Consider the following 72,089-nt stretch of genomic DNA (forward strand, 5'->3'; position numbering starts at 1 on the left):
CAGACAGGACATGGCCCTGGTGGAGAGCTTTTGTTTGGACATTCCTTGCTCCAATGTCCGATCTGGCCATACCTACAGCATGGGGTTTTACCTGGTCCTTTGTCTGATGCCGGCTTTTTTTTGGCCCCTGGTTAGTCTGGCATTGTGGTAAATCTGCAATAGCAGAAGCCAATATTTGAGCCTTTATTTTACCCTGCAATTTAGCTCTCTGGTCCTTTTCCTGTCTTAAAACTCTGTCTCTATTATTACAAATTCTAACAGCTACCTCTGGTAGGCACTGGGTGGGGCATTGAGGGCTTAAAGTCATTTTAGTCAATTTTCAGTGGATACCAGGTGCCAACTGACTTCTAAAATGCATGCTTAATATAATTGTTCCCTCAGGTGAGGTTGGGTCCAGATTTGTATATTCACAGATGGTTTCTATCAAACCACCCTGAAATAGAGCTGGATTTTCATCTGCAATTTGAGTAACTTGCTGAATTTTATCAAAGTTTACAGGTTAAGAGGAACATTTTCCATTCCTTCCATGAAACAAGTGATCATATGGTCTGTCTTTCCCTTCCTTATCCTCTTGATAATTCCAGTGTGGTTTGGTATGTGGGATTGCAGGCCCCTGGTAGGACAATGATCTCAGATCTGGCTGATCAAATATATATATATTTGACTTGCCAGGTCAAGTCACATATAACAGATAATTGTTGAAAACCCTCAATAAATTGAGAAGGGTTTTTGAGTATCATCCTAATTGTTGTTTTATCTGAGCCAAGTCTGCCATAGAGAATGGGACGTGGACTCTAATAGTGCCCATTTCTCCATTAGCAGCCTCCCTACAGGGGTATTGTTCAGATTTAGGAGGAACTCCTAGAAGAGGGAGTTCTGCTCCTGGTATGTCCATCTGGGCTGGAAGCAGAAGGGTCCCGAGCTTGTAAGGAGGAGGGATGGTAACAGAGCCACTGTCTTATTTGTCCAAACCGGCTGGTGTTTCCTCCAGTAGTTCAGGTTTGTTACAAGGAGGCAGCCTTTTTAAACAATCATCATCCAATATGTTGAGAAGAGGGTTATTAGCCTGCTTAGTGGCTAAACATATCCTGCAAGACACCCTTAGGTCAGTATCTTGATTTAAGGTCAAAAGGCCTGGACATGAGGCACTTTGGTCCATTTGCCTTATTTCCTGCAGAAGAGATTAAATTGGTATATAATACTGAAGTTTACTGTCCCATTAATAGGCCATTTTCCTCCTTTCCTAAGGAATACTGAGGCCATGCGTTATTGAAGGAGATAAATCTTTTCTTCTTTAAATCTTGCAATCAAAATTGGCTCCAGTTTGGGTTAAGAGACACCCCAAGGGGGAATTCTTGGGGACTAAAGAGGAAGATCCCATGGTCTTATAAAAGTGGAAAAGTCCATTACCATACTCCCTCCTGGATTGCTGAGTGGTGTTCCACTCAGGATAATGTCAAAGGTTCTAAGTGTTCAAAGACCAGAGGCATCCCTCAAAAAGCCATTATGAATGCTGACTTGTTTACCAAAAGGATGTCAACATCCCTTCACTTCCCTATTGTTTTTCCCATGACACACTGAGTGCCTGTAGACAGACCAAGAGAGCCTGCTATTTTAATCCATAGAGATGTAAAGAATTTGCAGGGGGACATACCTAATGTTACAATTTAAGCAGTCAGTACGGGACACTGATGAAGAATAGTAAAATGGAAATCCATCATGGTCTAAGCGACATTCCAACACACATAGTCTTTATAACTGACTTCTCCAGGAAATGGTCCCTGGTTGGGTTTTAATTCAACTGGGTACGAGTTTTGGCTGGCTCCAGGTGGAGGTCTCTTGGCCAGAAGTGGCTAGACCAGAGATGTGGAGGGGATCACATTAGACCAATGAGGAGGAAATCTTACATGGGAGTCTTAAGATTAGCAACAATCTGTTGGCGGGGGGGGGGGTTAGGTCAGGGATGGGTATTAAGGAGGGCACTTGTTATGATGAGCACTGGGTATTATATGTAAATTATCAATCCCTGAATTCTATTCCTGACACCAATAGTGTACTGTATGTTAACTAATTAGAATTTAAATAAATATTTGAAAAATTTGAAAACATGTTTTAAAAAATTAAAAAAAAGAAAAAAGATTAGCAACCATCCTAGTGACTTAAGTGGCCATCCCATGCCCAAGAAAGACAGCTTTGTGTAAGGACAGGAAAAAAGAGAGAGCATCAAGTTTCTGGGTCTTGATTACCATTCGGGCCAAGGTACTAGCTTCCAGTCAAAAGGCAGGCTTTTTGTTCCTCCCCAGAGAGCAGCCATGGGTGAGAGGATTGCAGCCTGAGCAAACAACATGAAACTGTCCCAATAAGACCATACTCCTTGAATAAACTCTGAAATGAAATAAAAGGAGAGGAGCATCTGGCTGGTTCAGGATGAAGAGTATGTGACTCTTGATCTCGGGGTTGGGAGTTCGAGCACCATTTTATGTGTACGGATTACCTTAAAAGGTTTTAAAAATAATTTTAGGGGCGCCTGGGTAGTTCAGTCAGTTGAACATCTGAGTCTTGATTTCGGCTCAGGTCATGATCCAAGCCATGCTTGGCTCCAAGGATGGAGCAGGCAGAGCCTGCTTAAGATTCTTTCAGTCTTGGGGCACCTGAGTGGCTCAGTTGGTTAAGCATCTGACTCTTGGTTTCGGCTCAGGTCATGATCTCACAGCTTGTGGGATTGAGACCCACATTGGGCTCCGTGCTGGCAGCGTGGAGCCTACTTGGGATTCTCTCTCTCCTCCCTGCTCTCTCTGCCCCACCACCCCTGGTCTCTCTCTCTCAAAATAAACTAACCTTAAAAAAAAAAACAAAACCTTAAATAGAAAACGATTCTCTCTCTCCCTCCATCTCTCTCCCTCACTCGTGCTCACTTGCTGTCTCAAAATAAAAGTAAATAAAAAATAATTGTAAGGAGCACGTGGTTGGCTCAGTTGGAAGAGTATATGACTCTTGGGGTCATGAATTTGAACTCCACATTGGGTATAGATATCACTTACTACATACACATATACACAAGTGTAAAAGGAGAAGAGGGAATAACCTGCCAGATTTCCACAAAGGCTCCAAGTCCAGTGAAAGAAGATGAAGAATCCCTGTACTTATGGGCCACCAAAAATGATATGGGGCCATTGAATACAATGGTCAAGAAATAATTCTTGAGACATCTTATGGTGCAAAAAGGTGCTTTTATTATAGCATGGGGACAAAATCCGGGGGCAGCAGGAGCTGCACTTACAACTGACAAGCAACTGATCATATACTTTTAAGTTTGGGGGGCTGGGTAGAGATCATCTAAGTCTCTAAAGGGATGTCCTCATGTTAAAGAATTGTAGGATCTTAAAGGTCTAGAGGTCTAATTGTCAGGATAAGGTTGCTTTCAGTCTCTAGCAAAACATTAACATTAAGGCAGCCATGAGTTCCTTGAGGAAGTCACACTCTGCAGGTCTCAGGTATCATCAGTGGCCTGTAAGTTGTAAGGAAATTTAATTTTACTGCATTGCTCTTGCCTTTGTTCTCCTCATCAGTTATCACCTGCTATTCTAAAGTTTTTACATGTCAGTGTCCCTCTATTAAAGCTGGTTTCTTTGAGGTCAGGGACCATTCCTTTAAAATTCCTGATTCTAAAGCACCTCTGTGCTGTGTACATTAAATAATCCCTAGGTTCCAATCCAAGACAGCAACAAAGGCCAGCATTACCCTGATACCAAATCTACCCTAAGACACTAAAAAAATAAAAAAATAAAACCACAGGCCAATATAACTGATGAACATAGATGCAAAAATCCTCAGCAAAATATTAGCAAACCACATTCAACAATACATTAAAAGGATCTTTCACCATGATCAAGTGGGATTTATTCCAGGGATGCAAATATGGTTCACTATTCACAAATTAATCACCATGATACACAACATCAACAAAACCAAGGATGAAAACTATATGATCATCTCAAGAGATGCAGAAAAAGCACTTGACAAAACTCAACATCTGTTTATGATAAAAACTCTCAACAAAGTGGGTTTCGAAAGAACATACCTCAACATAGTAAAGACCACATGTAACAAAACCACAGCTAACATCATATTCAATGGTGAAAACTGAGAGCTTTTCCTTTAAGACCAGGAATCAGAAACGGATGTTCACTCTCACTACTACTTTTATTCAAACTAGTCCTAAAAGTCCTAGCTACAGCAATCAGACAAGAAATAAGAGGCATCCAAACTGGCAAGGAAGAAGTAAATCTGTCACTATTTGACAAACAAACACAAAAACAAAAACAAAAAAAGACTGTCACTATTTGCAGACAACATGATACTATACACAAAAAACTATTGGAAGTAATAAGTGAATTCAGTAAAGTTGCTGGTTACAAAAATAATCTGCAGAAATTGGTTGTGTTTCCAAACACTAATAATGAAGTAGCAGAAAGAGAAATTAAGAAAACAATCTCATTTGTAATTGCACCCAAAAGAATAAAATATCTAGGAATAAACTTAACCAAAGAAGTGAAAGACCAGCACTCTGATGACTATAAGACACTGCTGAAAGAAACGAAGACGACACAAATGGAAAGACATTCCATGCTCATGGACCGAAGGAGCAAATATTGTTAAAATGTCTACATCACCCAAAGCAATCCACACATTCAATGCAAACTCTATTAAAATACTAACGGCATTTTTCACAAAACTTAAGCAAATAGTCCTACAATTTGTATGGAACCAAAGAAGAGCCTGAATAGCCAAAGCAATCCTGAGAAAGAACAAAGCTGGAGTTACACAACCCCAGCTTTTAAGATATACTACAAAGGAGTAATACTCAAAATAGCATCATACTGGCACAAACCAGTGGAACAGAATGGAGAGCCCAGAAATCAACCCATGCTTTTATGGTCAGTTAGTCTCTGACAAAGGTGGCAAGGAAATGCAACGAGGGAAAGACAGTCTTGTCAGGAAATGGTGCTGGCAAAACTGGACAGCCACTTGCAAAAAATGCAATTAGACTACTTTCTCACATCACACACAAAAATAAACTCAACATGGGTTAAAGACCTACATGTGAGGGGCGCCTGGGTGGCTCAGTCGGTTAAGCATCTGACTTCAGCTCAGGTCACGATCTCGCAGTCTGTGAGTTCGAGCCCTGCGTTGGGCTCTGGGCTGATGGCTCAGAGCCTGGAGCCTGCTTCGGATTCTGTGTCTCCCTCTCTCTCTGCCCCTCCCCCGTTCATGCTCTGTCTCTGTCTCAAAAATAAATAAATGTTAAAAAAAAATTAAAAAAAAAGACCTACATGTGAGACATGAAACCATAAAAATCCTAGAAGAAAACATACGCAGTAATTTCTTTGACATCAGACTTAGCAACATTTTTCTAGACATGTCTCCTCAGGCAAAGGCACCAAAAGCAAAAATAAACTGATAGAAATACATCAAGTTAAAAGACTTTTGAACAGCAAAAGAAATCATCAATAAAACAAAAAGGCAACCTATGCAATGAAAGAAGAGATTTGCAAATGATATATCTGATAAGGAATTCATATCCAAAATATACGAAGAACTTCTACAACTCAAAACCAAAAAACCCCCAAATATTCCAATTAGACAATGAGTAGAGGACATGCCTGAATAGACATTTCTTTTTTTTTTTTTAACGTTTATTTATTTTTGAGACAGAGAGAGACAGAGCATGAACGGGGGAGGGTCAGAGAGAGGGAGACACAGAATCTGAAACAGGCTCCAGGCTCTGAGCTGTCAGCACAGAGCCCGACGCGGGGCTCGAACTCACGGACCGTGAGATCATGACCTGAGCCGAAGTCGGCCACTTAACCGACTGAGCCACCCAGGCGCCCCTGAATAGACATTTCTTTAAAGAAGACATACAGATGGCCAACAGACATAGGAAAAATACTCAATATCACTCATCATCAGAGAAATGCAAATCAAAAACACAATGAGATATCACCTCACACCAGTGAGAGTGGCTAAAGTCAACAACACAAGAAACAACAGATGTTGGGGAGTTTTGGAGCAAAAGGAGCCCTTGTGCACTCTTAGTGGGAATGTAAATTGGTACACCCACTGTAAAAAACAGCATGGAGTTTTCTCAAAAAGTTAGAAATAGAAATACCATATGATCCAGTAATTCCACTACTGGGGATTTACCCGAAGAAAACAAAAACACTAATTCAACAAGATATATGCACCCGTGTGTTTCCTGCAGCATTATTTACAATAACCAAGATATGGAAGCAATCCAAATGTCTGTTGATAGATGAATGCATAAAGAAATGGTATATATATACACACATATATATACATATACATACATACAATGGAATATTACTCAGTCATAAGAAAAGATGAGATCATGCCACCTGAGACAGCATGGATGGACTTAGAGGGTATTATGCTAAGTGAAATAAGTCAACAGAGAAGGTTCCATATATGATTTCACTGATATGTGGAATCTAAAAAAACAAAACAAATATATAAACAACAAAATGTGGAAACAGACTCATAAATACAGAGAATAAACTGATGGTTGCCAGAGGAGAAGAGGTAGGGGGATGAGCAAAAAGGGTGAAGGGGAGTGGGAGATACAAGCTTCCAGTAATGGAATGAGTAAGTCACAGGGATAAAATGTACAGCATAGGAAATCGTATTCTAATTATATTGTATAGTGACAGATGGTAGCTATTCTTGTGGTGAGCATAGCATAACATATGGACTTGCAAAAATCACTATGTTGAGCACCTGAAACTAATATAACATTGTGTGTCAACTATACTTAATTAAAATAGTAACAATAATCCCCAGTAAGCACTGGTCACATTCTATGGGCTTTTGATACTAGCTTTATTGAAAGAAATAAATGAAGGCATGCCTTTGCCGCTAGGTGACACTCTTGTCCCATCATTTCTTTGTTACTTGTTTGTTGTAGTCAATGCTATGGAGGGCTGTTTTTCACATTCACAAGAAAACAGGAGCACCCCCAAATCCTTTTGATTGGCCTTCAAAGCTGCAAATGATAGGATCTAAGAATGTAGGTGTGTATCCAAAATGAAAAGCCATCTTGATGACAGAGCGGACTCTTGCCATGCTGAAGTCCTCAACAACTAGCCAAGGAATCTCCATTGTCTTGGTCAGTTCAGTTTTTATCTGGCCAGTTTATCTTGGCCGGTTGAGGAAATCGAATATCCTGTTTTGGAATGAATAGGAAAGGGATCCTGGGATGAGTCATCTGGGGCAGGAGTGGGGGTAGGAAAGATGGGAAGGGGTAGAAGAGAGGTCAATCTGTCCCCATATCACAAACAAACAGCTCGAATTGTGACTACTTTGCATCTGGAGGCCCCCCACCTCGCTTCCCATAGTCTTCCGCCCAGTGCCAGATTTGGTATGTCATATCAAATCCACTCAATGTTTCCTTATTTGCACCTTCTTGTGACTCCAATAGACATTTGGCCATGGAACTGAGATTCACAAAAGCATTCAGGACTGTTCAAAGAATGCCGAATGACACTAGACACTGTGTGCGTGTATGCACTCGCACAGTAGGTTGAAGATGGATAGGGTGGAATTTTCTTTAGTGGCACTGGCTTCTTTTTCACAAAATGGAAGTCTATGCAGATTAACTTTTCCTTAAGCACAGGAAATATATCCAGCCCATTTTATTGTGTGCAGGCCAAAGGAACAGGAAGTTGAAACCTGTGTTAGCAAGGTGACCGTATTTATGGTCAAAATCAGGACACTTGTTAGTAGAAAGAGGAGTGTTTTTTCTAATTATATGGAGACAACAAGCAAAAACTGTGAAACTGGTTGAACTGGGATAAATGGTCACTCTAGATACAAGGTATTGCCAATGCCCTACAAATAGCTTTTCATCAGATTAAATTGCAGTGAAGGTTATTTGTTCTAGTCTGGTTATTTTCCTTGCTCCTGACAGCAAAGAAGAAAATGGCTTTGCTGTTTCTTAGTGTGTGAAGAGTGACTGGCAGTGGACATTTCTAATTTTCCTCAGAGGGCTCACCAACTTCTGCCTTCGGCTAACAGAGCCTGGTGCCAGGAATCACCAACAGCAGGAAAAAGCCGACATCCATATGTCAGTTCCTACTTCCCTCAAATCTGTTCTTGACTGCAGTCTGATTTATTTAATATCTGGCTAGTTGACTGTAGGTCTGAACCTACAATCCCAGGTTAAGATGGACAGTTGCCGAGAGGTACCTTCCCCTTACCTCAGGACTCACATTCCCTTGAGGTCTAAGGCTAGAAGCAAAGTTCCCCCTGCTGCCTTGATCCTTCTTTATTCCCATCTGTGAGGCACCTCCTCTGTGTGATCACCTAAAGTGGAGCCCTGTGATGCAAGGAGCTAGCTGTGAGGCGTGGTGCAAAGACAACAAATTGGGTCAAAGGACATGAGCTGAGAGCCTAATGTATAGTACCTGTTCAATACATGCAAGCTGATTCTCAGTCCAGCCATCATAGTAACAATTGCAGTAGAAGGGAGGCTTCTGTGATCCTCTCTACCATGAGTGTGTCAGAGAAGGAATTCCTTGCCTGGGTGTCCCCGATTCAAGCCTAGTACCATTTGGGTCAAGTGATAACACTGGGGCCTCTAGAGATCTAAGGTCTTTCAACATGCTTCAAACCTTAAACATGATTCCTTTGAATCCCTGGGAACTGGACAGGAAATAAAGGATCTTATTTCCCCACACATGAAGGAGTAATGCCTTCACCTAGCTCAGAACTTGAAGGGAGGGGCACCTGGGTGGCTCAGTCAGTTGAGCATCTGACTTCAGCTCAGGTCATGATCTCATGGTTCATGGGTTCGGGCCCCACATCAAGCTCTGTGCTGACAGCTCAGAGCCTGGAGCCTGCTTCGGATTCTGTGTCTCCCTCTCTCTCAGTCCCTCCCCAGCTCTCACTCTGTCACTCTCTCTCTCTCTCTCTCTCAAATAAATAAACATTTAAAAAATTAAAAAAAAAAAAGAATTTGAAGGGAGAAGAAAGTAGCGTAGAATAGTAAGAAGACCTGGACTTGAGAGTTGGATAGCCTTGGGTGTGAACTCCCATCCTTCCTAGCACTTATTATTTTAGTCAAACTCACTTAGTACCCGGAGCCTTATTTGTAAACTGAGGATCATGATAACTACCTGCAGGGTTGCTGTGACAACAAAATACTACAGATGTTAAGCCCCAGAACATAATAGGCCCTCTATATATGGAAACTATGACCACACAGGATTGTCTAAAAGAACACTAATACTCAGTAATACTCAGAAGATAGCTGTGTAAACAGGAGTCCCCAGAAAGGAGATTCTAAAATCATAAATCTTGAAAGCCAACCAACCAAACCTAAGACTATACTTATGAGCTATCTCAACTGGGTAGTTTACACCAGAAAGCCCCTCTACCAGGGCAAATAAGTTTATATCAAATCAATGACAACTGATTTGATCAACTGGTAGTGGTTGCCTGAACTACTGGTTGAGAATGATTCTGGTGCGGAGTCTGAACTCAGCAGGTAAGCGTGCCATGACTGACTGATTTGTGATGCCTGCTCCAGGCACAGGATCGGGGAGTACACAGTTACCTTTTGTTTGTCCCTGACCAATGATAAGACCATCCTTAATGCAGGCAGAAATCTGGAGGACTAGAACAGTACTCAGGCTGTGGGCAGCTTTGGGGAAATAAATGGAAGGCAGCGATGCTCCAAAGGTTGATACAAAAGGAAAGGCGTGGAGGATCATGGGAAACCCTTGGTAGTGTGTTAGGCAAATTTCAATGATTTCCTAATCCCATCCAGGAGTAGCCTTCCTAATTCTTCTCAGGAGACCCTGAGAAATTATATGGATGAGTCAAGAGAAGATTGGGAATATTGAGAAACCTTAAAAAGTGCACAGAGCCAAGTTAAAGTGGAGACAGGAAGCACAAAAGAATATAAGCTCCAATGAAAGCAAATGCCCACACTGGTCCTCAGGAACATTAGTTTAAGGTGCACAAGTTTATAATCCATGAGCCCAAACAGTCAAGAGCAAGAAAGCCTCCAATGCCCCTAAATTGAATGTCCCTGTCCAGAACCCAATGGCCTTGCTGTGATTTGAATCAATACATTTATTCTGAGGACTCTACTCTTGAGAAGAATTGAGTAAAAGAAAGTACAGCCTAGTTTTCCCTTAATGATAGAGTACAAAAGATGACCTTTATAAGCATCATGGAGACTATAAATAGCAAACCCCTGTTTCCTGACCCTGTCCCAACTCAACAAGAAATAGAAGAATTGGAAGCAGAAATAATGGTCTCAAAGCAGACCTGAGTTAGGAAAGATAATCTTGAAGAACTTGAAGAGGCAGGAGAAATATAAAGACCAAGAAGTTTCAAGAAAGAAAGAGTTTTTTTTTTTTTTTTTTTTTTTTTTTAAAGAAAGAACAAGCAGGGCACCTGGGAGGCTCAGTTGGTTAAGCATCTGACTCCTGGTTTTGGCTCAGGTGGTGATTTCATGGTTTGTGGGTTCAAGTCCCACATCAGGCTCTGTGCTGACAGTGCAGAACCTGCTTCAGATTCTCTCTCTCTCCCTCTCTCTCTCTCTCTCTGCCCCTTCTCTACTCACACTGTGTCTTTCGAAAAACAAAAAAAAAAAAAAAAAAAAAAAGAAAGAAAACAGGCTTCTCTTCTACTGAGACTGTCATTACGCAGATTTCTCTGAGTGTGAGGATAGTTGCCCATGTGGCCACCATGTTTTGTGGAGTCTTTAGGGTCAGCCATCATGGAGGAAGCATGCTATACCCCTCTCCCTAAACTTTCTGGGACAGGCAATATTCCTTTGCCTTTTATCCCTACATTTTCCAATGACACAGCAAACAGGGAAGCACCTGTAAATTTTCCAAACTTTTTGGCAAAAATCACTGAAAAGTAAAGTCGACGGGTCCTGGCTCAGTTTGGAAAGATGTGGGTTCTAGGGGCGCCTGGGTGGCACAGTCGGTTGAGCATCCAACTTCCACTCAGGTCATGATCTCATGGTGAATAGATTCAAACCCCACATCGGGCTCTGTGCTGACAGCTCAGATCCTGGAGCTTGCTTCCAATTCTGTGTCTCCCTCTCTCTCTGCTCTCGGCCTCTTATGCTCTGTCTCAAAAATAAACATTAAAACAATTTTTTTTAAAAGAAAAGATGTAGGTTCTAGACTCACATCTTTGCTGTATTATTTTTTAGGAATGTATGTTTCAAAACTTTTTTTCTGATTATGGAATTAATATACCCATTTTGGAAAATGCAGAGAGGCATTAAGAAGACATTAGCATCTGCCCATAAACCCTCTACCAGAGATAACCACTGTTTGCATTTCCCAGCCTAACATCTGCTGTTCACTAATGGGTACCCTGGTCATCTTGGTGCATATGTGCTGTGGGACACTGGTATGTTGGGAAGATGTCCTTAGTGTCTCCTTGCCAGTTTTTCACCAGGAGCAGTACTGGCAGGGTTTGGGATGGGAAGGTGAGGGGTAATAACAGTGAATATACAATGGTGAGAAATGGGGTGATGGAAACTGTGAGCAAATCACAAACATGATGCATTTTGACTGTAGATATGGTAACATTAATTACTGGTCTGGGGGATAATTTGATGAAGATTAGACTTCTCTGATGTGTCCCGGCAGGTAGCTAGGTGTTTCACTAATTAGAATGACAGTCCCTCATGGTTTGAGAAACACTGTCTTTCCCAAGGCCTAGTTTCCTCATTTGTACAGTGGGGAGACCTCTGCTTACACCAGATAAACTGTGTAAAGTTCCCTGTAAACTGGAAGTAAAATAATTATTTCAAAGCCTATATATTGCAGCACCCATGGCCAGTGCCTTCAAACCTTAACCATGGGTTCTACCTTCTACCCCACTGCTAGACCAGGGTATGCAGTGACCACCTGACTTCCTGTGATAAGTGGGGATGATGGGGAAACACAGAGGCAGAAGAGCTCAGGGTGAATCAGAGGAGACTATCCTAAGATTAGCTCTATCTCCTGATCACTGAAATAGTCCCTGGAATTCTCTGCTCAGTCCTAGAAAGACCTGATCAAGCTGGATCAACTGTTGCAAACGTGCAGGCACCTCCGGGAAACAGGAGATAAATGAGCAGGAGATGAGGCATGCTTTACAGAAACACTACCCTTGTGGGGCACCTGGGTGGCTCAGTCGGTTAAGCGGCCGACTTTGGCTCAGGTCATGATCTCGCGGTCCGTGAGTTCGAGCCCCGCGTCGGGCTCTGTGCTGACAGCTCAGAGCCTGGAGCCTGTTTCAGATTCTGTGTCTCCCTCTCTCTGACCCTCCCCCATTCATGCTCTTTCTCTGTCTCAAAAATAAATAAACGTTAAGAAAGAAAGAAAGAAAGAAAGAAAGAAAGAAACACTACCCTTGTGCAGTTGGTGGCTCCTCAGAATTGAAACTATCTCCTTTTAGTCATCCCAGGTACTGTCTTTCATAAATGTCTGAGTTGGGGCACATCCTATGTGTGGGCAGATGAACCAACCAGACTTTTAGCACTCAGGGGATGGGCTGAGGTGAGGGGTGGTGGCCTTTCAGCGAAGAACCAGAGAAACAGGGTTATTTCTCACATACCAGCCATGTGGATTTGAACCCATCTCTCCCAGTTTCTCTCCCTCTGGGTTTCTCAATGTTAGCATTGTTGACATTTGCAGCTGGATCAGTATTGGTTGGGTGGGGGTGGGGGTTTCCTGTCCATTGTAGGATGTTTAGCAACATCCTTGGTCTCTACCCACTAGATGCTAGTAGAAGCCCCATCCTGTCCCCGTTGTGAAAGCCAAAAATTTCTCCAGACATTGCTAAACGTTTCCTGAGGGAAAAACCACCCCTGTCCTTGCCCCACTGAGAACTACTGCATTATCCCGAAGGAGACAGAACTAACCAGAAGGCTTGAACAAGTTACACAGTAGAGAGATGGCTTCAGGGACAGCCTAGTTTTGGGGGTCAAACTCACTCAACATCAAGGCCCAGCTAAGACTAGGCTCACATTTCCTTAAGCATATTTGCTTAGGTTTGACCTTTGACTTCAACGACAGCTCCTTCACCATTGTTCTGGCCCAAGCACTTAGACTCTCTGAAATCTCTCCGTGCCACTTCCTATCTCTCGTTTCCAGGAGAGTTTTCTTCATCTTGGTCAGCCATCGGCAGCCTGGGGCTAGCCCTGTGTGTGTACCTGCTCTATTGTGTCACTGAAATCTTCCAACATCCATCCAAGACCATTCCTATTCATGGCTCTTTGTCTCATGGCCAATTTCATTCTCATCTGTTGTTACTTTGCTATTACTGCTGCAACAAATTACTGTGACTGTAGTGGCTTAAAACAAATGTGTGCATTTACACTTCTGGGGGGTAGAAGTTTGAGATGGGTCTCTTTCGGGTAAAACCAAGGTGTCTGGAGGGTGGCGTTCCTTTTGGGAGGTTCTATTCCCTTGCTCTTGCCAGTTCTAGGAGCTGCCCACGTTTCTTGGTTCAAAGTCCCCTTCCTCCTTTTTCAAAGCCAGGGATAGTGCATCTCTGATCACTCTCCCTGAGCCACACCGCCCTCTCTCTAACCCCAGCTGGCAATGGTTCTCTGCTCTTAAGGAGCAACATGATCAGATTGGGCCCATCTGGATAATCCAGGCTCATCTCCCCATCTCAAAGTCCTTCATTTAATCACATTAGCACCGTTGATTGGCCATGTAACGTTTTGTCACAGGTCCTAGCTATCAGGGCATCGTTCTGCCTGCCACAGCTGTGCAAACTGCCTGGCCTATGTCAACATCATTCAGACTTGGTGATCCATTCTGAGGGGTCTGTGTGCAGGTGATGAGCTCAGTGTTTTCAGAAGACAGTGTCACCAGGCCACTATCACCCTCAGCACAGTACCAGCTGTTTAGCGCCCATGAGTATTACACGACAGCAGGCAGTCTACCGAAGACTCCAGCCCTGATCTCCTAGGAGGAGGGTCTAAAGCTAGATCAAGTCCCATCTTCTCCTTCCTCTCTAGTCTCCTGTTGGCAAACACCAGGCAGAGAGGGTGTGCCAGTGCTCTAGCCACATCCACCCAGGTCTCCCTGACCCCCCGCTGTTCTCTGCTCAGCACAAGACACCCAGGGCTGTGAACAGGCTTAGGAAAAATGTGGATAACAGTGAGCAAACAGAGTAGCTCACTGAACCCTCACAACCACCTTGCCGCCGCCCTTTCCTACGGGTGAGGAAATGGAGGCAGCGATGTTTAGTCACTTGCCAGTAAGTGGGAGCAATGGGATTCACAGCTAGGCAGTCTGGCTCCGAATCTATGCCTGGCCCCCTAGGCTATGGTGCGGCCCCCATCAGGAGACCATCATGCTCTGTGGGGAACAAGAGTGCTTTCACACCTAGATGCGATTTGCACTTTTAAAAAGCACAGGGGGGGACACCTGGATGGCTCAGTCTGCCATGCATCTGACTTCAGCTCAGGTTACAATCTCACTGTTTATGAGTCCGAGCCCTGTGCTGACAGCTCAGAGCTTGGAGCCTGTTTCGGAGTCTGTGTCTCCCTCTCTCACTGCCCCTCCCTTGCTCGCACTCGGTCTGTCTCTCTCTCTCTCTCTCTCTCAAAAATAAACATTAAAATTTTTTTTAAAAAGCACTCTTTAAAAAAGAGGGGTACCTGGGTGGCTCAGTCAGTTAAGCCTCCAACTTCGGCTCACATCAAAATCTCATGGTTTGTGAGTTCAAGCCCCACATCAGGCTCTGTGCTGACAGCCTGGAACCTGTTTTGGATTCTCTTCCTCCCTCTCTAACCCACCCCAGTTCATGCACATTCTCTCTCTCTCTCAAAAATAAACAAACATTTTTTTAAAAAGCAGAGGAGCACCTGGGTGGCACAGTCGGTTGAGCATCTGACTCTTGATTTCAGCTCAGGTCATGATCTCACAGTTCGTGGGTTTGAGCCCCGTGTCAAACCTCAGTACCGACAGCTCAGAGCCTGGAGCCGGCTTTGGATTCTGTGTCTTCTTCTCTCTCTGCCCCTCCCCCTTACCCCCCCTCTCAAAAATGAATAAACGTTAAAAAAAATTTTTTTTAAAGCTAAAATCAGAGAGGAGCACCCTGTGCAACATGGAGGCACGCACCCGACCAACGGGGGTGGATTCAGGCTGGGAGTCGGAAGGTAAAGTATGTTCAGGTTCTTCTGTTTACTGGCTGAGTGGCTTTAGGCAAATAACCGACCATCTCTGAGACTCAGCCTCCTCACCCGCAGAATGGAGGTGACACAAGGGTGTGGCAGAGATGAGGGATGCAAAATGAGCTGGAAGACGTTATTATAGTTTGAGCGTGGGCTTCACACTTGTTGGCAATGGATTTGGGACAGAGACTTTGGCGGCTGTCACATCACACCAGGCAGCACCTATTCTTGCACCATAGAAAGCCAGGTCTCTCTTTTCATTCATGGCTACTGCCTAGGTTCTTGCTCGGACCTCTGCAGCTATCTCTAGTGGACACCCTGCCTCCCTTCCTGCCCCATCTAAATGCCACCCCCTGATTAGTCTTACTGAGGCTACACCCCTGTTGTTAACTCCAAGTCGCAACCTTCTATGGCCTGGGTCTGGGGGGTACCACAGACGAGCCGAGCCGGGTGGACCGGGTGTGCAGACACGCTAGCTGGACCCCAGGCAGCTTGTCAAAAAGGGACTTGGCTACTCAGCTCCTGTGGATTATCTCCATGAGGCCACATCTTCCCGTGTTTAATGAGAAGCTGGCAATCCGGGTATTATGTGAAATGGAGGTCTGTATTTTTAAAAGTTGTCCCAAATACAGACACACACACACACACACACACACACACACACACGCTATGCAGTCCAAGCAAAAGCCACCTGCAGGATAAATGGAATCAGCCAGGTTTTGACTTTGGTGTACAGGCTAAATCCAAAATCATGAACTTTGCATTCTAGGCTTAGAAAGATTCAACAATGACCTACTTTTCCAGTCTTCTCTCCCGCTCTCCTGGTCCCTTGGCTAACCAAGAGCAGCTCTGGATCCCAGGACACCTGAGGCACCTTCCTGCACCACGCACCTTTACTCTGCTGGCTCTGCAATGCCTTTCTCCCACTTCCTCCAGCTCTACTTCAAGAGTTCTACTCCTCCGGAGGCCTTCCCTGAATTACCCCCAGCCAAAGAATAATTGAGTAATCATATACAATCTACTCCCCCTGGGCCTTCAGGGCATTCTCAAAGTTTCCCTTCTGTTGTACTTTTCTCCCATATTGTGGCATGCACCACACATCAGAAGGCGTCAGAGAAAAGTTGTGATATTAAATTGTAAGCAACTTATGGGGTGCCTGGGTGACTCAGTCGGTTGAGCGTCTGACTCTTGGTTTCGGCTCAGGTCATGATCTCACAGTTTCATGCGTTTGAGCCCCACATTGGGCTCTGCGAGCCTGCTTGGGATTCTCTCTCTCTCTCTCTCTCTCTCTCTCTCTCTCTCTGCCCCTCCCCCACTTGTGCTGTATCTGTTTCTCTCAAAATAAATAGATAAACTTTAAGAAAAAGAACTGTAAGCAACTCCTGTGCAGAGTCCTTTCCCCAGTCCCCAGCCTGCCCCCACTAAGCCCTGGGATATTCCTTGTAGGTACTGGATGACTGTCAAGGCTTCTTGAAAGCTCCAGCTTTAAGGGATTAAGCTGAGTTTATCCTGGCCTAGCTCAACTCAGACCTGGAAGACTGCCTGATTGACTCACCAGTTTTACGCTGAATCCTTGGACGTGCTGCCCGTGTTGCAAAACTCCCCCTTCTCCTTGTAGCCCCTCCACAGGGCTCCACTCTTCCCCTGGCATGCCCTGCATCTCTTAGCTGCATCCTTGGTCACTTGAGATCTTGGGCCAGGGACTCTTAATGAGCAAAGCAGCCTCCCGCACCCTGGGGGAGCTGACCCAGGTGCTAGCCCTGCTGACTTGCATCAGGGGATGCATCACCTGGGAATGGGAGGAGATGCCCTGAAGGAGCAGCGCCTGGATTTGACTAATCCAAATTAGTACTGATATTACCTGCCTAAAAACTCTGGAGCCCAGAGGGGCCTTATAGACTTGAAGATCAAAGGAAGAGGAGGACACCTGAGTGGCTCAGTAGGTTGAGCATCTGACTCTTGATTTCGGCTCAGGTCATGATCTCACTGTTCGTGGGTTTGAGCCTCATGTTGGGCTCTGCGCTGACAGTGCAGAGTCTGCTTGGGATTCTCTCTCTCTTTCTCTCCTCCTCCCCCAGTTGCACTCTCTCTCTCTCTCTCTCTCTCTCTCAAAAAAAACAAAAAGTTAAAAGATCAAAGGATGTAACTGAGCCCCAGAGAAGTGTGGCTTGCCCAAGGCCAAGACAGAGTGTGCCCTGGATAGGATCCAAGATGCCCAACTCCAACCTTAAGGACTTTTCTCCTCTAAGCCATAGATTTGCCACTATCATTCTTCTGATAAAAACACAGGGGAGAGATTGCAGGGCCACATTTTTCAAAAACCCCATTTTGCAGCCAAGCAAAGATGGGTTTCTGATTTGCCTTATCCTTCCTGCCTTTGTGAATGTATCACTTGGGAAATCAGCACTTGCTGCCCCTGCAGGATCCTGACCTTGGTGCAATTTCCTTACCAGAAGGAATATGAGAGGTGTGCATCCACACATGTCAACCTCCTGCGAAATGTGTCACGGGGGGTGGGGGGCAGGGGGCAGGGAGACAAATGAGAAAACTGTCACAGGCACTTTGCTGTGATCTGTCTTGATCTGCTTTCCATCATATCTTTTCCCATATTTCCCTTGGAGCATTCAAATTCAGATGAGCTACCATTTAAATGACAAAAATGTTTTTACACTTGACGCTATTTTTTTTCAAAATAAGAGATTATACTGTTTTGTTCTCATGCCCGCCACAGAAACCTCTGCATCAATGTACAGAGATCTAGTGATGTTAAGACAAAATTATTGTCTTTTCTTTACAGACAAGGATATTGCGGCCCAAAGTAGCTCAGAATCAGTCACCTAGGATTTTGTAGTCAAATCAATGGGCCAGGTGCTGTGCTGGGTTCTCGAAATACAATGGTGGGCAAGACGGACACGGTCCTCACCCTCAGATTGCTTTCAGCCTAGCAGGAGAGAGAACTGTCAATAATTTATATGAAACTGAATGTGAACAGAATACACCACCTCCAAATATTCCACTTTGGCATAAGAATTGTTTTGAGCTGAAGACTATGGAGAAACAGACTGCAGACAAAGCTCTCTCCCCTCCCCCACTTGCCTAAAAGCAGGGAATGGATTTCCCATTGTGAAGGTGACCTCCTCCCTCTCTTGTACTGGGAAGGGCAGAAGCACTGAATCACTGGAGAGGACTCTAGACTCCTCAGCTTCAAGATGGCCCAGGGAGGAAATGACATAACAAAACTTACTGAACCCTCATCAGCCATTAGTTTCCTCATACATGTATCTTCCCACAGTTTACCAGCCCCAGAAGCTCAAAATCCATTTTTAAAATGTCTTGTCACTTCTCTACACATTTATTGTCCTTTGTAGAAGCCTCTGGGTCTGACCACGTCTTTGGGGTTTCGTTTCATGTCTAAGAGGCCCTCCACATGCATGTGAAATAAACCTTTTAATCCTGTTCATCTGTCCTCTGACAGTTTAATTTCCAGGGCCTCAGTCACAACCCAAGAGGATAGAGGAGAAGGTGTCCCTTGCTCCAACATCTTCGGACACTTGGTCCCGTGTCCATGATGTGGACCCCACAGTCCCAAGTCAGCAGTGAAGATCTCCCGGGTCAGCTCAATCCTCAATCTTTATCTGCTCCTTTCACCTGACCTTGTCACTGCCGTGGCTGCTTCCCTAAAACACATGCTGTATTTTGAGGTGAGTCTGGAGATCTTAATCTTCATGGCCAATATTTCATGAGTTCCCCAGAGGTATCTTTCAGGGTCGGTAGCCCAGAGCCAGCTGCCTATGGCTCATCTCTGTTGTGATGATGTGGCTTAGCCAAAACCAGAAGCCAGTGAAAGCATCAAGGAGTTTCTTTGCTTATAATACACTTAGGCATGCAAACCATGGCAGGCTTTGATGGTTTCTGAGAAATGTCCAGCATTTCTAAGGAAGCTGTCATTTAAAGTCAGCCTTGTGACCTCTGCTCATCCAAACACACTTCCACATCCAAAGCCCAGAATTCTTCATGTCTCTATCCCACGGTTAAGCTGTGACAGCTTTCGCTACCATGAAACCAGTAAAACCCAGCAGAAGCCAACTACTCTGAGAAAGGCTGATGGATGCGGAATAACAACTGATATACAAAGGTGTGCATGTATGTATGTGTATGTGTGTGTTGTGTATTGCAACTGTGGGGACACCCACATTTGGAATAAGTATTCCATAGGGGGCTATGCCAGTAAGTGTCACTGGATGTTGTGAGTGCCTAGCCATAGCCCCTGAGTCCCTAAGCACTGTGTGACAGGCATAAACCAGGAATACTTTAGGGTCACCTGCTTGGGTGTCAGAGGTGGCTGGTCATTTTAACAGTCTGTCCTGAAGTCTGCCCCCTCTGTTACGTGGCAGTCCATCTTCCTCCTGCTTCTTGAGCCAAGGAACTCTTGAGGTAGGTCAGGAGCTCAGTGAGAATGAACTTGGACCCTTCCATGACAGGGATGCAGGCATGTTCAGATACAGCCGAGAGGCTTGAAGAAGGTGGGGAGGGAGGCTTATTAGACGCAAGGCTGCAGGGAAGAAGGGTGGGGGTCCGTGGGGACAAATCACGACTGCTAACGATGAGGGGGGATTAGGGCAGTAAGGCCAGACTCAGCACCAAGTCCTGGGTCCTGGGGAAACTACAGTCAGAGGGCAGCACCCACCACCTACCATCCTCGCCACCGACTGGTCTTCCAGCCCAGCATGCACGACCCCAGTGGGATGCCCCTGGGAGTTGCGTGTGAGGAGAGGGATGGAGGAAAGCCAGAGCAGGCGTGAGGCTGGTGAATCGATGCTCCGCACCGTGAAGGGGTCAGAGGTTGAGGGCAGGTCGCATCCCGGCGTTGCCGCCAGGCACTCGCAGGCCGGCGAAGGATGGCAGAGATGTGGACAAAGGCCCTGGTGGCAGAGCAGCCTGGGAAATGGGTCAGCGTGAACGGGCCGAGAAGCACGGAGCAGACCAGTGGCCAGGAGAAGGTGCCGGGAGCTGCCAACCGTGGCCAGCCTGTCCTGCAGGTGCCCCCCAGCCCCCTACCTTAGCAGGTGGGGCGGACTTCAGGACAGACTGACACCCGCGGTGAGCAGAAGGCCTACCTGGGTTATGCCTGTCACACAGTGCTTAGGGACTCCCAGAACACGTGAAGAAAGGAATTTCACCCTGGGTTGCCCTTCCAGTGGGAACCCATACAGACTGCAAGCTGTAGAGAATGGAGTTTGCCCAGATTCTTAATGCCTAGGTGCTATTATTGCAAAAAGAGCCACTGCTTTAATGACAGGTTTTCTGGGAGATTAAAAAAAAAAAAAAAGATAACAAGAAACACTATTATGTAACATATCTACATAATTAGATGCATCCCGATTTCATAAATATCAGAATATGGTAAAAAAACAAACAAATCACACAACTCTTTACAGAATTGAGGTGACTCTGTCATATTAACATGGTGACATTTATACTCACAGGCCAGAGAAGGGCATGTGTTCAGGTGACTAATACAAGGGTGTCAGGCAAGCCAGAACCCTGATGTGTTGTTTTTGGAACCGCATTCACAATTTGGGAAGGGCTGGTTTGTTCAGGGCCTTGTGACCACCTCTCCCATGGACCTTCAGCAAAGCTCCTTGGCTCTCTGAGCCTGAACATTCCAGTTGAGGAGTATCAGGAACCTCTAGGAATATTACCCACATGCCTCTCTTTTCTTGGGAAAGTTTCATTTAAGCTACATTTATAGTAAATCTGAGCTCATTAGTTAAAGGCATCACGTGGCATAGTCTTTTCTGAGTTTGAAAAAGTCTTCAAGGAAGTAAACATTCATAATTTCTGTTTCACTGAGACCATTTTTTTGGTCAGAATTAGGTTGGCTCATCTTTTTCTCTTTCAATTGAGTTACTTGGGGCTTGTTGAACATGTAGACTTTTCCTGGTGTGGCGTTTCCTGAAGGATGGGGAGTGAATTTTCCCTTCTTAAGCCTTCCCCTGCAAGCCCTCTGCTCAGTGGCAACTGCTGGGAGTGCCCTCTCCCTTACCCCATTAGCCATTTGCCCTCCTTCCCCAGGTTTTGAGCACCACAGAGCTTTGTGAGACCAAGGCAAACACTGTGGGTGGTTGAGAGCACAGGTTCAGGAGCAGAACTGCCTGGGTTCAAATCCTGACTCCCCCAAGTGATAAACTAAGTGCCCCTGGAAAAGTTACTGCTCTCAGAGCCACGGCTTGTCACTTACGAGAGTCATGGTGATAGCACCCACATCATAGTGTGGCTGTGTATCTTAAATGGGTAAATGAATATGTAACACTTCAAACAGAAGCTGGCACAGAGAAGGTGCTCAGTAAATGTGAACCACTAACTATAAAACAAGCAGGGCCAAAATGATCGAATATAGATTAAGGTGGACTCACAGAGCACACACCAGTCCTAGAGTGTTTTCCCATCATCCCGCCAAAGTACACTTCCCACCATTCAAGTCAGGCCTGGGCCAAATCATTGTCTCACAAAGGCCCTGCTAGAATATAGACATTAAATCGTATGAGGGTAACTTATTCAGATCCTTTAGCAGAAAGAGTGGTTTCCACAGAGGTGAAGCTTTGTGAGAAGGTTCTTGTTTCTTCTTTTTTTAAAGTAGGCTCCATGCCCAGCATGGAGCCCAACGCAGGGCTTAAACTCACGAACCTGAGATCAAGACCTGGGTTGAGACCAAGAGTCAGGCACTCAACCAACTGAACCACCCAGGTGCCCCCAAAATATGAGGCTTGCTTCCTTTTTTTTTTTTTTTTTTTTAAAGATACATGATTTTTTTTTTTTTCCTGCTAGGCTTCATGCCCAACGTGGAGCCCAGTGCAGGGTTGAACTCACAACTCTGAGATCAAGAGTTGGATGCTTAACCGACTAAGCCACCCAGGCACCACGAAAAGGTGCTTGAACACTAGAAGACATACTCAGATTGGATCCAAGGGACTGGATGAAAGTTTGGTGCTTATGAAAAGGGGACTTGGAAGTGAATGTAAAAGGAAATACACTCACATGGTTCAAAACACCCAGAGGAATAAAGGTACACAGGAAAAAGGCTACCTCCCATCAAAGTGTTGATTTCACATTTACATACTGCAATACAATTACCACCAACACCTCCATCATGTCACATACTTATTTCTTTTTTGTGATGAGAACATTTATGATCTAGTCTCTTAGCAACTTTCAAGTATATGATGCAGTACATAAGATCCCCAAACTGATTAACGTTTTTTGTTTTCGTTTTTGTTTTTTTTTGTTTGTTTGTTTGGAACTTATCTTCTAACTGCAAATTTGTCCCCTTTGACCAACCTTTTCCCAATCTACCCCCACCCTCCAAGGCTCATGCTCTTAACTAACCCTTACTCTGTACTATAAGTTACTTAACATCTTGGAGCTCAGTTTTCTTCCTTGTGAAATGAAGACAGTTAACCACTTTCTACGTCATCGTTTTGAGGATTAAGGTAATGTGTAGAAAGCATTTGGCACAATGAGTATTTGACCTCCTTTCCCCAGGCTTTATGACAAATTTCCACATCTCAGAATGGAGTTTCAACAGCTCATGCACTTCTGTTCCTCCAGGGGATGTTCTTCATCTCCCTTATAACCAGAGCAAAACCAAATGGGTCCTAAGAGGTGGGAAAAGGACAGTCCCGGGAAGATCTGCCGAGTGTGGAAGAGCCCCAGCTGATATAGGAAGCTAGATACGAGCTATGTGCTCTGCTCCTGCTGTGTGCACAAGAGAACCTGCTACCATGAAATTATACAGGAGTGTGAAGAAGCAAGGGCTCCCAGACCTTTATATCTCACCCTGCACCAGTGCAAAGAACCCTGGGTCTTCTGCTTACTGTGCAATTATTGTATTGTATTTTATAACAAAAGAAACATGAGGTCTCTCTGTCAGATTAAAAAAGAAAAGAAAGCCTCTCCAAGGCTTAGCTGAGGATGCTTAGATTTCCAAAATACTGTTTTCTTAGCAGGACAAAAAATAGCTAAGGAAAGAAACATGCAGGATATATTTCTTCTTTCTTGGTCAAGGCAAAACCGTCGTGGACAGGGCCTCCATGTAAATATTTGCAGGAGAGAAGAGACCACTGAAATCACCCAGGGCCAGAGGCTTTCTCCTCTTCTCAGAAAACACCACCTCAATTCTGAGGGAGGGATTCTGGTCAGAAGCAACACAATTATTCTGTTTTGAACATCATAATGAAGTGTGGGAGTTGGTTCTGGTTTTAAAATTCATCCTATCTTTTTTTCCTCAGTCACCACACATGATTATTCATCTCCCCCAACCATCCCCTCACCCCACTTTTAAAGGGTCTTCCTGTCTCACTCACCCTCATCCGTGAGTTTAAAAGGACCCACTTGGCCCCCAAGACAGTCACTTCCACCCTCCAATAAAGCCCTGATGTCCAGGGGCAGTTTAACTTTGACCCCTACTGGTAGGGTCTCATTGACAAAAGAAAAGCAATGGCCTTTAGGGCACCTTCTGGAGTCAAGGCCACTTACAGGCTGTCCTTACTCCCATTCATTCCACTGATCAGCCCAGGGGTCTTCTCACCTGCCTCTCTGGGCTCACTCCTCTCCATTTGTCTGGTTCCTGATTAAATCTTATGTATGAAGACCCAGGAAAGCACTTCCTAAATGGAGGGCCACTCAGAACCAGCTAGTATATTTGGCACTAGGAAGATGCAGAGTAGAAGCACAGCTGTTAGCGCTCATGTCATAAACACAAATATTATTAATCACACACAATGAATGGAAGCCAATCAAAAGTATTTGTGACAGGGGCACCTGGGTGGCTCAGTTGATAAAGCTTCTGACTTCGGCTCAGGTCATGATCTCATGGCCCGTGAGTTCAAGACCCACATCGGGCTCTGCACTGACAGCTCGGAGCCTGGAGCCTGCTTTGGATCCTGTGTCTCCTTCTCTTTATGCTCCTCTCCCCACTCATGCTTTGTCTCTCCCTCTCTCTCTCAAAGAGTAAATAAACATTTAAAAATATTAAATCCTCTTCTTATTCTTCTGTTTCTTAGTTTATCTAGTCTGGATACCCATAGATTTCCCAGAATGAATTTAACTCAAGGGCATGGCCATTCCTCTTCTTCCCCTCTACCTTCCTTTTCATGATTTTTCTGTCATATGTTGTTATTGAATTATTCTTCAATGCTTCTAGTAGATACTTGGAAGCTTTGAAATAACACATTAAACCATTACTTATTATCCCATCAATGTTGGTCAGCATCTGGTGACTCCCTTCCACACAAGGATATAAGGGACCCTATCTCAATTTCCTTCCACGTTTCCCCCTTTGCCATCTGTCAACTACACCTTTAACTCTGCAAAAGTTATGTTCTGTGCTGTAATTTTTATGAGGTCTTCTGTATTCTGTCTGTGGTTGATTTTAAAAGTTATTTTGTTTTTAATCCCTAGGATACACGTTTGGATGAACACCCGTTAGGAGAGGGCCTGACAGGTAGCAGCTGATCTCTAGAAAATCTTTCTAGTGTTGGTCCCATTTTTGGAGCTCCCACCTTCCCCATTCCTACTTTCCAGCTCCATGACCTGAAGCCTGCAGCCTCTCCAGAACCCCACCTCTATTCCACTGTTACACCTCCTCACTACATGGGTCTGTGTACCCTCCATCTACTTCCCATCTCCCAGAAATGTGTTGACCTTTCTTATGCCCTTATGATCTCCCTTATGTTCTCTTGGCTTGTAAGTGCGCTCCTTTGTACTTCATTATGGACATTGAGGAACATCTCAAGCAGAGGTGACAAAGGCATAAATTTGGTCTGCCACCCTGAACTCAACGATAAATGACTTTGTTTTTATACAAAATAAAGGTGGTAGAACTATTTCCTACTCTGGACACTTTGTTCTTCTTATATGTTTATCAAAGTCAGAATTATAGTCTTGATCATTGGGTTTGATCAGCTGTTGACATTTCTTTACATTTGAGCCATTCTAAGTCATTGCTAGAAACCTGGTGTTACTCCAGGTGACAGGCTATTTATGAATAGATGAAGCATGACAATTAAAGTAAATTTTAGTGCTAGAGTAATTGCTAATATGTTTCCACTTTATTTGCCGTTTATATTTTTCTATTTGTATTTTATCTTGACCTCAATAGATTTGGATTCCTTTGATCAAGTATTACATCTTCTAACTTTCTCTAGGCCCAAGTATGGTTCTTGCAATTAGTCAATGCTCAGTAAACATAGGCGATGCGATGTTGCCTGGCAGAGTGGCCGGCACAAGTACCATGCCCAGGGCAAGTAATGAGTAGGTGACAATGACAATCTGTTGGCTACAACACCCAACTAAAAGAAACTTCAAAAAGAGAACCAGAAAAAGAAAGAAAATAAAATTGTGATCCTTTTAAATACAAGAACATGACCCAGAACTGAATTCAGTAAGCACCTGGTGCTTATATAAAGACCCACATCGAAGCTCATTAGCATGAAATCTCAGATAATCAGAAATAACAAAAAATATCTTAAAAGCTTCTAAAAAGGGGGGCACCTGGGTGGCTCAGTCAGTTAAGCGTCCAACTCTTGACTTTGCCTCAAGTCACGATGTCACAGTCATGAGATTGAGCCCCATGTCAGGTTCCACACTAAGCATGGAGCCTACTTAAGATTCTCTCTCTCTCTCTCTCTCTCTCTCTCTCAAAAATAAAATAAAAATTTTTTAAAGCTTCTAAAAAGAAAAAGTAGGCCACATTCAAAGGACCAGAAATCAAACAACATCCCACTATTCTCAATAGCAACACGGAAGGCTAGAAGATGATGGAATACTTTCAAATTGTTTAGTGAAAATACTTCCAACTTAGACGTCTTCTTCTTCTTCTTCTTCTTCTTCTTCTTCTTCTTCTTCTTCTTTTCTTCTAATTTTGAGAGAGAGAGAGAGAGAGAGGGAGAGAATCCCAAGCAGGCTCCATGCTGTTAGTGCAAAGCCTGACTCGGGGCTCGATCTCACAAAGTGCAAGATCATGACCTGAGCTAAAATCAAGAGTCAGACGCTTTATAGACTGAGCCATCCAGGTGCCCCACAACCTAGACTTCTATTCTCAGCTAAAGCCTCAGTCAAATATGTGAATAGAATTAAGACATTTTCAAATATCCAAGAGTTCAAAAACTATCTCTCATCCATCTTTTCATAGGAAACTAGTGGGGTGTGTGCTCCACCAAATGAGGAACTATACCAATGAGAAAGATGTGGAATCCCACAAAAAGGAGAAGAAAGTCCAAAGAAGATGGTGAAGAGAAACAGCAGGACAGGAGAGCATCAGGATTATTGCACAGTCTGTCCACAGTTGAGGAGAGATGGAAGGTTCCAGGATTGCCTTTCAGAAAAATATGAGGGGGCGCCTGGGTGGCTCACTTGGTTGAGCATCTGACTCTCGATTTCAGCTCAAGTCAGGATCTCATAGTTGGTGAGTTCAAGCCCTGCGTCAGGCTCTGCACCAATAGCATGGAGACTGCTTGGTATTCTGTCTCTCCCGCTCTCTGCTTCTTCCCCACTTGCACCTCTCTCTCTCAAAAATAAATAAACAAACTTGAAAAGAAAAAAAAGAAAAAATATGAGTTACTATAAAGAGAAGGACTTGGGGTGCCTGAGTGGCTTAGTTGGTTGAGTGTCCAACTCTTGATTTGGGTTTGGGTCATGATCTCACATTTCATGGGTTCAAGCCCAGCATCAGGCTCCATGCTGGCAGTGTGGAGCCTGCTTGTATTCTCTCTCTCTGCCCCTCCCCTGCTCACTCTCTCTCTCAAAATAAATAAATAAACTAAAAAAAAAGAAAACAACTTGTATAGCTTGGACAGTGTTTGAGGATAAACTATTGCTATATAGAAAACTAAGCAATAAAAGGAGACGATTATTAACTCTGGGATAAACAATCTGTTGTTTAAGAAGGGAAAGGTAATTATAGTACACCAAATGGTCTACCTGTAACCATAGTCATAAATGCAGAAATTCTGAATATTCATTTAACCAAAGATAATAATTAAAATTTGATTCAACAAATGGTGCTGAAACCATTTTACATCCATGTACAAAATAAAATGAAGCTCAGTGCTTACCTCATACCTTATAACTAGAAATGGAGCAATGACCTAGATTTAAGAGCTGAAAAATAAAATTGCTAAGAGAAAATCTTGGTGGTCTTATTTTTGATAAGACACAATAACTGGAGAAAAAACATGCAAGACATGTCCAATTATAGACTTTTATCGAAAAGATATAAAGGAAATATCTAGGGCACCTGGGTGGCTCAGTAGTTAAGCATCTGACTTCAACTCAGGTCATGATCTCACAGTTCGTGAGTTCGAGTTCCACATCAGGTAAGCTTGTGCCCCACTTTGGGGTAAAACGCAAGCCCCAGGTGAGCCCCGCTTCTATCTCTTTCTCTGCCCCTCATGGGATTCTCCTTCTCTCTCTCCAAAAAAAAAAAAAAAAAAAAAAAAAAATCAAACTTATATCTGATAAGAGACTTATAACCAGAATATATAACTCTTACAATTTTTTTATTGGGAAATCAACCCAATAAAAAAGTGGACAGGGGCATCTGGGTGGCTCAGTCAGTTAAGCGTCTGACTTCAGCTCAGGTCATGATCTCGCGGTCCATGAGTTCGATCCCCATGTCAGGCTCTGGCTCAGTCGGTTAAGCGTCTGACTTCAGCTCAGGTCATGATCTCGCGGTCCATGAGTTCGATCCCCATGTCAGGCTCTGTGCTGACAGCTTGGAGCCTGGAGTCTCTTCAATTCTGTGTCTCCCTCTCTCTCTGCCCCTCCCCCCACTCGTTCTCGCACTCTTTCTCTCAAAAATAAATAAACATTAAAAAAAAGTAGACAAAGGTTTTGAATAGACACTTTACCAAAGAGGATATACAAATGGCAAATAAGCATACAAAAAGAAGTTCAACATCATACATCATCAGGGAAAATGCAAATTAAGGCCACACTGAAATAGCACTACCTACCTATTAGAATGGCTAAAATTTAAAAGACTGGGTCAAGAAGCAACGGGAACTCATGTACATTACTGGTGAGAATACAAAATGATATAGCCATTTTATAAAAACAGTTTGGCAGTTTCTGCTAAAGTTAAACATGCACAGGAGATAAAATGAAACTATATATTTGCAAGTTGCTAAGAGAGTAGATCTTATAACGTCTCATCACAAGAAAAAAACTTGTAACTCTGTGTGATGATGGATGCTGACTTATGGTGGGGATCATTTCACAATATATACAAATACCAAATCATTATGTCGTGTAGCTAAAACTAATATGGTAGGGTCAATTATATCCCAGTTAAAAAAAAAAAAAGTTAAACCCACACACTAATCTACTCCATCCCTGCTCAGAGGTGGAACAATAAGAATAAGAATTCTCCCTTTGAAAAACAAGGAAAATCAGAACATTCAAGGTACATTAAAGTTCACTTTAAGTCTATTGTTTTTATTTGGTGATTATGCTCTAAAGAAAAGAACCTCCCTTCTCTGCAAAGCAATGAAAACATGCTGGGTAAACTTTTGTTTGGCAAATAGTAAGAGAGATTCTTGTGTCTTCAGACACTTGTTGCACAAGTGACCTTTAAACTTAGCTCAAACTCTCAGATCCAGTGGTTGTATATACTCAAGGACCATGCAGGATGAAGAGATACAAAATCCTGGAAATCTCAGAGAGGAGCTGAATTTCATGACACACTACTTTCTCAAAGAATTTTGAGCCAAAATTTTTAGCAAGCAGACACCTTATTTTAGAGCATGGGAAAAAGACATTTGGGGTGAAATAAAAATAAATTGAGGAGCACCTGGCTGGCTTACCATGTGGCTCTTTATCTTAGGGTCAAGTTTGAGCCCCACGTTGGGTGTAGAGATTTCTTAAATAAAAAAACTTAAAATAAATGTGGGGCACCTGGGTGGTTCAGTCGGTTAAATGTCTGACTCTTGATCTCAACTCAGGTCATGATCTCGCAGTTCGTAGTTTCAAGACCTGCATCAGGCTTTGTGCTGATGGTGCAGAGCCTGTTTGGGATTCTGTCTCTCCTTTTCTCACCTGCTTGTGCCCCTCACCTGCTTGTGTTCTCTCTCTCTCTCTCTTTCTCAAAATAAATAAATAAAATAAAATAAAAAAACCTTTAAAAAAATAAAACTTCCAAAAAGAAAAAAATAAATAAATGTAATGTAACAGTGAAAATAACCAGCTACAACTACACACAACAATCTGATTCTTACGGACACAATGTTGAGCAGAATATATGCTAACCAAGTGATGGCTAGATTTGTGTGTGCTTGTGATTTATTGAGCTGTAGACTATGATTTGTGCACTCTTCCGTACGTATGTTATATTTTAATACTTTTTTTTACAGTCTCCCATATGATTCTATTTGTTAAGTTCCCCCCAAAAGACAAAACCAAACTGTCCTTTAATAGTCATGCAAAGGCAGTAAAAATATAAAAAGTCATTCCAGCAATTACCTTCAGGATACAGGAAGGGGTTTAAGATCAGGAGTGGGTGAGATTGGGGGCTGCAACCAGGGGACCTTGATTTACTGAACTAGCAGGAAGTTCTATTTCTTGACCTGGATAGTGCTTGTATAAGAATTTGCTTTAGAACTCTGCTAAACTGAACATGCAAGTTTTATGCACATGGACAAAAAATAAAGTAGATTCAACCCAATCTAAATGTCTACTAATAGGAGACTATTTAAATTAACTATAATACAGTCATGTAATGTATTCTGTACCATTAAAAAGGAGGCAACTGTGGTCCTATGTGCTTATAAGGACCTGATGTCCAGATTGTGTCCCCAAATGACAAGAGACATGCTAGCAATGAACCTGGTATGATTCTCTCTGTCTCTGTCTCTGTCTCTCTCTCTCTGTCTCTCTTTCTCTCTCTCTCTCTCTCTCTCTCTCTCTATATATATATATATATATATATATATATATATCTGGAAGAACAGACAAGAAATGAGTCAATATTCCCTTAAGGAGGAGACCGGGAACCAAATTTTGTATTATGTCCATTGGTTATCATTCAAATAGCAATGCAAATTAATTTTGGAAAATATTTGTTTATTGCACAGTTCTTTCCAGATTCTATGTCCAGGCTCATCTTTCACTATAAAATACTTTAGCAAAGAAGAGGAACTGGCATCCAGATACAGGGGGCCAACCATGGCCATGTTAATTACATAAGGACTTTTCTAAGAAAGCATTTCTCAAGCACGTATCATGAACTTGGCACTGGTTAGGTCCTATAAAAACAAAGGTAAGTAAGACAAAATCTAAGCCTTCACGGAAGGGGAAGGCAGTGGGGAAAGATCAAGAGGCCATTTGGCCCCATGGGGAGTTTTCTTCCTGTGGCTGTTTAATCTTGCTGCTCATGGTCTTAGATGCAATTAGTTCATACTCCTTGTCTTGACAAGTCTTAGAAATCAACCAGAAAATACATATTTCATGAACAAATCCCACAATACTAGACAAAGCATTAAATACCTCAGTGGTAGAATCTTCATCTTTCTACACCTCCGAAGCTCTTTTACCCTTAATCTCTGTTGCTTCATCCTCAGTTTTCAAGAAGGCATATGTGAGTTCCTAGGTAGGTGGGCTTTTCACATCTCTGCTGTTTGATAGGATTCAAGGACAATGAAAATGTAACAGTTAAGGCAGCAGAGGTGCCGAGAACCCCACGTAGTGTGGGGGGAGAAAAAAAAGCAGAGGCCATTTCCTTCCACAGACGGGACGAGTTCCTCACTAAGCATGGGAGGACTGGAATGGAGGAGCACCCAAATTCCTTGTGTGAGGAAGGAAGTTGTGCCTTCTGCTTGTTGTCATAATTTCGATTTATGTGTGGTTATGTTTTTGAAAACTCTTTCCCAAATAAATTCTTTCAGCAATTTACTAAAACAGTTATTTTGAATGGTTGTAAAAAATCTGGGTCACCTTTTTCTTTTCTTCCAGTTTTATTGAGATACAATTAACATATAACATTGTATAGGTTTAAGATGTACAACATAATGACCCGATATATGTATTACCGCCAAATTTTCACCACAAGAAGCTTACTTAATATCCATTGCTTCACATAGTTACAAATATTATTTCCCTTGTGATAAGAACATTTAAGATCCACTCTCTTAGCAGCTTTCCAATATACAACGATACGGTACTATTAACCAGAGTCATCATGTTGTACATTACATCCCCAGAACTTAGTTTATCTGAAAACTGGAAGTTTGTATCCTTTGATCTCCTTCACTGAATTTTACCCCCCACCTCTCATTCCCCACCTCTGGCAACCACCAATCTGATCTGTTTCTAGGAGTCTGCATTTATTTTTTTATATTCCACGTGTAAGTGAGATCATACAGCATTTGTCTTTTTCTGTCTGACTGATTTCACTTAGCATAATGCCCTCAAGGTCCATCCATGTCATCCCAAATGGTAGGATTTCCTCGCTTTTGTGTGGCTGAATAATAGTCCATTGAATATGTGTGTGTGGGTGTGTGTGTGTGTGTGTGTGTGTGTGTGTGTGTATACACACCATATTTTCTTTATCCATTCATCTGTTGATGGACACTTAGGTTGTTTCTGTACTTTGGTTATTGTGAATAATGTTGCAGTGAACATGGGAGTGCAGGTGCCTCTTTGAGATAAGGATTTCAGTTCCTGTGGATACACACCTACAAGTAAAATAGTTGGATCTCATGGTTGTTCTACTTTTAGTTTTCTGAGGAACCTCTGTAACTGTTTTCCACAGCGTCTGCACTAAATTACATTCCTGCTAGTAGTGTCCAAGGATTTCTATTTGGATCATCTTAAAGGACAGAGGTTTAGAAGCATCTCATTGTTGTAGTGATCCAAACCCATGCCCCTCATTTCTTCATTAAAATCCCACTCGCTGCTCTTGCCTGTCAATGAATATTGATGGTGGGGGTGGGGGGTATAGGTGAGGAGAAAGGGGTCTTCCTGACGTGAGTGGCATGTGGTGGAAGGGTAGCAGCTGTTAAAATCCACATGCACCTTCTCTTCGTAAAGATCACCCCCTGGATTTGGCCATAGTGGGTGACAGCTACTTTCGGCTGCAGGTGGTTCCACGGGAATCTGCTGGGAAAAGGGTTCTGAAGAGTTCTGAGAAGGGGAGAAATCATAAGGCCAGCTGGTCAAAGCAAAAGGATAATTGGGACAATGATTGTCATTAAGAGAATTTCTCCCCAAAGCAGTGTTTTTATTCCATGTTTGCCGATCATCGTAGTCAGAGAAGACTCCAGAAACAGGATGAAGCAGGTCCCCACTATTATAAATCCAACTACTGGACAATTTGCATTTCTCATAGAGTTTAGTGGGGCCCAAGGTAGAAGCGGGGTCTACCAGATCAGTGGTTCCCCCCAAACAATAACTCTTGGAGAAGAATAAGGAATCATTCAGTGACTTCTGCTGGGGAGTGTTAGCTATTAAACGTCCACCGTAACTACCAGGCAATTGGATGCCTTCCTGGATAGACCAAGTTAAAGGTAAACTTCCCCAACTTTGTGTTTCACCTGGAAGAGACTAGAAAGGAAAGTGAAAAGCTCACATTAATAAGTTAAGCAAATTGACACAACTACCACAGGCACCCAGAGTTACTCCACACAAATCAGTGCTCCATCCGATTTTCCTCATTCCTCACATACTTGAAGCACAAATGCACAGGGGAGTCTTACCACAACTACTTAAAGCCTGAAAGAAGCTTCTTCCATTTCCACTCTAAAGCCTACTAACCAGTAAGAGTTGAATTACTCTTACTCCTTTTACTCTGAGGAGAGTGAGTGTGTTTAAAATGTTTCATCCTCAGGGTGCCTGAGTGGCTCAGTTGGTTAAGTGTTCAACTTCAGCTCAGGTCATGGTCTCACAGTTTGTGAGCTCGAACCCCATATCGGTCTCTGTGCTGACGGCTGAGAGCCTGGAGCCTGCTTCGGATTCTGTGTCTCCCTCTCTCTCTGCCCCTCCCCGCTCACACTCTCTTCTCTTGCTCTCAAAAATAAACATTGGAAAAAAAATCATAAAAAAATAAAATGTTTCATCCTCAAGCACAAATCTGATATTCTAACTGCCTTTGTGAGGAACTTGCAAGAGACTATTTAAGAAGAATCAAATCATGGCTTCAAAGATTTATATTATACTCAGTATAACTCTCAGGGGATCTCTCTCTCTCTCTCTCTCACACACACACACACACACACACACACACACACATATATCACTTCCCTCCTTGACTTCCCTGTATTTTAGTGCTGTTTCCAGTCTGAGAGACTAGGGTTATTTATTTTTTTCCTTCAAGATTTTTCTCTGAACTCATGGGAATTTTGTTGAATCATAAATAGGACCTGTAGAATATATAAGTAGTAAATTTATTTTTATAAATGAAGGAAGTGTACTACCTTCCAGTAAGTCACAGGAAAAGAATCTGGTTGAGAATTAAGTTATCCTTTTGTTTATGTAACAAGAGGGTAGAGGTGGAGAGACCATGACCAGCCAGAGTGACTGGGAGGAAATGTCCTTCAACCTGTCCCATGGCTTGGAGAAGGGACGAGGGACCAGCCATTTGGTTTCAAGGACTCACATTTCCCTACAGACTCAAATGACAATTTTTTCCTATGTGAGACACATTTACAACCTCTAGGGATGGACTTACTCCATCTCTGTTCTCATGAAAAGAAATGTAGAGCCCTGAGCAGTAGTAAAATACAGGAATTAGCACCACTGTGAGGCAGACATACCCACAAACCTATGGTATGATGCCCACAGACCCACAGACATCACTTCACAGTTTGGCTTTCCCACCCCAAACCTCCAGATGGCCATTATTTTCAGAACAGTGGGTTTTTCATCTTGAGACAATGTGCTGAGGAAATGTTCTATTTAGAGGAAGAATGGAAATTTGGGGTAAAAATTCTAAACACAAGGCTAATTATTTTGTGGTGATCATTTTAGGTTCCTTTCTGATAAAACCGAAAGATAAAGTGCCAAATATAGGTTAAGTACTAATCCAAATCTCTTTTTTCAATTGTAGTGGGGACAATGATTCTAAAAATATATGGGATTTAATGAACATTTGAGAACATACCACAAAGATGGTAGAAATTAAGAGGAAACCCCCAGATTCCATTTGTTTGGTGGATGCTAGCTTGTAGATGAGCTGGATAGTATGATTTTAACTTCATTGGTAGGTGGGAAGGGACCAGGGACATCTATTGCCCTCACCACATGGATGGTGAGTTGTACATTATGAACAAATAGGTGGACAGGTTACCTTTGTCTCTGGGCTCCCCTTCAGCTTTAAGGAGACAGAGGAGGATGCCGTCTGTGCCCTCTTCATTGCTCTTCTTGCCTCAGCTTCCAACTTGGTTTCTGGTTTGGGATGATCGTGTTCTCCCTTTGACTTATAGGAGACAGGGAGGTAAAATAAATAACAAGATTGTACTTCACGGTATATAAAGGCTTACCCTGTGCCCTGCCACCTGACGGGGCGTTGTTGCCATTGATGACTGTCATGAGACTGATGAGACCTCTTAAACCCACCATGTGCTTTCCTGCCTGCCTTTGGTCATGGTGCCCCTTCCTCCCATGGTGCCTCTTGCACATCTGGCCAAGTCATATCCACAATGATCACAAGGGCCACTTTCTAAGTGCTTCTTATGGTACGTAGAGGATGCGGTCACAAACACATGATCTCATTTTACCTTCAAGCACATTAGTATTACCACCATTATTACTGTCCCTCGCTCACAGAGTAGGAAACTGAAGCATGGAGAAACTATACCAGCCAGGCAACCCCCTTAGCAAGTGGGGAGCTAGCTCTAGGACCTTCAGGAATTCTGTGAGCTGGCTGTTAAAAATGGCTGGTGGCTTCAAGTGGGCCATGGTGGAAATAGTTGTAGCACAGATGCTGGCACACCCTAGCAAATCAGGACATTCTCTTTCTGCAGGGACACTGATCCTGACACCCAGGCAGTCTGCCATCAGAGGCTACGCTCTATTCTGTTTACACCACCGCCCCCCCGTAAAGTCCTTCTTAACATCCACATTTTATGTAAAACTGTGGGCTTAGGGGAGCAAAGTAACATGTTTAGGTTTACAGAGTCGGTTAGAGGTCAGAGCTGGTATTCGACCTCGGGTCTGTTGAAGGCGACTGCATGCCCCTGCACTGCGCTAGCCCGAGTGGGATAGGAGTACTGACAGCTGCCTCTCCCAAGAAGCCCGAGGCAGAGTCAGCTGGCTCCCTGGTACATGGTGCGTCTGCTGAGGTATGGGTATAGACATCTGCCTGCCCAGCGTGGGCCTCAGGCTTGGTACAGGCTCTCCACCCGTCCACTTCCTGTACGAAACTTCTCCCTGTGCTCTGTACACATTGCTTGAATGAAAGAGAAATGGCATCTCCTCACTCTAAATCCAGTCCAACCTGGAAAAATATGAAGCGTCCATCGTGCCTCCAGAAGTTGGTGACCGGGAAGCCCCCATGGCCTCGGCAAGGAATCAGCTTGAGAGGCCCATCACAGTTGGGACAGCGTTTCCCTGTAAGAGAGCAGAGGAGGGAGGCCACGTCAACTGACTCCTGACTCTGTGCGACTCTAGCAGTGCAGGCCTGATTCCAGGATGGCAGAGAATATAGGTGGGCACAGCTTTATGAGCTTTCATCCCCTCCTGGGCATTACCCCTGACCCTAGGAGGCCTGGCCATTGAAGTGTCCCAGCCCAGGTCTCACACAGGGGGAAAAGGAAGCAGTTTCTTCCACAGCAGGGTATTTCACAGATCAGGGGAGAGCTCTTTGAGCAGAAAATCCCTCCCTACTTATTTACTGATACTTGAAATTCTTGGTAGAGAAGAGGAAAGAATTCTTTCACTTCATAATTAGAATTAAGGGTCAAGGAGCAAAGTCACAGGAGAGAAAGAGCACAGCCACGAAATTTTCATTAAAGTGTAAATGACTGATAGCAGATCCTTTCCTGAGAGCAAGTTTTAAAGACAAATTACAAGGACAGAACGTGAGGTAACTTGGGGGCTGGAGTGGGCGAGACACAGGGAATGCTGAACGTATCTGCTTCAAAATCCCAGGAACACGATAAAGAAAAACCAAGCAAACGTGATTATGGCATGGATCTAAAGGACGTGGCATGGAGTCTCATCTCAAACTCAGCCCTGCCGCTCCCACTCCAGATCAAAGCATTCACTGAGCTCATCTTCGGCCCCATTCCCAAGATGGCAAGTGTGGCGAACAACTTTCACCTAAACTTTCTGTGGGTGCACGATGAACTCATGTCCGCCCCTGAAGTGACATGTCTGCTTTCTAACAGAGGCCTGGAGTCAGGTGCCTTGACCCAGGGGAGCAGTTTTACTGGTGGGTGCTCTGGGCACGGCAGATCTGTGGGGCAGATACTGGGGGTTGAGGAGGCTGGTCGGCTCTCCATAATGTGTTCTACATAAGGAACAACCTTGGTCTCCACACACTCCACACCCCTCGGGATGTGCTGGGATGTGCTGGGATGTGCTGGCCTCTGGGGAGGAGCCTCCTAGTGGATGTCAGCTTCTTCACTGTGTCAGGGGACCCTACTCACTCTGCTGCTTCTGCCGGGCTTTGTCGCAGATGGCAGGTCTCAGGTAGATCTTGCGCCCCTCCTCGGCGGAGCAGTCACGGCTGCACACCACCACGCCCAGGCAGGACTTCTTGAGGATGCGCGAGTTGTGGTTGTTGGTGTTGCGCATGGCCCAGCTGCTCAGGTGCCGCTGCGCATTCCTGTCCTCTGAGCTATAGATGTGCTTCTCGTAGGAATCTGGCCACTCCTGGAACCAGTCGGTCTTTTTCACGTTCTGACAGAAACACAAACAATGTTGCTGTATTTTAAGCGAGAAAACACAACTGTTCATAGATGCGAAGATGGTTTGGCACCAAGAGCTGCCGAGACCTTTGGCAAAGACCAACCAGGGTTTCGTTCTGATGGCAGGAGCTGGGCACAGCGCGGTGGCAGGAACAGAAGATGCTGTGTCTACAGAAGACTTGCTCCCCGGACCAAAATGAGTTGTAATTTCGGAAGTTGGAAGTCTCCCGGCTTCCCCTGAATTCTACCCCACTGATGTTTCTCTAGAACTTGGTGATAAGACTTAACTGACCATTTCCCACTAAGAATTTTTGAGGGTGAGGGGTGTCTGGGTGGTTCAGTTGGTTAAGCATCTGACTCTGGCTCAGGACATAATCTCATGGTTTGTGAGTTCGAGCCCTGTGTCGGGCTCTGTGCTGACAGCTCGGAGCCTGGAGCATAGAGCCTGCTTCAGATTCTGTGTCTCCTTCTCTCTCTGTCCCTCTCCTGCTTGTGCTCTTTCTCAAAAATAAATAAATAAACATTAAAAACAAAGAATTTTTGAGGGTGAAGTAATATTTTTGTGCTCTTACACAATCACAGTGGAAAACATCGTGGCAGGGTAGTGAGATAATGTCTCATACCACACTGTAGATACCTTATTGGGAATGCTAAGGGTTTAGGCAAAGGCACCAGAGATAAGCATTGGGAAAACTGAGGAGGCCTGGTTAGGGAGGGTTCTGAGAGCTGCTGTCTCTTCTGGGGAGATTTTCTTCCTTTTTCTCTGCTAGCATATCTATGGGCCTCAAACAAGGCAGAGGAATAAGGAAGAGTTTACTTTGGCTGGAAACTTCTGTTTATTGCCCAGCCACTGGCAGTATTTCCGATACATGAACATCTAAGCTCTCCTCAAAAAGGTCAGAGAGACATTACATTCAATCCTTATAGCATATGTTGTTGGGCTTTTTCTGCTTCTGTTTCTTCATCTGCAGAAGGATAATGAGACCTGCCTACCCCAAGAGTGGTTCTGAGAAGATGATAATATATAAAAATACTAAGCACAGCACCAACCATGGATTACATTCTAAATAAATGTTAGTCACTGATGCTGAGCCTCACATTCCTTTGGCCCTTTGGTGCATAGATCCTGCATTTGACAGATCCCTCCTAGTTCTTAAGAATGACAATCAAAACATAAAAGACTCGTAAAAACTGAGAATAAACTGAGGGTTGATGGGGGGTGGGAGGGAGAGGAGGGTAGGTGATGGGTATTGAGGAGGGCACCTGTTGGGATGAGCACTGGGTGTTGTATGAAAACCAATTTGACAATAAATTTAATATTAAAAAAAGTAGTCTCTATACTCAAGCTTAGATTGTGTCCATCCCCATAGCCCTCAGAGACCTGGCATGATATAAGACTTTTCATCAAGAAGATTCTAAAAGCTCAGAGAGAAGCTTCTATAAGGTTCACAAGAAGACAGGGTGCTTCTCCTTTGATTCCCCAACAAGAAAGCACAAAATAGACTATGAGAAAAAAGCATTTTAGAAGGAAAAAAGCGAACATCAACATTAGAATGGAAGGGCAGCATGGGAAAGTTGGTGTTTACTGAGTTAGATCTCAAGTTTAGAACATGCCAAAGAACTTCGTAACACAAGACCCTGGGCAAGTGACTGTCTCTGAAGCCTCATTCTGCTCTTTTCTAAAATGGAGACAGTGAGGGGTGCCTGGGTGGCTCAGTTGGTTGAGTGTCCAACTCTTGATCTCGGCTCAGATCACGATCTCACGGTTCGTGAGTTGAGCCCCACGTTGGGCTCTGTGCTATCAGTGCAGAACCTGCTTGGGGCTTTCTCTCTGTCCCTGTCTCTCCTTGCTCCTCCCCCACTTGGTCTCTTTCAAAATAAATAAATAAATAAACTCTTTGGACAGTGATAAAACATTCTTCAAAAAATACTGCGAAGAGCAGATGTGTTGTAAACTGTAAGTTTCCTAAAATGACAGTTGCCATTTGAATGGAATGTCGTGGGAACGGACAGGAATCTGAGGAAACATAAATGAGAGGTTTCATGTACATGAGGTGTAGTGCTAGTTAACAGTTAAGAGCTGGGGTCTGCAACCTAGGGTCCCTGGGTCAAATCCAGCCCACTATCTGTTTTTGTAAATAAAGTTTTATTAGAACACGGCCATGTTCATCCATTTAAGTGTTGTCTGTGGATACTTTCACACTACCACGGTAGAGTCAAGTAGTCATAGCCGAGACTGTCTGGCCCATTACAGGATGGTTCCTAATTCCTGGTTAAGACCTGTGAGGCAGGGGCGCCTGGGTGGCTCAGTCGGTTAAGCGTCCAAATTCAGCTCAGGTCATGATCTCACGGTTCGTGGGTTTGAGCCCTGCGTTGGGCTCTGTGCTGACAGCTTGGAGCCTGGAGCCTGCTTCGGATTCTGTGTCTCCCTCTCTCTCTGCCCCTCCCCTGCTCACGCTGTCTCTGTCTCTCAAAAATAAATACATGTAGAAAAAAAATTAAAAAAAAAAAAAGACCTGTGAGGCAGCCAGCCTTGTGAAGTCTTAACAAAGTTCCTTGTCCTCTCCGTGCTTCCACGTCCTGCTCTGTAAAACAGAGGGAACAGGAGTACCCACCTCATAGGGATGTTATGAGATTGAATGAGTTACCATACACAAAGCATTTGAAACAGTGCCTGGAGCACAGCAGGTCCTGTATCAATTTTAACTGTTACTTTACTAGATCTGAGGCCACAAGCAGTGTTGTTGTAAGAGCCACTGACTTTCAGGAGAGAGAAGACCCACAGAGATGTCACTTCATGCTTTCAACTTTGCCAAGCCAAATGCAAGATGGGCGTCCAAGCCCCTATAAAGCAAAAGCTTTAGTGGCACAACTTCTTCCACAGCCTTCTTTTTCAGAATGGCACAGGTGAGCCCTTCCTCTGCCACACTGTACCTGTCGTGGTGTGGGAACAGGAAGCTGTGCAAGGAGAAGGCAGTGTGGTGTTCAGAGAGTCCCCTCTGCTCCACAACAGAGCTTCCAGAAAACACTCATGCCCAGGCTAAGGTGCAGAATGGATTGTGGGCTTTTTCCAGGTCTTCCCTCCCCTCCCCCAATTGTCTGGTAATTCTGAGCTAAGTAAGTTTCACCTCAGGCAGCCCCACTCCAGCTTGTTCTACCCCCTACCCCTTCTCTTCCTTCTAACCCAAGGCTCTAAACAACGTCCTCTTGTTTTCTGTGGTCACAGTAATACCATAGAACACACAGTATTTATCTTCTGAAGTAATAAAAATTCTGGTTAAAACATTAAAATGTGAGGGCACCTGGGTGGCTCAGAGTGTTTGACTCTTGCTTTCAGCTCAGGTCATGATCTCACAGTTTGTGGGATGGAGCCCCAAGTTGGGCTCTGCGCTATCAGCTCGGAGCCTGCTTGGGATTCTCTCTCTCTCTCTCTCTCTCTCTCTCTCTCTCTCTCAGAAATGAACTTTAAAAAAAACATTCAGATGTGGATCTTTAACAATTTGGACTATAAAGATCTACTGGTCAAACACAAAGCACAACAGTCAGGATAGCAGAGAAAAGGGCAAAGCAAACTTGTAGAAAAATGGAGATTTTCATTTTAAACGTGAGTGGCCCCTGCAGCTGGTCAGCACCATAAACCGCACAAACCAGGAGGGGAACTTATACGTACAAGTGTCTCAGATGTTCGGAGGAAGAAATGATCTCCACTGTATTTCCCCCCAGGTCAGTTTAATGTATCTCTCTTGGAAGCTTCCTCTTTGACTTACGGATTATTTAGAAATATATTGCTTAGTTTCCATGTATTTGCAGATTTTCCTATTTCCTTTTGCTATTAATTTCTAGTTTGATTCCTTTGTAGCTGGAGAACACTGTGTGTTTTCAATTATTTTGACATTGTTGAGGTTTTAGAGCTTACGGTATTTTCTACATTTGACTGTCTTTTTTTTTAAACACTTTTTTTTAAGTTTATTTATTTATTTTTAGAGAGAGAGAGAGAGAGAGAGAGGGTGAGCATGAGAGCAGGGGAGAAACAGAGAGAGATGGGGAGAAAGAATCTCAAGCTGGCCCTGCGCTTGTCAGCTCAGGGGCCCAACACAGGGCTTAAACTTGAGAACTGGAAGATGATGACTTAAGCCAAAATCAAGAGTTGAACTCTCCACTGACTGAGCCACTCAGCAGCCCCATCTTTTCATTTTTTAAGGTTTTTTTTTTGTTTGTTTTGTTTTTTTGTTTTTTTTGTTTTTGTAATCTCTACACTCAATGTGGTGCTCAAACCCGTGACCTGGAGATCAAGAGTCACAGGCTCTTCTGACTGAGCCAGCCAGGTGCCTCTACATTTGACTATCTTTTAAGGTTTTTTTTTCCCCCCTGATAGCCTCTCCACTGACAGCCTACTTTTCCAGTTTCATCAGTAATGCAGTAATAATTCTGACAATGTATGGACTTGAGAAAATTACTAGGAGTAAATGTATTCGTATCAAGCTACTCTCTATGCCCAGTCTTTTGAGTCGGATGCTTAGTGGACGTGGAAATTAAGACAAAACCCAGATTCCAATAATTCAAAGGAACTCAGGTGTCAAATGAATGATAGTGATCTCTGAAAGCCTTGTAAATTTAAGGCACCAGACAGGTAAAATTTAAAAAGAAAGAATAATCATTTCTTAATCTTGTTTAGCAAATCTCCATAAAATATTTTCTTCTTTTCAAGAGATCTGTTTATTTTAATTTCTAACTTTTCATGAGTAACTCTTTATTTTTCCTCTTGGTTAAGAAGTTTATAATTTAAAGGGAATACTCTTAAGGTTTCCAACATGTAAATCTAAGTAATTTATATTTTATAATCTCATGGGTAACATCACTGGGGGTTTAACTAACATTTCTATGACTTCTCTAATTTTTTTACTAAGAGATCTAATCCTCTCACTAAAAATCTTTGCAACTCCATGGAATTCTGGAGCACCCATCCTTCCTCTTTCTGCTTAGTTTAACTACTTAAAGTTCTAATAAGGTCCCTTAAGAATTAAATATATACTATTATATAAAACTAATAAAATGAAAACCAAAATTCTGAAATAAGGCATCAAAACACCTACATTATCATGTTGTTACTTACATTAAAATAGATTTCACTTAGAATATAATCCACTCTCATATAAAGCAATTATCTGCAGATTTTCTTTAATGCTAAGAATAGCTTAATTCTTTTTTTAAAGTTTATTTTATTTTGAGAGAGCATGCACAAACTTGCATATGCAAGTGGGAAGGGGCAGAGAGGGAGGGAGAGAGAGAATCTTAAGCAGGCTCTATGCACAGCATGGAGCCCAAACTGGGGCTCGGTCTCACAACCATAAGATCATGACCTGAGGTGAAATCAAGAGTCAGATGCTCAACCAATTGAGCCACCCAGCCTCCTCATAGCTTAATTCTTTATAATTAATGTTTCCAAATAAAACAGGGATAGCAAACAGATATGCCTTTAAGCAAATCAGATAAGAGTGAAAAAATTGGATGTTACTTATGGAACACAGGGAAAAAAAAATTCGACCAGCATTTTGATTTATATACAACTTTTTAGGAACTTAGCTCTTCTGGCCAACTGGAAACCAAACTTCAAGTGTTATGAAAGGAAGAAATTCAACTCAACAAAATGTTTTCGAGTTAGCTCACAAATAACTTCTTAGGCTAACACGGCAATTTCCTACCTTCGTTAAAGGGACAAAACTCAAAACAAAAATTTCCTTATTTGCTTGGACAACACTAAGGTGGGCCAGAGTACCCCACTTTCCATATTCTTCATCACCTACCTCTCTCTTCTCTTCTTCCTTCCCTTTTCTACTCTACCTGACTAACCAAGAGACCTTCTGGAAGGCACCCAGAGAAGAGTTTCTCCTACCACAGATGCAGTAATGTTCCTATCCCCATCACACCAGAAGCACAGGGTGGCAGAACTGGCTCCAGCAGTGGGGATTCGATGACCAAGGGGGCCCAGCATAGATCAAGGAGAACACCAACAAGGAGGACAAAGTCACAGGTGGCCCTGTCAGACCAACAATGCCTGATCACGCAGGCAGATAATAATTGACAAGAGATCCAGAATCTGGTTTACCTGACACCAAGACACATTTGATTACGATTACTGGCTCACTGTGATTACACTAACCACATGAATTCACTGAAAGAGCTCAAAGGTTCACCTTTGCTTACGAGTTTAAGGCAAAGACAACCTTGCTGGCTAAAATCACGGTCCGGGAATTAACTAACTGAAGACATGGCTTTTTTTGTGGTTGATTCACTAGGTTTTAGGTTGGCCTGTATTTATGTTTAGCCTATGTATATTTTTTAAAAATCTTTTCTCTATGAAAGAATGTACTTAAACCTTGCGATTTTGTGAGTTAATGACTTTGTGTGGCTTTGGCCATGGATTTTTTTTTTAATTTTTTTTTTAACGTTTATTTATTTTTGAGACAGAGAGAGATAGAGCATGAACAGGGTGGGTCAGAGAGAGAGGGAGACACAGAATCTGAAACAGGCTCCAGGCTCTGAGCTGTCAGCACAGACACCGACGCGGGGCTCGAACCCACGAACTGCGAGATCGTGACCTGAGCTGATGTTGGACGCTTAGCCGACTGAGCCACCCAGGCGCCCCGGATTTTTTTTTTTTAAGTAAGCTCTAACATGCATCCCAATGTTTACAGCAGCACTATCAATAATAGCTAAATTATGGAAAGAGCCTAAATGTCCATCAACTGATGAATGGATATATATATATATATATATATATATATATATATATATATATATGTATATATTATGAAATCTTGCCATTTGCAACAACATGGATGGAACTGGAGGGTATTATGCTAAGTGAAATAAGACAAATATCCTATGATTTCACTCATATGTGGAATTTAAGAAACACAACAGATGAACATAGGGGAAGGGAAGGAAAAATAAGATAAAAACAGAGACGGAGGGAAACCATAAAAGACCCTTAAATGCAGAGAACAAACTGAGGGTTGATGGCGGGGAGGGGAGAATGGGTGATAGGCATTGAGGAGGGCACTTGGGATGAGCATTGGGTGTTGTATGTAAGCAATGAATCATGGAAATCTACTCATGAAACCAAGAGCACATTGTATACACTGTACGTTAGGTAACTTGACAATAAATTAAATTTCGAAAAAAAAAAAAGACCCAAGTGAAAAGTTATGAATGAAAAAAAATAGAAAAAGTAAAGTAAGCTCTATACCCAATGTGGGGATTGAACACACTACCCTGATATCGAAATCTGCATGCTTTATCAATTGAGCCAGCCAGGCACCCTTGGTCACAGGTTTAATCTGAACACTGCCCCTGCGTAGGAACAAAATGATTCAGGGTTTGTCTGCTGTGGTGCCACTGGAACACCATGTATTTGTGCTCACAGAAACTGGCACCCTGCTGAAGTGGCTACTACTTAGGAAGCAAAAGAAGTGATTCCCTTCCCAATTTTCAACCAACAAAAAGAAAAAAAGAACTTTCCTAGGTATTCAAGGCTGTCAAGTGTTAGAGTCGTATTAATGAGATTGTGCCACTTTCCAGGAATTTGTAATTAACATTTTTAATGAAGGTAAGACTAAACCAACACCAGACATTTGCTGCTTGGACCAAGCAAACCCTAAAGCAATTATATTTGAACTTTTAAAATGAAAAATGTAATTTAAGGAGAAATAAAACAGGAAAGCAAAATTGGTATATCACATTACCCTGGAATAGAGACATTTTATCAATGATGCTTTTGAGTAAGTTGAGTGCCTGCCGTTCTGGGTTGGGTCCCTGGGGGCTGGAGTAAGGAGAAATGGTATAAAAATAACCACAAGTTAGAGGAGCGACCAGAAACAAGTGAAATGAAGACTGATAAAGACATACATGCAGCTGAAAGAAGGAAGCACACATGAAACAAATAGAGGGGAGAGATGACTTAGCAAGGGCAAGTGGACTCTGAGCCCTGGATCTGATCATGATCCTGTCCAGCCCCAAAAGCCTAGTGGCTGCCCACTTCCTAGAAAACAATGGAATCCTCTTAGGATAGCCTGCTTCCAAGCCACCTTTCCTGCCAGTAACTTCCCAAATATCCTGGCCGAATGCCTATGCACAAGCTCCCTCAACTGTAGAGGCTGAATAGCCTTCGGACATTGGTGACTTGCTCTACCTTGACTGTCCTGTTTGCTTCCTTCCCCTGCCCTAATCCTTTTACATTTCACAGCTTCTCCAGAGAAAGCCCTTTGCCAGAATCTCTGCCTTGCTTCCCATGCCCAAGGGGCCCTGAATTACAGACTTCCTCTTTCAAGTACCTCCAGCGTTTTTCTGTATGACATAGGTTTTCCGTTCAGGCACGGACCTTGTTACATTTGCCCAGATGATCATGAGCCCTTCCATGAAAGTTAACATAGCTTCATGGCCTCTGTATCCCTGGAGACTGCTGTAGTGTCTGGCACATTCTAGTCATTTGGAAATGTTAGATGTCCTAATGAGGACGTCACCATTCACTGTTGCCAAAATTTAATCCATATATCTTGACATAACTGAGATGTACAAGGGGACATGGAATTTAGGGTAACAGAAGATGCAATTAACATTCAGGTGACCATCCTGAAACTTGAAGCATGTGAGTAGATTAGCAGGAAAGAAATTGGTCTACAAGTTATAGGTATTTGCCTACACAATGCAGAAGTAATCATTCTGGCAAGAACACAAAATCATGAAAAATAAATTCTAAATTCCTTGTATGAATGTGACAAAGAATGACACTGGGGAAATTTATAACAATGACAAGCAATTGCATTTGATCCTTTAAACCACATTTTTTGTGCCCAAACAGGTGACATGAGGAACATTACTCGCTGGCAGGGCTCCACAAAGAGGGCTCTAGAGCCAAAAACAAGTCAGGGCCAAAGTGCCTAACACAGCCTTTCCTTGGGAGCACTGCCATTGCATGGATGGAAGTCTTCAAGTCTGCAGCAAAGAAATCTGTTTAACTTTGTTGAATCTAGTGTTTCTGTTTTCTCTTTCTTTATAATACCCACAAAAATACCTCGTCACTTATACTCTATAGAACATACTTTGGGAAACACTGCTCTAAAGAGTTTAGAGACTGAGGCAAGGTATATAAGGAATTACTATTTTCCTTTTACCGAGCAGGTAACTGAGACTTGAGAAAATCGATTTGTTTAGAGTCCCACAGACTCTAAGCAGTGGAGCCATTCGCTAATGAATTCCACATTTGTTATTTGCTGGCATGTTAACATGCCAGGCATTGTGTTAGCACTGGGCCCCCAGTTCTAGAGGGCAGGCTGCCTTCCTAACCTCAGGTCACAGAATCCTAGACCATTAGAACTGAAAGCTTCTATAAGAGACTAGTGAGTACAACTGCCTCATTTTCAGAAGGGGAAAGGGAGTCTCAGTAAAGGTAAACAACTCCCTAAGGCTTTACAGGTTAAAAAAAGAGGCAGAACTGGAATCCCAAGCCAGGCATTTGTCTCCATACCCTGGTTTACACAATGTAACCGCTCAGCCTCCAGATATGCTCACAAAATATACAACTTAATCTGCTTAGAAATCTTTTTATTTTTCACTTCGGCTGGTTCTTGATAGGATTCCAGAGCCAGCACATACCCACATTTGGATGGTGTTGTTTCTGCTTAGAAAATATTAAGAGATTTTGCACTTTTAATCATTTCCCCGGCATATTTACAAGGGCACTTGAGGGTCACGGAGTTATTTCCATGAGCAATCAAACTTTTTGATTAACTATAAATGATACATTTTCAAAAGTGAATGTGTATTTTTGCTGTGAATTTCTGAATTTAATGTGTTGAGTAGCTGAGACTGTTTTTGTTTTGGGAAATTCATGGGGGAAAATGAACTTTTATGAGCCCTGAATTTCCCTCCAGAGAAGTGGTTCTTCCTTTTGTCTACAGATCTGATGAATCATATGGATCTTCTGTCCCAGAAAAAAAAGTGCATGTTAGTACACAGTGTTCCCTCCCATTTCAGAGGGTTCTCCAGCCCTGTTAAAACCCCTGCTCTAGGATGTGACACTGTAAATTTTCTATGTATCTGCTTACTTCCACTCTTGATATTTAGGACACGCACCTTCTACTTGTGAACTACATCAAGAAATCAAGAAAAGGACTAAGCATCAATATAGGTCCCTGAACCAGGAATAACTAAAACGTACTTTCAAGTTTCTCCGAAAACAGCTACAACAATCATAAACCATTAAGAGAAACCATAAGGACAAATCCTTACAATAGGTACTTATGTGATTTAGCTATGGTTTATTTAACTATCCTTAGATGAGTGGAAAGTAGGGTACACTTTGTGTCTTCCAGCTCCTCCAAGACCTACCAAGAGGTAATGGAGAGGGAAATTTAAGGAGAAAACAGAAACAAAAGAAAATATTCAGCAGAGTGAAATTTGGAGTGATGTGGAAGTCTTTATTAGAACGAAATCTGGAATGGTTATAAATCAAGACTATGGAACCTCATTTTTTTCTGCTCCACTTGGGATAATCCAAATTTCTTGTTCCCTGGAATCAGGAAGACTAGCTTGGCCTTTTCATTACAAGGTACTGCTGGTCTCCAGTCAACCTTCCCAACACCCTTTCCAACAACCTCCAAGGAAAGCATCCTTCAAATGCCAGAAAGGGCATCAGTTTTAAACAATTAATGTTTTCCACCAAATTAAGAATTAAAAAGTCAAGTGCCAAAAATAAAGGTAGAGAAAATATGAAATGAAAGTCACTCTGTCGCTGGAAAACACCCAGCATGTATGTACCATGTATTACTCAACAAAAGTTCTAGAAGAGCTGCTAAGTCCCATGAAAGCACTATCATTTGGACGTTCCAGTTACAGATTTAATTTAAAATCATTACTATAGCAAATAAGGTTGTATGAGAACTTGTGTACTCTGCAGAGTCAATCTACGGGCAAATACTTTATCATAGATTTTATTCTACTAGCTAGCTAAGTTGGGGGCAACATCAGCCAAGCCAACTTTGAAAGAGAAGGGAAGTCGCATTTTCTTTGTTTCAGTCTATAACTATTGTGTGTGTATGTGTGTGGGGGGAATCTGATAAGTAAAAACCCACTCAAATTATAGGTCATGGCTTCCCCTCTTAAAATTCCTCAATTGGATGCCCAGCTGAAGCTTTCAGGAGAGGAATTTCCCCAGCTTGGACTCTCCAATTTCCTTCTAGGTCTTAGCAAGTCAAGAGTCCAGCTTTATAGCCACATGCTGAAGGCAGATTCTTATAACAAGTACATACCTGTGGCAGCTTCATATCATTAATATCCCAGCTTAACATCTCTTTTTCCTCGGAATCAAAGTCCTCAGGCTCCATGATAGTCAGATCACCCACAGGTTTCTGTCTATCCAACTTCCCGCAGAAGTGGTTGAGACTTTTGCTTTCAAAGGCGCTTCGTAGACTTGATCAGTCCACTCTTTATTCAAGCAGCTTAGACCTGGAGACTGATTCCTGACACTAAAAAATAAATGATAGTAACACTGACCGTTAGAAATAAAAATCAGGGCTTGTCTGCTAGAAAAACCTGTTTCATTGACATTTTTTCAAGCACCAGCATACAAATAAAAACAATGTAGAAGCCATTAGTATCTTGTTGAAATAAAGCTTGACCATGGGGAATCAGAAGCACCATGATCATCGTTTTCACCTCAGGCGTGGGCTTCCTTTCTCACAGCTAGACGTCTCCAGGTTGGGAAAGCCTGAGTAGCGACCATTGTCATCTGCAGCCAATGACTAGAACCTTTTCCCCCATATTCCCTGGGGCAGGAGGAAGAACTGGCTTGGAGTTATTTTCATGGATACACTTTTGTACATTAGCTAACATGTGGTTCAAGTTACAAGTGGGAAACATCACAACCAAAGGTATCTAGAAGAATTTTTTAAATCTAAATTGCCACAGAGATTATTTTTCCTCTCCTCAATAAATCCAGTGTGCACTTTGTATCTTCAAATATTATCAATGGATATCCTCATCAGATTCCTCTAAAGCCTTGGCATTAAAGACATTTTAGACCTGATAATTCTTTGCTGTGGGGGGTTATCCTGTGCATTGTAGAATGTTTAATAGCAGGGGCACCTGGATGACTCAGTGGGTTAAGCATGTGACTCTTGATTTCGGCTCTGGTCATCATGATGTCATGGTTTGTGAGATAAAGCCCTGAGTCAGGCTCTGCGCTGACAGTATGGAGCCTGCTTGGGATTTTCTCTGTCTTTCTCTGCCCCTCCCCCGCTCATGCTCTCTCCTCTCCCTCTCTCTCTCTTTCTCAAAAATAAACAAACATTAAAAAAAAAAAAAAAGAATGTTTAGCAGCATCCTCGGTCTATGACCATTAAGTGTTAGTAGCAACCCATCCCATTGTTGTGACAACCAAAAATGTCTCCAGACATTGCCAAATGTCCCCTGGGTGGCAAAACTGTTTGAGAACTATTGCTTAAAAATAATGTTTCTACTATAACTCAAAGCACTCTTCAAGACTTTCCGATAGCAATCTCCTGCTTCCCTCCCCCCTCCAAGAAAATTCCATCTCACTTTACTTTGATTAAATTATTTATGTAAATGATAGACATTCAAAAATGTTTGTGCAAACTGCATTTCTTCCCCCCCATTAGAAATACCGCTCTAGTTTCTAATTGGTTAAAGAGGATTTACAAAAAAAGAAAAGAAAGGAAGGAAAGAAGGAAGGAAGGTAAAAAAAGAAAGAAAGAGGAAGGAAGGAAAGAAGGAAGGAAGAAAAGAAAGGAAGGTAGTTCTACTCTGAGGAAAAATTAATCATTTTGCAGATGAAATATGCTTATTAGAACACTAAGTGAAACATGTTTACAAGTGTGACACTTCCACTGCTGGTGCCCTTGTAAAAGCAAGGGACATAATGATGTTACATAAAACAACTTAATAGTAAACTTGAACTAAAAGTTTAATAGTCTCCACCTTAGGAAGTTCATGAGCTCTGTTCCTTAGTTATGTACCTTTATTTAACTATATAACCCGGGGGACAAAACAGAAGAGACTCATAAATATGGAGAACAAACTGAGGGTTACTGGAGGGGTTGTGGGAGGGGGGGATGGGCTAAATGGGTAAGGGGCACTAAGGAATCTACTCCTGAAATCATTGTTTCATTATATGCTAACTAATTTGGATGTAAATTAAAAAATAAAATTAAATTTAAAAAAAGAACTAAAAAAACCAAAACCAAAACAAACAAAAACTATATAACCCTAATACTTGTCAATCACTGAGATACGCTGAGGGAAAGTATCTGGATAGAGAAGACTGTTGACCTGAACATATAACCATTACATAACAAGCTAATAGGGGTCTCTTCTCTCCCTATCCCGCCTACCACACTCACCTATAACCTAGTGGTCAAAGACTCAAAGAGCATGTAGTCCATCACCTTCTTTTTATTTTATTTTTTTTAACGTTTATTTATTTTTGAGACAGAGAGAGACAGAGCATGAACAGGGGAGGGGCAGAAAGAGAGGAAGACACAGGATCTGAAACAGGCTCCAGGCTCTGAGCGGTCAGCACAGAGCCCGACGCGGGGCTCGAACTCACGGACCGTGAGATCATGACCTGAGCTGAAGTTGGACGCTTAACCAACCAAGCCACCCAGGTGCCCCGATCACCTTCATTTTAAACACTGCTTTGTAAGGTTAAATCCCCAGGAGTTTAAAATCAAATTCTATGTTTGGGGAATAAACATTGAGTTACCGAAGAAATGCTGACACAGACAGACTTGAATTCAGAAGATTTAAATAACAAGTCTGTGAGACACAAAGATCAAGTGTAAATGTGATGGCAACAGTTTTATGTGCTTACCTCTTTAAACTTCAACAACAGTAACTCAGATTGTCTAAAATTTGTTATAGCTAATTGGAATAGATTGATCTTAAAAAAAAAACAAAACCTTGAATGACAAGATTCGTATCTCAAAAATTCTAAAGCATTGTTGCATTTTCAGTCTATGCGACATAGACATAATTCTTTTGTTTTTAAATTAAGGGGAGGGTAGAGGCACCTGGGTGGATCAGTTAGTTAAGCACCTGACTCTTGGTTTAGGCTCAGGTCATGATCTCACGGTTCATGAGTTCGAGCCCCAAGTCAGGCTCTATGCTGACAGTCTACTTAGGATTCTCTCTCTCCCTCCCTCTGCCCCTTCCCTTCTCTCTCTCTTTCTCTCTCTCTTGATCTCTCCCTCTCTCTTTGCCCCTTCCTTTCTCTCTCACTTTCTCTCAAAATAAATAAATAAATTAACACACACACACACACACACACACACACACACAAATAAATTAAGGGGAGGGGAATAACAAATCTTGCTGCATGAAAGCTACATCGCTCTTTTGATTTTCTCAGATATAAATTTTTGCCAAATGAACAAACATTAATTTACTATTTCCCTGAAAGTTAAGAACAAAACATAGTAAAGACTGCAGCCTTTCAAAAATAAACAACTCAACTCAGTTTTCCTCCAGAATTAAAGAAAATAAATCGTAAAGACTTCCTTTTTTTTTCTTTTTTAAAACAAGTTGGGCCAATGTGTATTCAGATTTCATCATTTCTACAGAGAACCAAAGGAAGTAAAACAAATGAAATTCAGTAGGAATGGGGTGCCTATGGTCCCATTCCTTACATTCGCCTCTCCGCAGGATTTGTGGCTTCCTTACCTTCTGACTTCTTCTGGAGATGCAGCCAACACTGTCATAAAAATCTCATCTCTGGTTCAGGTCCCAGCAGCTTCTGGTCATTTTCTATGCAGGAGCTGCTGTTCCCTAATCCAGGTCAAGGTACGCTATGCTAATGAGCTCTGGCAGCAGTCCAATCAAAATCCAGATGCTCTCAGCGTCATCAGATAGGGAAGAGAGATCCAGGGAGTTACTTAACTAGTCCAATTGTCCCCAGTCCAACTGTGATGGATATTCTATAATTCACCCCTAAACTCTTCCCTCCTTTATGTTAAGAGGGGATTTTAACTGAAATGGGCATTGAAAAGAGCCTCATGAGGAAGTACAGGTGTTTTCCTGCTCATAATTTCATAGGTTGGGCCCAAAGCAGATGGATTAACAGTAGATTCTAATTCTCCTACCATTTACCCCTGCCTGTGTATGAGAGAGAACAGACAGACAGAGGTAGGAAAATATCATGCAAATGGAACTTACTGGGATAGATACTAGATTGCAAACATTCCTAAGCCAGAAATGCTAAAATGCTATTTTATACATACCAATGATGCCCCCGCTAATTCTGAGTGTTCCAATCCTCTCAAATCATACCATTCTTGGGGCAACTCGGTGGCTCAGTCGGTTGAGCATCTGACTCTTGGTTTCAGCTCAGGTCATGATCTCACAGTTTGTGAGATCGAGCCCCACCTTGGGCTCCATGTTGTCAGTGCAGAGCCTGCTTGGGATTCTCTCTCGCTCTGCCCTTCCCCCACTAGTGCTTTCTCTCAAAATAAATAAATAAAAACTTTAAAAAAATAATACCATTCTCCCTTCTAGAGATATCCTCAACCATCTGGGCAGAGCCTAAGTCAGTTCAGCCCACCTGCTATGTCCCAGGCTGTCTGCAGGGCTCAGGGAGAATTAAAGCCATGAAGAAGTTTAATAGTGGAGGGGCACCTGGGTGGCTCAGTAGGTTGGGCGTGAGACTTCAGCTCAGGTCATGATCTCATGGTTCCTTTAGCTCAAGCCCCACGTTGGCCTTGGTACTGTCAGCTCAGATCCTGCTTTGGACAATCTGTCCCCCTCTCTCCATGACCCTTTCCTGTTCACACTCTCTCTCAAAAATGAATAAACATTTAAAAAAAGTTTAATGGAGGAAAAGATGAATAATAACACTAAATAAGCCGAAGATAACATATGGTATAGAGGCAGTCTAGAAAGAAGATCAAAGGGGAAGGTATGAAGCTGGAGGGAAAGTAATCTGGGGAAACTTCTTCCACCATTGTGATGCCTGATCAGCCTTTTAAAGGACAGATATTTGTCAAGGCATCAAAGAATGGAAAAGTATGTTCCAGGTAGTGGCAATACTGTGGGCAAAGGTAAAGTGGTGTGGAAAGTGCAGTGTGCTCAGAATTAGAAGTAGGTGCCTGTCAGGAAGGTCCTGGCCATGTAAGACAGACTGCGGAGGAAGGGATGAGCAGGCCAGAGGGCAAAATCCTTGGGAAGACGCTTGGCAATCTTTGGCAATGTTGAGAAGATTTCTCACTAGTCTTTCAGGTCATGAATGAATTTCTCTTCTGCCTGGAGGTTGGGACCCTGAAACATTTTCTAGTGCTTTATCTTACTAATTTGATCTGCTTTTTGCAGTCCCTCCTTGGTCAGAGAGTTCTTTCAACATCCCCAAATATGCCGTAGCAGGACAAAGCCTACTGCTGTGCCAGCTGGCAAGACAGAAAGGTCTATATGGTTCAGTTCCAGAATCACAAAGCAGGGCCAAGAATGGCTTTTAGACCCAAGAGGAAATAAATTGGTAACTGGCACACCGATCATGATAATCTACTCCCTTAGGTCTTCTGCCATCCGTGTCTAAATCCTATCCATCCCTTAGGAACCTCCCAAAATGCCACCTCCTTATGGATCTTCCTATATTATTCTAGAACACATGGTTTCTCATTTCTATGGTGTTCCAGAACTCTTAACTGAATGACATGCTGTCTTAGATCACTTATAACTAACATCTTTTTCTAATTATAAAATAAAGTCATAATCTTTTTTTAAAACATCATGTTCTCATCTCCTAGATATCCCCACTGTTAATATTTTGGTCATGTCCTTTCAGACTTTTATTTTCCCCTACATACATCACCAAACATAGATATTACTTTGCAGAATTATAAGAGTATATGTACATACTATTCTGTGAACTCTTCATGAGTTTTAGTCCTGGCCCCCCAGCTAAGCTGCTAGTTTCTTTACGGAGAAGTTGGTATCTTCCACTTCCTGTCTCCTCACACAATGACCTGCTAGAACCCCATTTCAACATCACATCTATCCTCCTCCCAATAACCAACCCTCCTCCGACACAGGAAGGAACCGAGGAGCTGTCTCCACACTCTGATTGGGCTGTGACCTAATGTCCCAGATTGGTAACAACACTTCTACTTTCTTAAGGCCAACATCCTACCTTTTTAGCCAGATTCTCCTAAATGGATCTCTGTCATTGTTATTAATGACAACAATAATCATCGCTGCTTCCCTTGATGGAACCCTTACAATGTTGGCAGGTGCCATGCTAAAAACTTGATCCTTACAGCACCCCTATGTGGTAGATGCTATACTCATTATACCCCCTTAACAGGGGAGTTAATCAAGACTTACAGAAATGGTATCTCACAAGCATGTAGGTGGCAGAGGTGGGGCAGAACTTAGATGAACCCGCTGGCCATGGTCCCACATGAACCATCCAGTGCTGTTCAGAGTCTGGAGTCTTTGTCTCTGCTCCCATATACTCAGAGCTCCACATCGCTCTTTTCAGTCTCTGTCTCCTTCCAGAACACAGGAATCCTGCTCTAAAAGTCAGGTGCCCAGAGGCCCTATTGCGTGGTGACTGATCACAACCACAGAAGCTTGGATTTCTCAGTACCTCTGTCTTGCGTTCCTGGTAACTCTGGGGCCTGCCTCCTGAGGTCATTCTGGTTTCTTTCATTGGTGGGGTGCTTTAGGCATTTTTTAATGATAGTTCTTCTCTGTATAGGACTGTCCCATAAAAATACTGTTTCCTTAGACACTAAAGTCCAGAAACACATCCAAGTCACAATGTCAACCATAACCTCCTACCCCTATATTTCCAAATGTTTAAAAAGGGCCAGGGAGAGAGCGGTATTGTACTGCCTCTGCTTTAGGACAAGTATGCCAGACCCTCAAAGTAGACCCTCAAGGTCTAGTTGCTTGCCTAGACTACCACCTGTGGTTTCCAATTCATAACCTTCAGACACCTTGCTGTACTAGATGAATGAACTTTTCCAGTATCTACAACTCTGTCGATCCTCCCAGTGCCTACCTTATCTCAATAGAAGTTCCAGGCCCTAGCTCCACCCATTGTCTGGTCCCTCTACCATGAACTAAGCCATCTATTTAACTCTTGTTGTATGTCCAGCATTGTTCTAAACATTGAATCCTCACAATGACCTCATGAAATACAGTATTATTAAGCTACATTAGTCTGAGAAACTGAGGCACAGAGGGGTTAAGTAACTCAATCTCTACAATATCATGAAGTAGCCAATCTCTTGGCATCAGTAATCTGATCTTGGTCAAAGGAGAAATATCAACTAGAAAACTATGATGTTAAAAGGCATTCCCTTCATGGTAGAGTAAATCTCTTTGACACACAAGCCCTTTCTGGTATCAACTATCCCTTGCCTCCTTACCTCACCATTTTTTAGGAAACTGCTCTTTCCCCAGAGGCTGTTCATCAGAGTTTTCTGTTCCTTCCAGCACGGGGCCCAGTCTGACCTACACTATCCTTCCCTAGAATTTCCCAAGTCAGAGGTGGAGAGATTGCTCTTTCATTTCAGATGCCAAATTGTAAGCCTGGCTTCAGAGCTGTATGGCTATATCTCTGTTGTCACATGGCAAAATCTGAGCAATGGGGGTGCCTCGGTGGCTCAGTTGGTTAAGGATGCACACACATGGGGGAGACTCTTGGTTTCCACTCAGGTCATGATCTCACGGTTCATGGGATCGAGCCCCACATCAGGCTCTGTGCTAACAGAGCAGAACCAGCTTGGGATTCTCTTCTCTCTCTGTGCAGAAGAAGATAAACAAAGGCAGAGCAAGAAATGTGACCTGCATTCAGGCAAGCCTGTGGCCAACTCCATTTCTCTTATTTCTCTTATTTGGAATTATAGGATCCACAAATACCACATACACTTTCATTCCTTTCAATGTAGATCTTCAATTTGCACCTGTTAAAGATCACCTCACACATCTTCCATCTAGGTAAGCCTAAAGTTAGCTCAGATTTCAAAATAAATCATTCTCCTTTTATTTATCCTTTGAAAGGTGGGCACCCAAAGGAACTCATCAGATACCCCTTAAAGTCAGAAAAACGCTTCGTAATATCTCACCTGAGTCAAATGTGCAGGACACAAAGAATTGTCATCATCAGCCCAATTAGACACTAAACCAGCACATGCATTTTTTAAAAAACATGTTTACTTATTTATTCTGAGAGAGCACGCACAAGCAGAAGAGGGACAAAGGAAAGACACACACACAGAATCCAAAGCAGGCTGCAGGCTCTGAGCTGTCAGAGCCTTGACAGCTTGAACCCAGGAACTGCGAGATCATGACCTGAGCTGAAGTCAGACTCTTAACCAACTTAGTCACCCAGGAGCCCCAGCATGTGTAGTTCTTAGAGCAGGTAACCAAGGGACTTCTCAGAGCTTTGCAAAACTGAACTTTGGATGTTTTCTTCAGGGTTTCTCAAATTTTAAGTCATTTGTGGCTCTCATGTGGAGAACTCTCCAAGTTCTGTATAATATACTTCAGTTATAAAACCACCCTGCATCATCTTTGGATTCTGAGCTGCATCTGTTGTGAGAAACAGGAGGCTGACTTAGTGTTCTCTTTTTCAGTCTCTGGGCAGACAAGACAGACTTGGCTGACCATTGAGATCTCTAATTGGTGGTTCAGGTAGGGAAGCCCCTGGATGTCATGGTGTTCTCTGGAAACTATTGTGAAATTTAAAAATATTTACTTTAGAAGCATCTAGGTGGCTCAGTTGGTTAGTGACTGACTTTGGTTCAGGTCATGTTCTCACAGTTCACAAGTTCGAGCCCTGCATCAGGCTCTGTGCTGGCAGCTCAGAGCCTGGAGTCTGCTTCAGATTCTATGTCTCCCTCTCTCTGCCCCTCCTCTGCTCACACTCTGTCTCTCTCTCTCTCTCTCTCTCTCTCTCTCTCAAAAATATAAACATTAAAAATTTTTAAAAAATGTATTTACTTTAAGGGGTACCTAGCTGGCTTAGTCGGTTGAGCATGTGACTCGATCTCAGGGTTGTGAGTTCAAGCCCCACATTGGGCACAATGCTTACTTAAAAAAAAAAAAGAAAAAGAAAGATAAAATATTCACTAAGACTTAAGAACTGTTTCACTTATAGAAACTATGACGGATAGATATGTATGTAATATCAAAATCACAACCATGAACCCAAGTGTCAACCCCTTACAAAAGAAAAAACCAAAAAACAAACAAGCTTTCAAATTCATAACAGTGGACTGTTGGGACACCTGGGTGGCTCAGTCTTGGTTAAGCGTCTGACTCTTGATTTTGGCTCAGGTCATGGTTTCACAGTTCATGAGACCAAGCCCCGTGTTGGGCTCTGGGCTGATGGTGTGGATGGAGCCTGCTTGGGATTCTCTCTATCTCTCCCTCTCTGAAACTCTTTCCGGTGTGCACACGAGTGTGTGCTCTCTCTCTCAAAATAAATAAACATTAAAAAAATAATAGTGGGGGTGCCTGGGTGGCTCAGTCAGTTAAGCATTCAACTTCAGCTAAGGTCACAATCTCACGGTTTGTCAGTTCAAGCCCCACATCAGGCCTTCTTATGTCAGTGAAGAGCCTGCTCTGGATCCTGTCTCCATCTGTCTCTGTCCCTTCCCATTCTCTCTCAAAAACAAATAAACATTAAAAAAAAATGGTGGATTGTTTCCAGTTTCCTATAAATATTTTGTTGTCCTTTTGTACTAAAAAGCAAGAAATGGGATGTCCTACAGCTTGATAACAATGTGAGTAAAAGCAGAATTGAGAAACTATTGTTTCTTGAATAATTTTGCTAATTAGGAAATCAACACCAACTTTTTAAAATTTAAGAGTCACAGATTAAAAAAAAAAAAGAATCATAGAATAGTTAAAGCAGGAATAGGATTTTACCATTTCCAGGAAGGAGTGAGATACCCAAACTGTATTTCATAAAAACTAAAATTTTTATGGTTGTTTTCATAAAAACATGGTTTTATGGTTATTTTTCATAAATGTCAACATAAAATATTATCTATGTTAAAATGTAACAAGTTGTTACTGTTATTTGAGATGAATTAATAAATATTTCAAACTGTTTTCAGTTCTGATATCTAACATGGTAAATATGGGTAGATAGAACCACATAATCAAAAGTTGTTGAAGGTTCTTATTAATTTTGAAGAGTACAAACAGACCCAAAAGTTTGACGACTGCTACTGTAAAGTACTAAGTCCTAAAGTACTAAACCTTGGTCATCTGGAGGAGAGTGGCTTCTGGTGATATTCAGCACTCAGAGTGTAAACTGCCACATCTCTAGCCCGTGGTGGGTTCCTATTTCAGGACTAGAAAGATGGCAGGAAGGGAGGGGGGCTGGGAGAGGGTAAGGAGAAAGAGCCGCTTTCAGTACAATGGCCCACTGACAACGTCCATAAGACAAAACATCCCAGGAGGAGGGAGGTCCTGCCCACAGCAAGGCTCTTCTGCCCTCAGGGCTGGTTCCAACACACCCAGCACCCACCGCTTCTGCAGCCTGACGGTTCCTGCTCACCCGCAGTGGAGGGAACGAGTGTGCCCTTTTGGAGATGCAGGACAGGGCAACTGGGGTATCCTTCTCTGGTAGGCTGTGGAGGGAGGCTCTAGCAGCTACTGTCCCCAAACAGGGCAGAGCAGGAGAGGGAGAGTGGTGGACGAATGTGGTAACTCAAGAGACTCAGTGATGAGCACACACAAGAAAACACAATCCCAGAGAGAACTGTGCGGAGCTGGGATCCTGCAGGTGGGGCCACAGGCCAGCACATGACAGCCTCAATTGATGTCACCCAAAACTCTGAAGCCTGGCAATCACAGCTTAGATATTTGTAATGAAAGAATACTGATGGGACACCTGAAAATAACGTAACATAGTGTGGTAATGACACCTTCATTAAAAAATATAAATAAAAAAATAAAAGAATACTGAGAAAAAACACAACAAAAATGGTAACCAATAATGGGATTATTGGTAATGTTTATTTCCTTTTTTATATTTACCTGTAATTTTCTAAATTTTCCATAAGAGGGGTACCCCGCTGGCTCAGTCAAAGGTGCATGTGATTCTTAATCTCAGGGTTGTTATTTTGAGCCCCAGGTTGGGTGTAGAGATTACTAAAATAAATTAAAAAAAAAAAAAAACTTACAGAAAAAAAATTTTCTGTAAGAAACGTGCATCCTTTTCTATCATGATATATATATATATATATATATATATATATATATTTAATTTTTATTTTTTATTTTCGAGAGTGGGAGAAACAGAGCATGAGCAGGGGAGGGCAGACAGAAAGGGAGACACAGAATCCGAAGCAGGCTCCAGGCTCTGAGCTTGTCCACCCAGAGCCTGATGTGGGGCTCGAACTCACGAACTGTGAGATCATGACCTGAGCCGAAGGTGGACGCTCAACTGACTCAACCACCCAGAAGCCCCATGATATATATATATTTTTAAGTTGGTGATACAAGTAAAAATATCTACTATTTGTACAGTACTTTATGGCAGCAATGCTCAAATATTTTTACACTCTTAAGAAATAATGGGAGGAGTGCCTGGGTGGCTCAGTCGGTTAAATGTCCGACTTCGGCTCAGGTCATGATCTCACAATTCATGGGTTCAAGTCCCGTGCTGGGTTCTGTGTTGACAGCTCAGAGCCTGGAGCCTGTGTCTTTGGATTCTGTGTCTCCCTCTGTCTCTCTGTGCCTCCCCTGCTTACACTGTCTCTCTCTCAAAACTAAATAAACAATAAAAAAATTTTAAAAAAAGAAAGAATGAGAATCTCAAAAAGCTTTATGTGGTTACATCCGTCAATATTTACCAGATTAGAAGTCAGAGCTGAAACAAATTTGAAATATTTATTAATTGGTGTAAAATAATAGTAATAACCCAGTACATTTTAACACAAAGAGCACTTCTGTAAAAAATAACTGGGTCTTCAAAACAAAAATTCATAGAATGAGTTACTGTAACATTTTTTGCCAATCTTTAATATCTAACCTAATAGAGTGCAGTGGGACATCTCATACCTGCTTCTGTGTTCCATCTATTACAGTGCATGTGAATGTCATGTAGGCTCTGGGAACCTCACTGAATATGTATAAGAGATTTATAGTGAAGAAAAGTAAATAACATCTTAGTATATTCATGAAAACAGTTTTAACCTTGTAAACCTCCTGAAAGGGTCTGGGCGACCCCCAAGACTCTGTGGCCCACACTTATAAAAACACCATTTTCTTTATACTGTACAAAATACCTTCACAAACAAATCTCATTTGACTCACAAGAACTCTTGGAATTGGGCATGTTTTTAAACAGAGGAGGAATCTGAGAGTCAGAGAGGTCAACCAATTCATCCACCATCACATGGATTCCTGTCTCTAGAGTCTGAGTCTTGGACTCAATTCCAGATATCCATCACACCAACTCTGAGAAGCTTTTTAACCACCCGCTTTTTCCCAGAGCACTAGCCTGGGGGCACACTCAAAGATTTCTTTTTTACACAATAATTAGGATGGCTAATACATGAACTCTAGAATGTGCTAGAGAAACGAGATCCTGGGACTTATGGAAAACAGAGTATGACATAGCAGAAATAAGCCCAGGTCCTGGTGGGCAGGAGCCCCAAGTTCTGGACGCCAACTCCTTCACTTATTGTGTGACTTGAGCCGAGGTTCTCTACCTCTCTAAGCACCAGGATTGCCTCATCTGCGAAATGGAATGATGATATCTTATTTGCCTGAAGGCATGGTCTGGACAAGCCGATTGCCCAAGGTCCCTGCTAGTGCTGTCATTTACCAAAAATTCCAGTCATTTGGAAGGTAGGAATACAAACAACTCAGCTGAAATGGACTCTCCTTTTGAAACTATAGTTCCTGTAATTCTTCCTCTTTCTCTAGAGTAATATTTGGAACTTGGTATTTATGGAAACGTATTTCAGTCACCTTTCTTGTAATTTCTTCAACCTTTATCCAGAAAACCTGGCCTTGAGAACAATTCATGGAAATCACTTAAAAAGTTGATATGTGGAGACCAAATGCAATTCGACAGGCCCCACAAGTGCAATGAATGCCTACTGTTGTGCTGCAGACACGTAAGATTCTAGAGAAGCATGCACACCTGATTTTTCTGGGAATGCTACTGGACTTACACATCTATCATGTACTTAAGCTGCTTTATGTTTCTTATTTTTTTAATTGTGGTAAAAAATAACATGAAATTTACTGTTTTAACAAATTTTTAAGGCTTATTTCTTTTTGAGAGAGAGAGAGAGAGAGAGAGAGAGAGAGATACAGCACGAGCAGGGGAGAGGCAGAGAAGAGGGAGCCACAGAATCTGAAGCAGGCTCCAGGATCTGAGCTGTCAGCACAGAGCCTGACGTGGGGCTCGAACCTACAAACCATGAGATTATGACCTGAGCTGAAGTTGGCCACTTAACCAACTGAGCCACCCAGGCGCCCCAGGTTTAACTATTTTTTAAGTTTATTTATTTCGAGAGAGAGAAAGAGAGCACAAGTCGGGGGGGGGGGTGGGCAGAGAGAGAGAGAGAGAAAGAGAGAGAGAGAGAGAGAGAGAGAGAGAGAGAGAGAATCCCAAGCAGGTTCCACAACCAGCACAAAGCCCAGCTCGGGGCTCGATCCCACAACCTGTGAGATCATGACCTGAACTGAAATCTAAAGTTGGATGCCCAACTAACTGAGTCACCCAGGCACCCCATTAACCATTTTGAAGTAAAGTTCAGTGGCACTAAATACATTCACACTGTTGTGCAACCACACCAACATCCATCTCTAAAACTCTACATCTTGCAAACCTGAAATATACCCATTAAATAAGAACTCTCCTTTCTGCCCTGGCAACCACCATTCTACCTCTGTCTCTATAAATTTGACAACTCTAAGTACCTTATATCAGTGGAATCATACAGTATTTGTCCTTTTGTGACTGGCTTATTTCACTTCACATAATGTCCTCTGGGTTCAAGTTGTAGCAAGTGACAGAATTTCCTTCCTTTTTAAGGCTGAATCCTATCCTATTGTATGCATGCACCACATTGTGTTTATACATTTATCTAAAGATGGACATTTGGGTTATTTCCAGTACATTTAAGCTTTCCAAGCCTTTGTTTAAACTCGGGGTGCCTGGGTGGCTCAGTTGGGTAAGCGTCCGACTTCAGTTCAGGTCATATCTCACAGTTTGTGAATTCGAGCCCCACATCTGACTCTGTGCTGATGGTGTGGAGCCTGCTTGGGATTCTATCTCCCTCTCTCTCACTGCCTCTCCCCAATGGTTGTCTCTCTCAAAATACATACATAAACTTTAAAGAATAAATAAAGATTGGAGAAACTCAACACAGATAAAAAAGAAAGGAAACTAGAGCAGAAGACATGGCTCAGAGAAGTATGCACGGAGTTCAGACTTGAGACATAAATTCTAGTACTAAAACAAAAACCCGAAAAACAGATTTTTGTCTTTGTTGTTTTTCCCTCTTCTCTAAAGAACTGTTACTAAATTGTGTCATAAGATCATGGAATGTACTGCATTTAGTTTCACATTCCACAGAAAATGTAGCAAAATTCCTGAAAAATTCCATTAACTTTATCTTTGAATATATCAATGTAGTGTACAATTAGGGAAACATTTTGATCTGAATGATCACACTTGATTTTACAAGAATCTTACAAGATAGTCAGGGTGAGTTATTTGTGCAATTTCATAGATGAAGAAGCTGAGAGTCTCAGCCATTAGCTCATCACCAGCAACATGGGGAAGGGGACACCATCGAGGTCTCACAAGAACTCCAGCTGTGTCCCTCACCCCTGTCAGTAGCTGTGAATGAGGATTTGAAGTCATGTCCTAAGTATGATTTCACTTCACCCTGAAGCAAAGAAATACAAGCTGGACAACATCTTAAGATCCTTCTAATCTTGGGGCACCTGGGTGGCTCAGTTGGTTGGGCATCTAACTGTGGCTCAAGCTGTGATCTTGGGGTTCATGAGTTCAAGCCCTGCATCAGGCTCCTTCGAGCCCACTTCGGATCCTCTGTCCTCCTCTCTCAGCCCCTCCCCTGCTGGGGCTCTCTCTGTCAAAAAAATAAGCACTAAAAAAAAAAAAAAAAAAAAAAAAAAAGATCCTTCTAATCTGGTGATTTAATTTGACAGTTTTCCATGACAGTGAGCTCTTTTTTTTTTTTTTTTAAATCTGGTGTGTCTATGTGAAAGCACCTACTAATGTATATATTTAGTTAATGAAATTGTCTCAAGTTCTGTTAAAGACTCTGCAACAGTGAGAGAAAATCAGCAAAAAATGACAGGGGAGTGTAAGGTTGTACAGGTTGAGTAGGAGGAACATTACTCTTTGATCCTCATGCTTAGTTTAGAAAAAGTAGGTATAAAGTTGATTAAGTGTATGATGGTTGGATTAAGTTGATGGTTGGCACAAGTTAGGAGTACTTAGAGCAAAGCTATGAAGTGGTCAGATTAACTGCCCATTGAGTGCTCCAGACTCCTTGCAAACCCATGGATTGTACCTTTCTCAGCTTTACCCAGGGACCTGGTGCCTTCAAGATGCCTGTCTACCCAGCCCTACCATGCATACTGAGCCCCTTTTCTGGATAATGCCCCATCTTCTGCACTTTTTCCCATCTCCTCATCAAAACTTGCCTATTTGAAACTTCTAGCTAATAATGGCAGATTGTCTCTAGACATTTATTTCCCCTCCTTTCCCAAACCCATTGCTAGAGTAACTGTAAAGGAACTTTAAATGATATTAGGCTAAAAATTAACAACCACAACAAACAGGCAAGGAGGCCACAGTAGAAGAGAGATTTCAATGATTTTTTGGAAAGACAAATTAGACATCAGGGGAACCAACTTAGGAAGGGGAGAATGCTCCAACTTAAATGGAGGTGGATGTGGACGAAAAAAGAAAGCCACTGGCTCACAGGCTGAGTGCCTGGTGACCCCAGGGACTGAGGAAGGACAGGCTTGAGTGAGGCAAAAGCACTGGTGGGAGGACTGAGCAGTTGGGTTGTTTTCCTTATTCTGCTCATGAGATAATAATGCCTCCCCAGCCAGCAGGAGAGCTGAGGTTTGTTCTCCTGGGAAACTGAACAACCAAGGGTTTGGATTTGGAGACATATGCCATCTGGGGACACAATAAGGTAAGGTGGAAATGAGAACCAGGCTGAAATTAGCTTAATTAAATGAAAGTCTACAAATTAACTGTGGGGACCTTAGCCTTTTTCCCAACCCTGCTGTCAGAAGATCAGCAATGGAGCCTATGCTTGGACACCACGCTGGCTGTAGGAAATAGAGGACCCTTCTTTTCTACAGAAATTGAGCAGTCTTAGAAAAATGAACTGCAAACAGTTTAGGGTTCTATAACAAAAAGGACAGCTCAATAACCAGACCCCTAAAAGAGAATCCACCAGTCCACAAGTTTAACCTACATATAAAGCTACACATCAGCTTTTAGAAAAGTGATCTCACTCTTAAATATGAACAAACAGTCAAGGGTGACTACAGATTTGGAAAAAGCCTGTAACATGAAAGAGATTTAAAACTAACCAACTAACCAAGCCTTGGAGGAAGGAGAGTACAGGAAGATGTTGAAGCCATGCCATTAAAGACCCTAAGGATGGGACAACCAAGATGTTATAGGAAAAAAAAAAAATTCAAAAAGCAAGAAAGGACTCTGGGAAATCATAAATACAACAGTCAAACTGAAAAAAATCATAAAAAGTTAGGAAATGGAAATCAGGGAAACCTACTAACAACCAGAAAGTTAAATCAAAAGTGAAAGAGAGGAGAAGACATTTACAAATGACATATCAGATAAAGGGTTAGTATCCAAAATCTATAAAGAACTTATCAAACTCAACACCCAAAAAACAAATAATCCAGTGAAGAGATGGGCAAAATACATGAATTGACACTCTCCAAAGAAGACATCCAGATGGCCAATCAACACATGAAAAAATGCTCAACATCACTCATCATCAGGGAAATATAAATCAAAACTACAGTGAGATACCACCTCACACCTGTCAGAATGGCTAACATTAACAACTCAGGCAACAACAGATGTTGGCAAGGATGCAGAGAACGAGGATCTCTTTTGCATTGTTGGTGGGAATGCAAGCTGGTGCAGCCACTCTGGAAAACAGTTGGAGTTTCCTCAAAAAACTAAAAATAGAACTACCCTACGACCCAGCAATTGCACTACTAGGCATTTACCCACGGGATATAGGTGTGCTGTTTCAAAGGGACACGTGTACCCCCATGTTTATAGCAGCACTATCAATAATAACTAAAGTATGGAAAGAGTGCAAATGTCCATTGATGGATGAATAGATAAAGAAGATGTGGTATATATATATATATATATATATATATATATATATATATATACATACATACAATGGAATATTACTCAGCAACTAAAAAGAGTGAAATCTTGCCACTTGCAACTATGTGGATGGAACTGGAGGGTATTATGCTAAGTGAAATTAGTCAGAGAAAGACAAAAATCATATGACTTCACTCATATGAGGACTTTGAGACAAAACAGATGAATATAAGGGAAGGGAAACAAAAATAATATAAAAACAGGGAGGGCGACAAAACAGAAGAGACTCATAAATATGGAGAACAAAGTGAGGGTTATGGGAGGGGTTGTGGGAGGGGGGGATGGGCTAAATGGGTAAGGGGCACTAAGGAATCTACTCCTGAAATCATTGTTGCACTATATGCTAACTAATTTGGATGTAAATTTAAAAAAATAAAAAATAAAACTTAAAACAAAAACAAAAACCAACCAAACAAACAAACAAAAAAAAAAAAATGAAAGAGAACAGGGGCATTTGGGTGGCTCAGCCAGTTGAGCACCTGACTTTGGCTCAGGTCATGATCTCATAATTAGTGGGTTCAAGCCCCATATCGGGCTTTGGGCTGACAGTACAGAGCCTGCTTAGGATTCTCTGATTCTCTGTCCCCCTTTGTCTCTGCCCCTCCCCTGCTCATGAGTGTGCGCATTCTCACACTCACACACACACTCACACACACACACACACTCTCTCTCTCTCTCTCTCAAAAAAAAAAAAAAGTGAAAGAGAACAAAAGTAGGAAACAAGTTTAGAGGATCAGATTAGAAAATCCACCCAACTAAAATTGAAAGCTACCAAAAAGATAAATAATTGAAAGAGGAAAATAACAAAGCGATACAAGAAATTTTCCCAGCCAGAATTGAAGGGCATGAGACTCCAGACTGAAAGTTGTACTGAATGCTCAACGTGGTAAGACCTACCCTGACATATCACTGCAAAATCTCAGGACACTGGGAGTCAAGAGAAAGAATTCTTACACTTCCAGAGAGAAAAAGCAGGCAAATCAGAATTTTACTGGATTTTTCAAAAGTACCAACTCTTCCAAACCAGCAGATGATGGAGTGATGATGCCTCCAAAATTCCAAGAGAAAAGTATCTTCAGCCCAGAATTCTAGAGTGAGCTATATCATTCAAATGTGAGGGAAGAATAAAAATGTTAAATATTCAAAGACTTTAAGATTTTGCTTCCTGTGCACTGGAATCTACTGAAGGATATGCTTCCCACCCACCCCCACACTCCCACACTCCCCACCCCCCGCCCAATAGGGAAAATTGGATGAGAAAGGGTTCCAGGAGAGCAATGAAGAAAAGCCCATCAGGGCAGGTATCTAGAAGGCCATAATTATGAGCAGAGACCACAATCATGAACAGAGGATTCTGGGAAAGAGAATGTGATAGTTAAATTTTATTGTTTGTTTGGTGATGGTTAATTTTAATGCGTCAACTTGCTTAGTCCAAGATCCTGGATGTTTGGTTAAAAACCAATCTAGATTTTGCCGAGAAAGTACTTTTTCGATGAGATTAATGTTTAAATCAATAGAGTTTGAGTCAAGCAGATTACCCTATATAGTATAGGTGGGTCTCATTCAATCCATTGTAGGCCTTAAGAGAAAAAAGAATGATGTCCTCTGAGCAAGAGGGAATTCTATATCTAGACTGCCTTCAGACTTGTGCTGCAATATCAACCCTTCTCTAAGTCTGGCCTACCAGGCTACCCTACAGATTTGGATTTGCCAGTCCCCAGAAATCATGTGAGCCAATTCCTAAAAATGAAATCTCTCTCTCCATATATATATCCATACATATACATATATATATGTATATACATATACATATATGTGTATACATATATATGTACATATACATGTACATATACACATATATGTACATATACATATATCCATATATATATGGATATATGGATATATTCTGTTTCTCTGGAACATGCTAACTAATACAGAGGTCTACAGGAAAAAAACGAGAAACAGTGCCTTTGCAAGGATGGAAAATATTACCAGTTAGTGTGTGGCAAAGATTCAATAAAGTAAATTAATTCGGGGAACATGCAAAATGAGGCAAATAAAAAAATAAGATAATTATTAATTCCAGGAAAAACAAAGGATTGTACCTCAGCAATGAATAGTGGCTTGTCAAGGAAATGTAAATGCCTACGATTGACTAGCCAAAAATCTTTGTATAATTATCTGAGGAGAGGGAAATTAATCAGTAAAATCTAAAACTGATAAATTGAGAAACACAATATAAGCATATTGTTCAGAAACATGGAGATGAATGCTAAGAAAAATTGCCAAAAAAAGGATACGGGTAATTTTCCATGAGTACAAGGGTAGGAGGTAAGAAAAGGCAGAACAGCTAGAGTTTTTCATCATAAACCTTTTTAACTATTTGAACTTATATTCAGTTATTATTTTTATAAAAATTAAAATTAACTGAAAAATGCTTGCCCACTTGCAGCTCCATTCCTTCTGGTAATTAATCTGATGTAGCCATAAAATAAAGCTTGATATGTTGTCCACTCCTGTCAGATAATTTATTTAATTTTTAAAGGGTTTCAGTGCTATTATACTAAAAAGACTAGCTGTAAAAATTTTAAATCAAGACAGGCAATATGTGTGAAGAGTGGAGAATATTCAAGGCTTTTTAAACCAAACCACTGGGTGATGAGTATGTTATTTGAGACCTAGGGCATCATGGTGTCTTAGTGAACACCTAATTTTTTTTTTTTTTACATTTATTTATTTTTGAGACACAGAGAGAGACAGAACACAAGTGGGGGAGGGGCAGAGAGAGAGGGAGACAAAGAATCTGAAGCAGGCCCCAGGCTCTGAGCTGTCAGCACAGAGCCAGAGGCGGGGCTCGAACTCACAAACCATGAGACCTTGACCTGAGCTGAAGTTGGAAGCTTAACCGACTGAGCCATCCAGGCGCCCCATCAGTAAACCTCTAATATAAATTCTGATTGAAAAACCTTAAAATAAAACTTGGGATGACTGGGTGGCTCAGTTGGTTAACTGTCCGACTTGATTTCCCCTCAGGTCATGATCTCACAGTTCATGGGATGGAGCCCTGCATTGGGCGCTCTGCCCTGGCAGCAGGAAGCCTCCTTGCGATTAAGATTTTGTTTCCTGTGCACTGGAAGCTACTGAAGGATATGCTTCCCACCCACCCCCACACTCCCACACTCCACCCCCCCCCCCAACAGGGAAAATTGGATAAGAAAGGGTTCCAGGAGAGCAATGAAGAAAAGCCCATCAGGGCAGGTATCTAGAAGGCCATAATTATGAGCAGAGACCATAATCATGAACAGAGGATTCTGGGAAAGAGAATCCCATGCATGCATGCATGTGCACTCTCTCTCTGTCTCTGAAAAATAAACGAACAAACAAGCAAAAAACAAAAAACAACTCATGCTCAAGACTATTCTGAGTGTAGTGCCTCATCTGCAAGGTAGTATGTGTGTGTTTGTGGGGGGCGGGAATGGTCACACTGCAGACCCTTGCAATCTAAAATATTTCCTCCATTGGTTTCCCATAGGACACTTGAAATTCAATGACTTTTTCATTTCCTTGGTTCTTGAGGGCTTTTTGATATTCAAAGTTGTCTGCTAAAATGGAAATCTTCCCAGGGAAGGAGAGCCCCTTAGCAGGAATTACTTTGCTTGCTACCGAGCATGAGAATGGAAAATTGAAGGGTGGGGAAAGGCTAAGGTGGTGGCCTCCTGGGACTAGCTTTTGGCCAGGTCTTTGTTTTTCCCAGTCACCAAATTAGGTCGGTGAGAAAACAGTAGAGGTGGGCCTGGTATGTTTGCAGTAGCAGCAACAGGCCAGGAGGTAGCAGCCCTGTGTTATCTGGAGCCTCAGCCCGGGTTGCCGGAGGGAGCAGTGCGAGAGCAAACAGGGTCATCCCAGAGGCAGCTGAGCTGAAAGAGCATGTTGATTCCATTGCCGCTGGAATGACAGTGAGCATTCAGCAAACAGTTCTTGGAACGAGTGATCTCTATGACCAATCATTAAGACTGCTCCCACGGCACATGGGCGGCTCAGTCAGTTAAGCGGCCGATTTCAGCTCAGGTCATGATCTCACAGGTTCGTGAGTTTGAGCCCTGAGTCAGGCTCTGAGCTGTCAGCACAGAGCCTGGAGCCTGTTTCGGATTCTGTGTCTCCCTCTCTCTCTGCTCCTCCCCTGCTTGCACTCTGCTTCTCTCTATCTCTCTCTCAAAAATAAATAAACATTAAAAAAAAAAAAAAAAAAAGACCACTCCATTGAATACACCCTCAACGTTTGTAGGTCTGGGTCATTCCACTCTCCACTTACCCTAGTCCTGGCCCATAGCCACAGAACGTGGTCAAAGAAAACATACCACCGTGCTAACCGCTCTCAATTTAAACCCGTGTCCACAAATACCCAAAGGACCCTCAATCATCTTTTATGTCGCCGTGTGTTCACTCTCACACCCTCTCCTAGTCATCTATTTTATACTTTCAACTCACTCCGCACACCTCCAACGTCCCCACTCTGCCGATGGGCGTGCTTCCCACTTCACAGAGGAAATGAAGCAGCTCGAAGAGAGCTTCCCAAACACCCTCGCCAACAGCCACACCCTGATAGTTGGCTTTCCTGCGTGTTACTATAGAGGAACTGCCCAGGCTTTTAGGGGCAACCCTGCCTGTGCCTCCGATTAGAATCCTCTCTCATCTCTATGGGAACAGGACTCCAGCAATTTTCCACCTTTTTGTCCACATCATCAAGTTTCCTTCTCTCCTGTGTGACTCTCATGAACACACAAACCTGCTCTTATTTGTCCCAACATTATTTATAGTCTCTCTTTTAGCCCCAATTACCTATCAGCTTATGGCCTCATCTCTCTCCTTCCTTTTCCAGTAAAATTTTTGGAGTTTTCCACGCTCGAGGATACTGTCTCCAAAGCCTTCCCCACCTTTCTTCGTTAAACACACTGCTATCAGGCTTTTGTTCAGACCATTCCAAAGAAACTCCTCCTGATCTGCACATCACCTAAATCCAACTTGGTCGACTCTGTCCTTGTCTTAACTTTACCTACAGAAAGCACTTGACACAGTTGGTGACTGGCTTCTTGATGACACGTTCTTCATTGTCTCCTGTGTCACCATTATCTGACTTCTCTGTCTTTCTTAGGTTTTTTTTTTGCTGACTTTTCCACCTTTTCTCCCCAGTCTCTTATTCTTAAACTCTGTCCTTGGACTTCTTTTTCTGAACATAATCCCACTCCCTTGGTGAGCTCCTCTAGCCTCCTAACTTTAAATACCATTTAGATGTTACTGTTCCCAAATATACACCTCGAGCTCAGACTTCTTCCCAGAGCACCATACTTTACACATCCAATTGACTACTCATTATCCACATGACCATTCAATTGACACCCAAATTGATATCCTGATATTCCACTGTTCTGTCCATGGTCTTTCTATCTCAGTTAATGGCAGCCTGTTCTTCCAGTTTCTCAGACCAAAATCTTCAGACATCTTTGACTCCTTCCTTTTTCTCATATCCCATGACTATTCCTGCAGGAAATCCTACAGGCTCTACCTTCACTTATATCCAGATTCCACTCTGGGCTAAGCCACCATCATCCCTCCCAGAATTAGTTAGTGGACAGCCTCCTGACTGGTCTTCCTGGTTCCACATGTGAGTTTCTGCAATTTCATCCCAATATAGCAGCCAGACTGATCCTTTTATAAAAGGCCAGATCATGTCTTTCCTCTGCTCTAAACTCTCCATGGTCTCTCCATTTTAATCAGAATAAAAGCAAGGTCCTTAGAAAGGTATATAGGACTCTAGACCAGCACTGTCTAATAGAAGAAATATGATAGGAGAAGGGTGCCTGGGTGGCTCAGTCGGTTGAGCACGATTCTTGATTTCAGCCCAGGTCACGATCTCATTGTCATGAGATCAAGCCCCATGTCGGGTTACGAGCTGAGCGTGGAGCCTGCTTGGGATTCTCTCTCAAAATAAATAAATATTAAAATAAATATATATATATAATAAATATATAAAATAATATATAATATAAAATATATATTATAATATATAGAAAATATATAATCTATAAATGTAATCTATATTATAAAATATATAACATATATATATCTATAATATATTAAATATATATATAAAATAGGTGCCACATGTGGCATTTTAAGTTTTCAAGTAGTCATAATAAAAAAGTAAAAGGAAACAGGTGAAATGAATTTTAGTAGTATATATTTTTCCAAGTTTTTTAAGGGGCATCTGGGTGGCTCTGTTGGTTAAGTGTCGGACTTCCGCTCAGGTCATGATTTCACTGTTTGTGAGTTCGGGCCCCAAACCGAGCTCTCTGCTGTCAGCATACAGCCTGCTTGGGATCCTCTATCTCCCTCTCTCTCTCTGCCCCTCCCCTGCCCCAACCCCTGCTGGGAGGGAGACAGAGGATCCCAAGCAGGCTCCATGCTGTCAGTTCAGAGCCCAAGTCAGGGCACTGTT

The 72,089-nt window shown here is 42.5% G+C and overlaps 1 protein-coding gene across 1 annotated transcript; it reads right to left on the reverse strand.

The window, feature by feature from the left end:
- Positions 1-31,846: 31,846 nt before the first annotated feature.
- On the reverse strand, positions 31,847-51,923 carry GCM1 (glial cells missing transcription factor 1). Its single transcript, XM_007095525.3, has 6 exons — positions 51,859-51,923; positions 48,432-48,647; positions 36,862-37,114; positions 35,709-35,821; positions 34,560-34,688; positions 31,847-32,818 (listed from the first exon to the last, which is right to left on the reverse strand). Exons 2-6 carry the CDS (start codon positions 48,504-48,506, stop codon positions 32,081-32,083), a joined length of 1,308 nt encoding a protein of 435 aa, XP_007095587.1. The 5' UTR covers positions 48,507-48,647; positions 51,859-51,923; the 3' UTR covers positions 31,847-32,080.
- Between the last annotated feature and the right edge of the window lie 20,166 nt (positions 51,924-72,089).

Source organism: Panthera tigris, chromosome B2 (genome assembly GCF_018350195.1).
Source record: "Panthera tigris isolate Pti1 chromosome B2, P.tigris_Pti1_mat1.1, whole genome shotgun sequence".
Classification (NCBI taxonomy): Eukaryota; Metazoa; Chordata; class Mammalia; order Carnivora; family Felidae; genus Panthera; species Panthera tigris.

Excerpts from the sequence above, each read along its gene's own strand:
- GCM1 (XM_007095525.3), bottom strand. The coding sequence starts at position 48,506 with ATGGAGCCTGAGGACTTTGATTCCGAGGAAAAAGAGATGTTAAGCTGG. Across the intron at positions 37,115-48,431 it reads ATGATATGAAGCTGCCACAG|AACGTGAAAAAGACCGACTG; the intron begins GTATGTACTTGT and ends TGTTTCTGTCAG. Across the intron at positions 34,689-35,708 it reads GACGCTTCATATTTTTCCAG|TCAAAGGGAGAACACGATCA; the intron begins GTTGGACTGGAT and ends GTCTCCTATAAG.